At 36.4% G+C, this 72,089-nt stretch overlaps 1 long non-coding RNA gene and 1 pseudogene across 1 annotated transcript; both read right to left on the reverse strand.

The window, feature by feature from the left end:
• Positions 1–32,291: 32,291 nt before the first annotated feature.
• Positions 32,292–36,192, reverse strand: LOC149202273 (uncharacterized). Its single transcript, XR_016253893.1, has 7 exons — positions 36,118–36,192; positions 35,164–35,351; positions 34,970–35,043; positions 34,779–34,822; positions 34,585–34,658; positions 33,761–33,830; positions 32,292–32,703 (listed from the first exon to the last, which is right to left on the reverse strand). It is a non-coding gene; the product is annotated as an uncharacterized LOC149202273 (long non-coding RNA).
• Positions 36,193–58,926: 22,734 nt separating this feature from the next.
• LOC149202274 (cytochrome P450 716B2 pseudogene) lies at positions 58,927–59,601 on the reverse strand (annotated as a pseudogene).
• Positions 59,602–72,089: the final 12,488 nt, after the last annotated feature.

Raw genomic sequence — 72,089 nt, forward strand, 5'->3', positions numbered from 1 at the left:
GGTGTCATCGACAAAACGTTTCCACCAGGCCGGCTTTAAATGATATGATTCCAGGGCCTTCTTCTCAAAATATTCCATGTATAGGTTGGCCACGATTGGCGAGAGGGGTGATCCCATTGCTACACCAGATGTCTGCTCATAAAATGTTCCTTGGAAGGTGAACACAGTTGACCTTAAGCAGACTTCAGCCAGCTTTGCAGTCCCTGGATCAGTAACATCTTTTATAACCTGAATGGCTTCATCAAGAGGAATCTTCGTGAATAAGGAAACCACGTCAAAGATTACAAGGATGTCATCACTTTCCATCCTTTCATTTTTAATAAGATTCACAAAGTCCTGGGAGTCTTTGATGAAGGAATCAGTATTTCCGACAAGGGGTTTTAGAATTTTAGCAACGTATTTAGCAAGCTCATAGGTTGGGGAGCCAATAGTATTAACTATCGGTCTAAGGGGGACCCCTTCCTTATGGATCTTGGGTAATCCATAGATTCTAGGGATGGTTTCACAAGAGGGGGTTAATTTCTTCTTTAATTTTTCGTCAAGGTTGGAATTTGAGATTATCTTTTTTACATCCTTCATAATTTTGGGCATGGGATTACTGCTCAGCTTCTTATAACTGCCACAATTTAGGTGATCATTCATTTTTCGTACATAGTCTTCTTTATCCAAGATGACTGCTGCTCCTCCTTTATCTGCTTTAAGAACTACTACCTTGTCATTATTTCGCAAGGACTTGAAAGCTTTTTGTTCTTCCTTACTCAAGTTGCTTTTGGGAGTTTTGGCTTTTCTCATGATGAGAGAAAACTCTTGTCTTAATGTTTCTTTGTCTTCCAGAGGGAGGTTGCTAATCCCATCTTCTATGCTACAAATCATCTTTTCAATGGGGAGGCTTTTAGGAGCCATCGCAAACCCCATACCTTTGCTGAGAACATTAATGGCTACCGGGTCTAATTCCTGGGAAGACAGGTTGACCACTTTTCTTTTTGATATTGACTCACATGTGTTTTCTGAAGACATACTTTTTTCTTCTTGGAAACTCATGCCTAAGTCTTGATTGCTAATGACTCCCGTGCTATCTTTGGAGTTCACTAAATCCTGATTGCTTTTGTTATCTGGGGTATTATTTTTGCATTCATTGTCAACACAAACCTCCTGGTCACCCTTGCTCGGCGCATTACTTTTTACCCTTTCATGTTGGATAAATCTGTCCTTTTTAATGTTTAATCTATGAATTTTCGCACCACCATAGAAATTGTTGACTAGGTCATGAGCACCTTCCCTGGAAACCTGCATTCTATCCATAGTATCCATGCCAACTGCGCTGTAATTGTTTTCATCCTTCTGCGCCCTGATCAATGTGTTGTCATTACCAGTGCCGTTGTTATTCATTAGTTAAGGTGATTACTTATCATTTCACGCATTTTCATTTATTTGATGTATATTTTGGCACATTTTCTCTACCTAATTACTTTAGGTATTCCAACTACTTTCTATAACTTATAAGAACAATAATTATTGGTTACCAGAACATGTTACCCATGTACATCAAGCCAACTTAACAAAAGTGGTCATGAAAAGTAGTTACCTGAAGTTCAAATTCCTAAATAGACAATGTCCAACATTGTACTTATGCCTATGACCAATCTAACCAAGGTGTTTTGCCATGGATATGTTCTTTTTCACTATAAAAGAATATATTTGTATTCAGTACTATATTTTTCAAAGTATATAATATTTGTTGGACGGTTGCGTCCTTTCTAGTAGTTTTGTAAACAATGGCCACATAGTTTTAATGACCAAGATAGGACCGAAATATGTATTTGAAGAATCTCGTCCTGAGTTGGAGTGTATTTCATTATATATATATTTTTGTAAACAACTAAATAGGTTAGACGTAATGATGTTCTAAATAGTTGCTACAGCCCATACTTATTTTGAACTCTGTAATATTTTTTATGAGTTAATATAAAATTATTTTTGCTAGCTTGTATTTTGGTGTAAAGCCTCTTCTCGCCTATAGTGCTCCTAGCTATGCAGACCCCTGGTCTACGAAACAAATTTGGTTCTGTGGGTGTTTGGTAAATGCATAAATTTCGACTATATCTTGTTTTGTATGTTTACATTATAAAATAGTGTTTATTTTCAACACAATCATGTAAATTTAATTTATTTCTTGAAGTTTTGCATTTACATTTTTGCAAGCTAATTATTTTCCTGGTGTGAAGTGGGGACCCTATGTGGAGGGTTAATCACCTAGGGATCCATGGGGAGTTGTAAGAAATCCCAATACTCAAACTGATATCCCTAAAAAAGCTTCATGTTCTATATTTCTAGCATAGTGTGTTGTGATGTGTTTATTTGATTAGCCACAGGAACTACCAGACATGCTAGGCATCTCTATGGTGTTCATGAATGGGATAATTATTTAAGATTTAATATTTAATTTCTATTTATTGGACATGAAAGCGATGAATCCATGTTCAATAGAGTTAGATTAATGGTATACTATTATAGTACTATTGATTGAAAACTAGTTGAGTCTACATTTTCATATACTTTGTCGGAACCTCATTCGCTTACAAAGAATACACTTAAGTTTTAAAAAGAAACAAAAATAATAATGTGCTTCCCTTGCAATCTTTTGTTGCAGATAGCAAAAGAAGCACCCTAGGAGAGATTTTCCACCTCACAATGTTTCTATTTGTGCTATTTGTATGGAATAGCATTCTTCTTATCATAGCTTGTATTTTTCAGGTCTTAAAGTGATATACTATGGAGAACCACAGTCAACAAAACAAACTTTATTCATTGGAAACTAAAAATCCATGGAAGCCTTGAATTTAAGGTATGCCTTTTGATTTATGATGATGTAAATTTTTTGTATTTTCCTAATTAGGAATATCCTGATTGGAATGTTCTTACAACATGGAATATGTGTCACCAATAGCCACCCAATAACTAACCTTAGTAGTAAGTTTGGAAAGGACCTAGCTACATGACCACACCCCCATACCCCTATTTAGCACAACAACAATATCTCACACAACCACAAAAATTTCCAAAAAATTATTAGTCACAAGTAGCTGCCCAACAACAAAATCCGAATACAAAACTTTAGCTACCATTGACCGAAACTCGTAGGTGGAACCAACTTCCTATTCAACCAATCATTAATACAAATAAGAAATCAACCCAATATGTGTTGCAATATGAGTTTCAACCCTTCCTAACTAACACTATTTCCCCTGTAGAAGCACAGGATATTCATTTAACATCAAGGTAGGTGATTCAAAATTATAGCCCCATTATCATAGAAGAAGAGAGAAAAATGCTTCCACAAGATGATAGAACTCTAGAACAACCTTCGATACCAATAAATCCACCTTATGTAGAAAGGTTGAATTCAAGAAAACTGGGAAAACCCCATGGGCATGACATGGTTAATGAACTTAGAAACAATTTTGTTAGGATCCTATTACTATAGGATATTAAAGACATACACATTTATGCCAACACAGTAGGGGACCTATGTTTGTAAGAACTAGGAGAAAATGAAGAGATCTTCCTACTATTCATCTAGTTAGGGAATGTGTTTATTTGATCATTCGAGATATTTTAGCTAGGAAATATATTAATCCTAAAAATCGTAATGTTTCTATGCATATCAATGGATATTTTCATTTTGAACACTCTAATCGACCTTGGGGTGGCCATTAATATTATGACCTCGTAAACTATAAAACAACATGAGTTGATAGATCTTTGTCCTACCTCGATTGTACATAAAGTAGCAGCAACATCTAGTATCCAACTGGAAGGAGTTCTAGATGATAGAATTGTATCCTTTGGTTCAAGGTAGAATCCAATAGATTTAATGGTTTTGTAGATGAAATTGACAATTGGAGGACATCTTGTAATTTTGTGGGGCTTATTGCGTGCTACTGTAGATGCATTCATAGGATGCGGACTTGGTAGTATGTTTATTTCTCATGGACATGTAAAATGGATCACATTGTATCATCCTACAAAATCCCTGGAAAAATCAGAGGAAGTACCTTAGTTTGATGAAGAAACAAGTGACGAAGAAATGGTTTAGAAAATGTCCATGGTAGATCAGGTAAATAATTTTTGGGAATGTTTATAGGAAATTCAGATCAACTCTTTTCTATGTATTTTTTGTTCTTATATTTCTGATCATGATCCACTGGAACACATTTTAGGAAATGATGTGCAGGAATTTGATTGTATAACACTTTTTATTTTTATTTATAACTCGACTATATCTTTCCCATAGGACATGCAACCATACTTCTTCCTGATAAAGTCAATCCTAGTAATTTTTTTAATATTAGTAATGAACTTTCTAATGATCAACAAAAAAAATTGATCCATGCTTTATGAGAACATATAAAATCCTTCACATCGGACTACTGGGACATGGAGGGATTCTACTAAATAGTTTGTTCACATCATATTTATGTGTAGATCAATGATCACCCTATCCAACACTTAAAGACATAGTAAAGGAAGAGATAAAGAATTTCCTCGATGCTCATTTGATTTACTCGATGTACAATATTAAAAGGATTTCCCCCTTAGTTATAGTGACGAAATATTCCAGAAAGTTGTGTCTGTCTCTATATACTTACATGAATTCAACAAGTCTACTAGGAAGGATTATTCCCCTCTTCCTTTTATAGACAAGGTCCTAGACACCTTAGCAAGAAATAAATATTTGTCATTTTTAGATGAGTATAGCTGGTATAACTAGATCTAGATAGCTTCTTAGGACCAAGAGAAAAAAATATTAACTTGTCCTTAGGGAAATTTCATCTACTAGGTGTTGCCTTTTGGGTTATGTAATTCACCTGCCACCTTTCAAAGGGTAGTGTTAGGGATTTTCTTAACCTTGATCAACAATTGTGTGGAAGTGTATATGGATGATTTTTCTATCTAGAGAGTTTCATTCGAGGAATCTTTGATAAACCTTAAGAAATCACTTAATAAATTCGAGGAAGAGCACCTTGCCATGAGTAATATAAAATGTTGCATGATGCTAAATAAGGGAGTGGTACTTGGTCATGTGGCTTATGATAGAGAAATTGAAGTAGACTAGGTCAGGATCAAAGTTTTATCTCATTTATTGGTTCCTACAACATAGAAGGAGGTAATATGTTTCCTTTTTTGTTATCAGATATTATAGATGTTTCACTCAAAGTGTTACAAAAATACCTATGTTATCACTTAAATTAGCATCTAAATATGTTTGTTTTGTGTGGGATGATCGATGTCAATGTGGCTACGAGACCTTGAAGGAAAATATTTTTGTTTCACCGATCATAGGTGGACCCAATTGGTGTCTTTCCTTTCATATGTTCATGGAATCCTTAAACACATATTTAGGGGTCATCCTTGGACAATGTCATGACCTAAGTTATTATGTTATTTATTACACTAGAAAAAATTTAACCCCATTGAGTTGAAGGATATTCTAATAAGGAAATAGTTTTTAACGGTGGTGCATTTGATAAACAAGTTCATGTTTACAAGTTATAAGGCCTTCGTCCACGATGACCACATAACCATCTGATAGTTTATGAATAAACTAGTAAGTAATAACGATATCAGGAGATTGCTTTTGTTATTGTAGCAATTAAGTGTTACAATTGTAGATCACCTTGGTTAAGATAATCTACTTGTTGGTTTCCTTTCTAGGCTACGAAATGAAAATAATGATGTTCCTATAGATGTATGTCTTCTGGAGGAATAATTATTTGCAGTTTTTACTGACCAACCTTGGTTTTCTGAAATTTAAAATTATTTATCTATAGATAAAATAGCTCAACAACTACTTGCTCATGAAAGTTGTAGGATCAAAAAAAAAATTGCATATTATTCTTAGATCAATGGTGGCCTATTTTATAGAGGTGTGGACCTTATTATTTGCAAGTGTGTTTGAGAGGATGAGATACTAGAAATCATCAAGGCCTGGAACAAGGAGCCTTATGAAGGTCATTTTTCTGATTCACAAATTTCCTATAAGGTAATGCAATCTGGTTACTATTAGCCTAACTTATTTAAATATTCAAAGAAATATGACTAGTGATGTGATAGTTGTCAAAGGATGGGCAGATTGGATCAAGAAAATGAAATGCCATTACACCTAATAGTGATTATTTAACCATTCAACAAATGGACCTTGGATTTTGTTGGCCCAATCATATAAATTTCAAGGAAGAATAAATATACCTTGGTGTGCACTAATTACAACAAAAAATGGGTTGAGGCCAAGGTGCTAGTTTGAGCGAATGAAAAGGAAATTGTTGGCTTTCTATATGAATATCATTTGGGCTAGATTCATTGTGCCTCAAGAGATCATAGCATACAAATGGACATTATTGACATCCATAACCATCAAGTCTATTACAGAGCAATATCATATTAAGCACATGATTTCTGCACCGTACCATCCATAAGTAGAAAAGGAAAGTTGAGTCGACGAACAAAGTACTAGAAGCCATCCTCAACAATACTGTGAATGAAGTTGTCAAGGATTATAGGATAACCTAGATGATTACTACAATTTTTACCACATATGAATTGGTCTATAAAAAATATTTCCTTCTCCCAATTATGTTTTAAATCAATACTTTTCAAATTGTTGTACAGTTTGGGATGGATCCGAGCAAAGTAGATGAGCAAAACTTGTTACAACTAAACCAACTTGACAAGATTGGGCAATATGTGATCCAACAAAATGTATTGGTATAGGAACACCAAAATAAATGGCATCATAAGTTTTTTCCATCGAATAATTTCTACCAAGGAAACTGGGATCTTCTTTTAAATTCAATATTTAAAGAACTTGAAGGGAAATTCACAACTTATTGGCTAGGATCCTATGAAGTGGAGAATGTTTTTGAGAATGGGTCAATTCAAGTTAAGATTATTGATGAAAATCAAACATCATTTCTTATAAATAGGCATAGGCTAAAGTCGTACTAGAAGACAATGTCCAAGGAATAATTTATAATATAAATTTGCAGACAATGGAATCAAAGTTGTAAAGTAGGGAGATCCTCTTTCTGCTCATATTCACACTTCTTGAATTCTTCTCTCCTTTATATTATATATATGTGTGTGTGCATGTGCGTGTGTGTCGTAATAATACTAATAATAATAATGGGGCCTAATTATCAAAACCACCTTGTGGAATGGTATGGTAAATGGGTTTTTGTTTTCCTTATTTAATCAAGAATATTCAAATATTTGTTTATTCTCAATTTATTTGATGAGGCATTCCATAAGGCCCTCATTCTAATGTCCTTTTTCCATCTACATCATCAATTCATTAGCGATAAAAGGCTAGAGACTCTTTGCAATAACTTGAGGTTTTCTTATCTTAATGGTAGGCTTTAACACCACTAAACAATGGGAATACATCAATGTCTCATGTTTGTTGGATCTTGCAGGTGACTCAACTTCAACAAACTTATTTGTATCTCACAATATGTACAGATGCATATTGGCTCTCATTGCCATCAAAGGTGAGTATTTGTGCATCATTTAATTGCATATATCAATGGTCAGTAATCATATGACTCTCTCACATGCTCGATTTCAACAATTTCATTCACATGATGAAGAGATTATACCTATATTCGACAGGACATGAGAAGACTTTAGGCTTGAGGGCTTGTGATAGAGACTAATGCAATGTACCTCAGGATTCAAAACTACACCCTATCCTATGAGCAACAATTTTTTTTTCTAGAATTGTGATCAACATCTTTAAAAGAACTAGGAGCGGAGCATCATGACACAATGCTACATATGAATAAAGTTGCAGTGATCCATATCGTAGACTGTGACTTTTTTTTACCGTACTGTAGGATTTATTAGATGCATGAGTCCATTTGTATGAGTACAAGGAAATATATGAATTTTCATTCCCATAATTATCACACATGCACTAGAAGAAATGATGACATATTAGGGGCCCAAAACAACAACACAAGAATGAAGGTATTGTGTTTCAGTAAGTGTGACCCAAGGTAATTATGGTAAAATAGACTATACATTCATTGCATAATTAGTTCATGAGTAATGCATAATTTAATTACGATCACCAAACAAGTAGCTCATAATTCGCTTCACCACCACTGTATCTAACCATCGTAGATTAGACATGTGCGATCATTCCCCTCCACTCGTATGATTTGAATCTATTCAAATCCATGTAACTTTAATCCCACTCACCATAATAAAAAATTACCCAATTAATTCGCCATCAACATTCTTTCCATTTAGCTACATACCAAGGCAAGAAGTCGAGACTAAGTCATTCTCTACTTGCAACAAAGGATACGTTGAAAGAATTTGCAGCAATTTTTGAGCCCAATGCCATTGAATTTATCAAGGAATAGATGTAGGGATATAAATACTTTCATGGGGCTAGATATCTTCCATTCTGTGAGAAATTCCAAGGACACAATTTCAAGGTTATCAGAGCTTTTGAAAAAAATATTAATGGAGTTGTGGCCCACATAGACTAGTAATAATTGTTTGTTTCTAAGGAATCGATTGCACAAAGAATTGGACTTCCTCAAGAAAGGGAGTGTTTGTTCAAGAATAATGTCAAGGATTTCAAATAAAATCAATTCCTAGCACTAAAGAATTAAAAACGATGTTAGGTCCCAGTAATACTAGTGATTCCCCCATTACTATTGTCATTGTATCGCTTATTGTTATTGTTGTGCCCCTATTGTCCCCATATTGTTATTATTGTGCCCCATAAAAGCCCACTATTGTTATTTTTGTGCCCTTATATTATTATTGTTATGTTGTATTTAGTTATAGTGTGACCCCTTAGACTCCTATATATAGAAAGGAGGTTTTGTCATTTGTATCATCCAAGAATTGTTCACTTTTGTAATGTAAAGGAGGCTTCCCCCTTGAAGAGGTTGATTTCTAAGTCGTTGATCTATATTTTCTATCTTTTTGTGAGCTGGTTTCATAACATTTAGTATGAGAGCTTTGGATTATAGGGTTTCACTGCTCCAAAAAGGTCTGGAATTTTCGCTATAACTTATTTTCTGTGACATTTTCAGAAGCTAAAAAAAAAGCCCACTTGCGCCAAAGTCACTCTCAACCTCAGGTCTGAAGTTCATATATTTTATTTCTATAGTTTTGGAGATATGATCCAAGGAAATTAGTGTTTTTGTAGGATCTCAAATTATATCTCAAACAGGTGACCTCGCGAAAATCGTGAAAACATTTTTTCAGAGCTTTAGATTGAAGACTCGTAAGAAGTTATAGAAATAAGATGGCCTGTAATTTTTTGTGTATTGGTTTCAGGTCCTATGGTCGAAACAGTGACACGTGGCACTTTGTACAATTTCGCTCTACAAAACTAGTCTATAATCAGGCCATCGTGGGAGATTTCGCATAACTCTTATTTTGAGAATCCAATCTTGATAAGACTTGTGGGGTTAGAAAGAGGACTCAGAGGGATACATCAGGATGCAATATTGGACCTTGGCGATTCAAAATTACAAAGGTAAAATAGATTCAATATCGAGCTCCTACAAAGTGAAAAAGGGAGTGTAGTTTTTTAAAGTTTTCCATAAGTTTCATTTAAAAAATTAGTTTGAAGGACTTCAAAGGGCATAGTCAAGAATTATTATCACTAATTGATGCATAGATGAAATAAAATAGAAACACCTAGTAAGAAACCTAAAATATCTAACATGACTCAAGAAGAAGAGGAAGAAATGCGACATGATATATCAAAATTACGAGACTGAGTGCAACAAAATTAACACTCACAAAAGTTAATAGAAGGTAATATGGATGGTTTAATGGAAGACGTAAAGATAAGATGTATGGCATGGAAGCTAATACGGACAGTTTAAACAAATGCGTAGAAGCTAAGATGAATGACGTGGGAGCTAAGATGGATGGCGTGGAAGCTAAGATGGAAGACTTGAAGATAGATTTGACAAATTTGCTACAAGAAATTTTTACTAATGGAAAAAGGGTAGTAAAGGAAACTCATGATAAGAATAAAATAAATGTTAATCATGATTTCATAGACTCTAGCATTGGATCAAAGACCCACCATGTTCCAAAGATCGATTTGAGGAAGTTTGATGGCAAGGATTTTGTAACATGGATGCTACAGATGGAGCAATATTTCAATCTCCATAATGTGCAAAACACACAAAAGGTATACATTTCAACTTTATGTTTGGAACCAAATCAGTTTGTATGGTATCAATGGCTTTTCTCTCATAAACAAATTGTCACTTGGGAAATTTTTACGGATGAAATTATAGCACATTATGAGGATACAAAATGCAACACTTTTTCTAGCAAATTGATAAATCTCAAATGAAAGGGTTCAATGATGGAGCACATTAAGGACTTCCAAAAGTTGGATATAAGGGTAAAAGATATTCTAGAGGAGCATAGGATTGATGTGTTCATAGGGACTTTAAAGGATAACATCCAACAAGAGGTTCACCTTTGGGAACTTGATTCATTGGAGAAGGCATTCAGGTTGGCAAGAAAAATGGAAAGCAAGATTATTGAAGAAGAATCACAAAGGCATATAACCATATCCACATCAAATTAACACACAAAAATTAAACTGACGGAAAGGTAGAGAGCCATCATGTGGTCTCTCATGCTCATGTAATTCACATTTTTCAAATAATGTTTATGATACATATAAATACATGAGGAATTTGTCTCAAGATAGTGCATCTATTTTGAACAAACATTGTTGAGAAAATATGTCAACAACACACTAATCTGGGAGAACTAGTTGGAGAGAATCTCTGATCCTAACTAAACTGCTTAGCTTGAGGAACTAGCTCCTAATTATCATGATTTGATTTATTTAATTATAATTTTGGATTTATAATTGTTTTATTATGAGAGTGAGGCTAACATTCCCCCCCCCCAAATGATAAATCACAGGGATCAATCCATGAATAATTTATCTTCAATCTAGCTAACTATCATTGTTTGCATCATTTCTCTGATGTATGATTTGACTTGCCATGCTGATCTTCCAGATAACCGGTTCTTTAACAATGAAGGAATTTTTGCTTGATTGAAACTTCATTTTATGTGTATTTCTATTTTTCTGCAACTTTCTCATGGCTTGTTGATGTTATTTGATCAAGAAATCCTGCACTGATAAACTTGATCGGCTTAGAATGATCGAGAATATGCAAGTTGTTTTCATCTTTGTCATATCCTAATCCTCGTCGAGTTCTGTTACTCCGAAGTTCTTCCCATGGCTTGATGATTGGTTTGGAGGAAAGTTGAACTAGATCAGGGACCACTTCGACACTTGAAGTTTCTTAGATCAGTAACTTGGAATCAACATCTGTATCTTCATTTGTACAAATGAAAGACTTGGAAACATCACTCTTATGTTGTAACTCATCTCTTTGAAGTTCTAACTCCAGTTGAAGAAACTCAATCATTTCATGTGCATGTTGAAGATGCACTTTAATATCAATAAGAGTTGATTTGTTGATTTTCACCATCTCTTTAGTAGTTGAGAGGATCAAATTGTTAAGAATCATTAATAACTAAAGTCTTTTTGCCATGTGAACTTGTTGGAACTCACACTTTCCTGCTTTTAATACTTGTTGGATTTCTAGAACTCACTCGCTTGATGTTTGATTGATTGTTGCACACTCGCTTGAACTTGGTTTAACAAATTTTTGTTTGAACTCACACTTGATTTCTTTCACGCTCGCTTGATGGTTGTTTGAATGAAACACTCACTTGAAGAATAGGATACTAGAATTCACACTCGTTTGATGATGATTGCTTGCTAGATGACATGTTAGAACTTGCTTGATTGATCACTGAGACTTTGTGCAATCTTGAATGTACTCACTGAATGTGTTGATTTTAAAAAAGGAAGGGTGTTGAACACTGTCGAAAATGCACCCAAGAGACAAATGACAAATTCAACCTTGATGACTCAGTTGAATACTTACTTGACATAATGTATTCACCTTTACAATTCAAATTAGGGTGTCGGTTACAACCAAGAATGCACTCGTACAATTCAATTAAAAAATGTTTGTCTATAAGTGATACAAAAAGTGTTGATGATGTTGATGTCCTCTTGGCTTGAAATTCTTGATTTTCCATCATCCTTAACTTGATTTCTTTGATTACATGATGTGAGATGTGCTTGCTTGGAAGATCATCTTATCAAGTTGATGATGTGACGCTTTGTGCTTGTGCACTTAAGCTTGAATACAGGAGCTTGATTAAGCATTCTTATACTTAAGCTTGCTTATGTGCATGTAGTTGTTTAAGCATAATAAAAAAAGATCGTTTTGATAATCTGAATACAAGTCATGCACACACATTCATTACACATAGTGTACCTAAGATCCCCTTATTCAATTTTGGGTGGATCTAGGACACAAGCAGCACAAAAAAAATATGTCTTTATTAAATATGGGAGTACATCAACCTTCACCTTCACAACATCATGAATGAAATTTCTCCAACAATGAGAATGCCAAGCTCACAAATTCTTGAAGCAACTTGTCTTAAAAAATAAATGTGCACTAACTCAATCTGCTAAAAAATAAAGCTTTCTTCAAAATATATCAATGAGCTTCCCTTTTTTTTGAATCTTCACTTATCACTCAAAATACAAATTTTCACTTATAACTTCAAATATATCAACCTTATTTAGAATCAATCCCAATATTCACCCTTATTAAAATAAAAAAATATTTTATCCACTCTTTATCTCTCCTAAAAAAAAATCACTCAAAAAAAATATACCTTATTTCTCCATCACTTCAAAATAAAAAAATTACAAACACTACTTATCTCTCCTTCAATTTTTAAATCACGTTGAAAGAAGTGAATTAAACTTTTTGTAGTGTAGTCGAGTTTGCTACCATGACGCCAAAATCTAGTGGGTATGAAGATTTGTGCATGCCCACTTCCTGTTTGCATTGCGCCTTTTCCAATTGTTGTTGCAATAGTACTCTCATGGGAATATGAAGATGACATGGATAATTTAGAGGATGTAATCTATACTGGCCAAGGTGGTCTGGTACGTTTTTCTCTCCTGAAACTGGTTGCTGCTATTTAATTTAGTTCAAACACAGTACATCCATGGAGTCCCCTGCAACTGAGCGCAAGCGTATGTGAGCCCAGAGCTCCTTGTCCAATGGTGATAGGGGAGAAAGGCCCGAGCCTCAGAAAATTGAAGATTCTGAATTCAAATTAGCCAACCATGTGTTACACAAAAAAATGTCACCATGACTATTTACAGTTAGTATGGCTCTATCAACAGTCATGCTATCCTCCTGGGCAAGTCTTATGCCTCTGCTCTCCATGTGAAACTCCAAAAAGAGAGAAAGTCTTTATAAATGTATTTATCTCTGGGTACGCAGGTTCTCTCAACCTTACCTGCGGATACGCACCTAATGTTCACAAAAGCTGCGTACTTGTACGCTCTGTATGTAAAGGGGCAGGTGCGTACCCCTGTAAAGGTCAAAATGCGCAAGTTTCATCTTTAAAAAATTACTTGTGGTCATTTCTAGAGCATTCTAGAAGGTTGTTTGACGTGTATTGAGCGCCTCCAGATGGTTCATGTACCCCTACCAAAGAGGAACTTATCCCATCAATAAGGGAGCTATCCCATCCAAAGAGGGGATTATCCCATTGATGGTGGACCTGAATAACTTCCTCTAGACCACTATAAATACATGCATTGGGCCAGAAGGAGGGGAGGTTGGAAGCTAAACATTTCTAAGGGTAGATGCTGCTGGAATTAGGACTCCCATTTAGAAGCTTGTGAGGAGAGATTGCCATCTTTGCTTGTTCTATTTGGAAGTGGGTGAGCTTTGTCAAAGTAAAGGAGAACTCTTGATGGACCCTGGGAGGGACTTGCACAACACCAAGGCTCAGGTTGTAATTGTTCCTTTTGTTTCCTATTAATGCAAATGAGTCCATTCTTCTCAATAACTTGTTATTTATGAGTTATTTCATGTACTCCTTGGTCTATGTGTTAAACACGTTTTATTTTATGAGATTATCAAGTGCTATTTAATTGTTTGATTGTTAGTGAATGCAGGTTTCGAAGTGAAGGAGGAGCTCATCCGGATCAACGAGGCTGGACTACTACAACAGCGTTGGATTACAGGTAGGATCTAAACACTTGATTTCTTATATAGTAAATGCATGTTTAGAGAAGGATTGCTCTTATTTGTCTTGTTTGTCACTAGAGAGTCTTAGGCTCCTAGGGAGGTTGGTTGTGTCCGCACTATCAACTCTTTCCGCCTGACAAAATGGCGACTCCGCTGGGGACTCCATTAAAGTGTTTGAGTTCTTTTTGATTTGATATTTTGATCTGAGAAAAATTGCTTGTTTTCTGATTTTTGGTTGTCTAGCTGTGTATTTGGGTGGGTTAGCTTAGAGTCACTTTAGTTTTTTATTTTTCTTAGTCTTGCCAGCAGTACGCAGTCTCTGGGTTTAACACAGTGCGTACTTGTACGCACTGCGTCTTTGTGCACAGTGCGTACCCGCGCCTGTGTGAACAGATGACCTGCGTACCCCTGTCAATTTTGAGAAAATTTCAATTTTTGCTTTTTGCTCTTTTAGATTTTGCTTTTACTTTGTTTTTACTGTCAGAGATCCTCATCTAAGCCTGTTTCATTGGCATTCCTACTTTAAGCTTTCATCAATTGGGTGTTTTGAGTCTCTTTTTTGAGAAATTCTTAATTTGATTTCCTTTGGTCATTACTTGGAGGTTTGTCTCAGTCCTTTCACAATTTTGCATCTTTTTGCTTTTGTTTTTGCAAAAAAATTCCCCCTTCATTCGCCGGGGGGGGGGCTAAATTGTGTATGAGTGTTAATCGCCTTTGAGTGTTTTTATTTTTTGATCTTTGGAACTCTCACCCAATTTTCTCGACTTGCACTTGATTCGTTCTTAGATTACATTAGAATCATCTTGTGTTTGAGAATTCTCTTGCATAGATCACATTTGCATAATTAGAATTCTCCTTTTCGGAATATGAATGAAAAATGTGCATAGATTACATTTGCATACTTTTCAAGTGAATTGTGCATAGATTACAATTGCATAGTTTACATTCTTAAAAATCAATTGTAGATTTAGATCAGCTTTCTTTGATTTGAATTTACACAAAAATAAAATAAAATAAAAAGGTTTGGAATTGATTTGCATTAGTTTTTCTTGATGAAATTAGTGCATTAGAGAATTTGTTATATTTTCTCTTAGTGATCAATTTTTTGCATTGTTGGAAGTGAATGGAAACTCTCTCCTTACTTTAGTTAGGATTCATCGAATTGAAAAGATTACATTATCATATTCGATTGCATTCAGTTGAGTCGGGTCATAACACCATTGGTTTCGTATCCATTTACCCATTTGAGTAATAACAGCCTTAATAACACAGCGCTTAATTAAAATTCATCTAGTAATTTTTACATTTCTAGGGCTCTGATACACCAACATAGCTTAGGCTAGTGTCTTGGAGTAGGAGAGTAATTAACTCTCCAAGATAGCAAAACCAAACAAGTAGCTCATCTTGTGGTAGGATAAATCCAATTGTTTCATTTGTACTCTGGGAAAGCTCCTCTTAAAGGAGAAGCATGAGCTCGTGTCCGAACCAGTGAGGGGATCAATCCTCCCTCGTTGGGAACGACGCCAGACACACACGTATTACAAACGGTAAACCTTGGATTAACCATTGTCGAGGAGCCAGGGGTCACTTGTCGGTAAACCTTGGATTATTATCAAGGGGCCGACAAGGGGATTGAGCTTGATACTCTGCCCTTGCGTGCTGTCGGAGTGTAGACTGTTCCCCCAGGTGCAATTGTCGCTGTTGGTAACCTTAGTGACTATTATCTTTAGGGTTCTACCCAAGGTGACGGTGGAGGGAAGATCCCACTGTACCTGGAGCAGACGTCGGCTAGACTCACTTGGATTTTCTGGGGGGTTCAATTCACTCGAGACAGTTAAAGTGGAGGAACTTGGTCCAGTCTATTCATTAAGCAGGTTGCCGGGGTAACTGTTCCACCCGCCACTTCTGTACTGAATTCTGCGATGTTGGATTTCATCCCCAACTAGTGTTTTCGGTCCGGAAGGTTACTGCTTGTGTATGGTTTGACTCCTAGATTTGATAGCGCGTTTTAATTTGTTTGTTTTTACTTTTAGAGACCATAGGTGTGAATTGTGAATTTTAATTGTTAGGTGTGAATTGTGAATTGTTAATTTTAGTTTTAAAAATTGTTAATAAAATTCACTGAAGTTGAATATAATGGAAAATGTTCCGGAATTTACCAACCTAGGAACCCCTCCTAACGAGAATCCTAGTACTTTTCCTTACTTTGGAAATGTTGGTCCTCCTTATATGGCTACTTTGTCATTACCTGGATTTACAATAGGTTTACCGATATGGTTATTTTCAACTTCGTTGCCCCAAAATACTCCAATTGTTCCATCTCAACCGGATGCTTCACCTCAACAGAGTTCACCATCTCAACATCACCAACCTTTTGTTGACCCTTTACCTTCTTCGCCTAATTTTTCTTCCTCCATTTCTTCCTCTTCGCCTGGTAAAAGCCTTGATGCTAGTAACCAGGAGGCTAAGAAGAAGAAGAAAGGAAAGAAGAAGAAGAAGAAGAAGAAGCAAGATAAGAAGGAAGTCAACCAACCAACCATGGTTGTAAGTGTTAGTTGCGTTGAGGAAAATTCCGACATGCATCGTAAACCCAAATACCCTTGCAGGCTTTGTAAGGGTGACCACTTCCTTGTCAATTGTCCTGGTATTCCAAAGGTCTTGGAAGTATGGTCAGAAAAATCTCATCAACTTTCCATTGATCCATCAACCAGTGATAGTCAGATTCCTGGGAAAAAGGGTAAAGTTAGGTTTCCTTGTAAGTTATGCAAAGGGAATCATCAAACTCACATTTGCCCTCACATGGATGAAGCCTCAACATTGTTGGAAAACCTTACTGTTCTACAGCAAGAATTTCCAACTGGTTACCGTAAACTTTCTCCCAACCTACCGTCAACTGACGGAGTGATTGATTTAAATTCAAGTATAGTCGATCACACTCTCCCATTGGAGAGTGAAACTCATGTCACTCAGGTTGATGATCCATTAGTTGATCAAGTGGTCGATTCAATTTCACATTCGGTCGATCCCACTTTCCATTTAGAGAGTGAACTTCATACTGCTCATGTTCTTCTTGTTACATCAGATTCTTCTATTCCGGGGGGCATTTCACCTGTTCATACAGAACCCCCTCCAAGCACTGAGGTCTTTTCCTTTGATTGGAATAGTCTGACAGAACCTCGTCTTCCTTCCTCCATCCCTTTCCAAATCATTGTCAAGGCTGGTGGTAGGGACATACATCGTACTCAGGTAGATGAAGGTGCTTCTGTTAGTATTTTATCCTCAACTGTTTGGAAATCTTTGGGTTCTCCTCAGCTTGCGCCTATTACGCAGAATCTGAAAGCTTTTAATAGAACCATTAGTGAACCTTTAGGGATCCTTCCTAAGTTTTCTATTACCTTGGAAGGTAAAACTGTCTGTGTTGATCTTATGGTGGTTCGAGGTCCCTTGGATTTCAATTTACTCCTTGGACGAGACTATGTTTATGCAATGAAAGTTGTCGTATCGACACTCTTTCGTGTGATGTCTTTCCCTCACAATGGCAGTATTGTGACTGTAGACCAGCTTTCATTCCCTAGTCTTGTTTCAACTACCAATAATATGACACCCCTAAATGTTCCTGATTCTAAAGTGGTATCTACCCTGCCACGGGTTAATTATGTGGCAACTGGTCCCATGTTTTCAGTTACCGATGAAAGTGAGCCTCTCACTGTTTGCTCATCTTCCTTTGATTTAGATCCGGTAATTGACATGGAAAACTCTATGGGATTACTTGAACACGATGTTCTTATCCCTTTTGAGTCCCTTGACATGTGTTCCTTCCAGAGAACTATTCTTCCTTCTAATGAAGACCTCTTGGAAGCCATGATCAAGGTGTGTCCATTAACATGTCTTTCTTCCAGTTGGAAGCCATGATCAATGACCGAGGAAAGTTCCTTTTACTGTGTCGACCTCGTTAAAAAATGAATCAGTGTGTGCGAGGATAGTTTTGTTCTGGTATCAACCTCGTTAAAAAATGAAACTGGATGTTACGAGGATAGTTTTTTCCCTGTATCAACCTCGTTAAAAAATGAAACAGGCTAGCATGAGGATAGTTCTTTTACTGAGTCAACCTCATTAAAAAATGAATCAGGTAGATTGTAGAAAGTAGGGTTATGAGGACAGTTCTTTTCCTGAGTCAACCTCGTTAAAAAATGAATCAGTGAGCATGAGGATAGTTCTTTTACTGATTCAACCTCATTAAAAAATGAATCAGGTAGGTTTTAGGATATGTAGGTAGATTGTAGAAAGTAGGGTTTCGAGGAAAGTTCCTTTTACTGTGTCAACCTCGTTAAAAAATGAATCAGTGTGAATGAGGATAGTTCCTGTTACTGAGTCAACCTCATTAAAAAATGAATCAGGTATGAGGATAGTTCTTCTCTTGTGTCAACCTCCTTAAAAATGAAACAACTCCCTTTTCAAGTTAAATATTGAAAGTAAACCTTCATTCCATCCATCTGGTTGAATGCAATGAAGCCTGGGGGGCATGTACCTCGCTTTGCATCATTATAACTGGGGGCATGCGAACTTTTTGAGCATAGTTCCTTGTCTTGTGTCAAGCTCGTTAAAAAATGAAACAAGGGTAGGTTAAGTAGGTAGATTGTAGAGAGTAGTCATGAGCATAGTTCCTTGTCTTGTGTCAAGCTCGTTAAAAAATGAATCAAGGATTTTAGAGCATAGTTCCTTGTCTTGTGTCAAGCTCGTTAAAAAATGAATCAAGGTTTTTAGAGTAAAGTTTTTGTTAGGTAGATTGTAGAGAGTAGTCATGAGCATAGTTCCTTATCTTGTGTCAAGCTCGTTTAAAAAATGAAACAAGGGTTTTGAGGATAGTTCTTTTCCTGTGTCAACCTCACTAAAAAATGAAACATCTCCCTCAAGTCTTTCCAAGATCATGAAAGTAAAGCTTCATTCCATCCACCGCATTGAATGCAATGAAGCTTGGGGGGCATGTACCTCGTTTTGCGTCATTATGCTGGGGGCATGTGAACTTTTAAGAAGCATAGTTTTTCGTTTCAAGCTTGCGTAAACATGAAACCGAATCCGAGCATAGTTCTTTTCCTGTGTCAAGCTCGTTAAAAAATGAAACAAATCCTCCTCTACTTGAATCGAGAATTTGACTAGATCTCGTAAATGTTAAGTTGTATATTTAGGTTAGTTATTTCAGTGTTTTGCATAATTTTCTTCCAGTTTTAGGTCGAGTTTTTCAAACGATCTCGTACATGAAACTTCATTCCATCCAGCTTGTACTTAGTTGAATGAAATGAAGTTGGGGGGCATGTGCTCTAGCAGTTACGCTTAGGGGGCATCAAGCACAGTTTTCTCTCTGCTTCAAGCTTGTGTAAAAATGAAACTACTTTGAAGCATAGTTTTTCCCTGTTTCAAGCTTTTGTAAAAATGAAACATATTTCGAGTCAATTTCAGTTATTTTCAAGACTCGTTAAACTCATGAAAATGCCAAGTTATTTCCGTCTTTCCTGCTCGTAAATTAAATTGAAAGTCGGCCATATGAGTACATTTTTATCATTTTTTCGAACTCATTAAAACTTACGAAAAAACGAAAATCATGAGTACATTTTTATCATTTTTTCGAACTCGTTAAAACTTACGAAAAAGTGAAACCTCAGAGTCATCTTTTAAGCCTTTTTCTGACTCCTAAAACATGAAAAGATTGCCGAGCGTTTCTTTTACACTCGTTAAAATGGAATTAAAAGACGGTCCCCTTATAGCCCTTTTCTGACCGTAAAAACAGGAAAAGATTGCCGGGTTTTTGTCGTTTCAAACTCGAGACTGGAAATAAAACGACGTGTCCTTGACTGCTTTTTACTTTTCAGGTCAGTGGCACTAATCATGAAAGTACTCCTTGGTCCCAAGATCAAGCGGTTCTCCGAGGTATTATTTTATACTTTTTCGGGCTTGGGGGACACAAATTTACGAAAAAGTTCAACCTGGAGTCTTCTTAAGTTTTTCAGACTCTCTAAAATTGAAAAACGCCGAGTTTTTCCTATACTGGGCTCGTTAAAATTTCACAGTAAAGAACCTGTTCAATTACAAACAGGAACGAACCACTCCTTCCTAGGGTTCGAATCAAAACTAGGTTGGACTCATCCGAAGGATGAGCTTATAATCAAGCATATGTTATCCTCCTCAAGCTTGTTAAAAATAAAGAGGTACTTGCCAGAAATGGTGGGGGAAAAGAGATAAGAATGAGCCTATTTGTTATCCTTTGTCTCAGAAGAAACCTTATTACCACTCTTGAACACGACACTTTTCATTCACCTGGGTTGGGAAATCCTTTACCTCACAGTTGATCAAACCACATTGAAAGCCTTCAGCCGGGTTAAGGGGATTAACTTTGAGTCATTCGTCACCAAGCCATCTGTTGTGTCGTTATGTGTTCAAGAGGTCTGCAAGCAAAACTTTCATCTGCAAAATACTTGTCGTCCATTTGACCATCCCTGAGTCAGTCCTTACAACAACATTTCTTCAACTTGAACAATGATTTCGTGTTGTAGGCTTGCCTGCAACGGGTCGCTTTCTATCGACATCAGCATATTATCTAGAGAGATGACTTAGAAATCGTCAGTACCTTGAAGTCTGCATGCATCAATGGCAGGTTTCTCGCCTTTGACGTCAGTTTACATCATTGACTTTCGATCGAAGGATTCCGTGAAATGTTCGACATCAACTCATTCATTCACATCTCATGGATTGTACTGGGTACTTTGAGAACCATTGACATTACTGGTGGTTTCTCTCACACTTGTTAACAGTTTACATCATCGACTGGTAATCAAGTGGTTTCTACCATGTTCGACATCAACTCATTTATTCGCATGGCTAGAATCGTACCAATTCGGGAAGTATAAATGAAGACCCTGGATCTAGTTTCCACCATCCAGGCTGCGATGAGTTTTGTATTCATTATCTAGTAGACTAATCATAAACAGATGGCTGCGCCCATACTGTGTCTACAAAAGTCTATGATTATGATGTACTGCAAGATCATTCCTGTATCAGAGTAGTTAGTCTGTTAGTTAAAGTTTTGATCTGAGTATGGGAATGCCTACCTCAGCGATGATATAATCTTATACATGTATTTTGTGTTGAAAATTGCAGGTTCTGACCAGGCTCTCCATGAGATAATCCTTGAAATGATAAAGCGCTTCACCCTTCCTAGATAATACAAAACCCTAATCTACTACAGGCTTCGCACTTTAGGGAGCAATCTATTACACTAAAAAATGTCACCATGACTATTTACAGTTAGTATGGCTCTATCAACAGTCATGCTATCCTCCTGGGCAAGTCCTATGCCTCTGCTCTCCATGTCAAACTCCAAAAAGAGAGAAAGTCTTTATAAATGTATTTATCTCTGGGTACGCAGGTTCTCTCAACCTTACCTGCGGATACGCACCTAATGTTCACAAAACTTGCGTACTTGTACGCTCTGTATGTAAAGGGGCAGGTGCGTACCCCTGTAAAGGTCAAAATGCGCAAGTTTCATCTTTAAAAAGTTACTTGTGGTCATTTCTAGAGCATTCTAGAAGGTTGTTCGACGTGTATTGAGCGCCTCCAGATGGTTCATGTACCCCTACCAAAGAGGAACTTATCCCATCAATAAGGGAGCTATCCCATCCAAAGAGGGGATTATCCCATTGATGGTGGACCTGAATAACTTCCTCTAGACCACTATAAATACAGGCATTGGGCCAGAAGGAGGGGAGGTTGGAAGCTAAACATTTCTAAGGGTAGATGCTGCTGGAATTAGGACTCCCATTTAGAAGCTTGTGAGGAGAGATTGCCATCTGTGCTTGTTCTATTTGGAAGTGGGTGAGCTTTGTCAAAGTAAAGGAGAACTCTTGATGGACCCTGGGAGGGACTTGCACAACACCAAGGCTCAGGTTGTAATTGTTCCTTTTGTTTCCTATTAATGCAAATGAGTCCATTCTTCTCAATAACTTGTTATTTATGAGTTATTTCATTTACTCCTTGGTCTATGTGTTAAACACGTTTTATTTTATGAGATTATCAAGTGCTATTTAATCGTTTGATTGTTAGTGAATGCAGGTTTCGAAGTGAAGGAGGAGCTCATCCGGATCAGCGAGGCTGGACTACTACAACAGCGTTGGATTACAGGTAGGATCTAAACACTTGATTTCTTATATAGTAAATGCATGTTTAGAGAAGGATTGCTCTTATTTGTCTTGTTTGTCACTAGAGAGTCTTAGGCTCCTAGGGAGGTTGGTTGTGTCCGCACTATCGACTCTTTCCGCCTGACACCATGTGGACTCATTCGAATCTAGTTTCCCTGAAGTTAAATATCCTGCTTTGATGAAATCGTGCTTTGAGGTGGGCCCGCCGCAGAATCTCATGCTGCTGGGAGACTCAGACGATGAATCAACCAAGCGATCCGTCAACGAGAACCATTTCAGGAGAAATTTGTACACACAAGGCCAATAGGGTTTCAATCCTTCAAGTTGTCATTATAAATTTGGCATTGGTGAGCCGAAGGATTTATCTCATCTAGATACAATATAATACTGCTTCACTTAATTTATCAGTAATAAGTGTAAGCCAGACTTGTAGGAAACCCTGCTTATTTACAAGCCCAATTGCTGCTATGAGGATCTCAAAACAATACTCTAAACACTAGGCCAGAGATTGAAGTAGATTATGAGCACCCTGACTCCTAAAGCTTCATCAAGTGCTCCAGGGCCATAATAAAAGCACAAGGATTCTGACGCAAGGGTCAGACTTGGTTTGTACAGATAGAAGTGGAGAGCGATCTAACTGTGGGGATCAATGGCTGGAGCTTTTATCTGCACAAGTTCCCTCTACTATGAAGAGGTGGACGACTGAATCAATTATTGGTATGTAGTGATTAAGTGCGTGAGGATTGTATAAAGTTGGACGATATTCCTGGAAATGACAGAAGATCTGGAGGAAGGTAATCTTATTTCCAAAATTCAGATCTTTCTGGCATTGCAGTGTGGTCGTCGTGGAAATACTTTATACTTGTGTTGAAAAGCTATGAGCAACTTTCTCCATGGGTGGAAAATCTCCAGTTAGTGATAAGGAGTTGCGATTCAATAGCATGGAAGGTGTGCACAGATCCAAGGGGCATAAACTAGTTTTATACCTCTACAATTACCAATAGGAACATTCACCTAAGTGCCGAGCCTTTTCATATTAGGGATGAAATCAAAGATCATCACAAATTTTATAACAATAACAAGGGTCAATCAGCCCCACAAAACTAGTGGTTTGAAGATGTTGCAATGTTGCGGATTGATCATTTTGTTAGGGTTATCTCAACCATCAAAGTCAGGGGTATGGAACCCAACTTGGTAGGTGCAGCAATTATTCATTATTCCTTTACAGGGATATTAAACATAGATCAAAGTAGCGCTATGACTAGAATAGAGGACCTGAGTAGAATCTGGGATGTTGGAAGTGATTTGGTAGTAAAATTCAGAATCATAGGAGGGAGGAGAAATGATGAGAAGGAGGAGGCCAAGGTTAAGGTGCAACACAGAATTCCAGGTCTCTAGCTTGTGCTTGTACTCGACTAAAGATAATTCCTCACCTCTGAGGCATCTCTCTGCCTTTTCTCATGCACCACATACTTCTTTGTCAGAATTTGTGCACCATATTCAGAATTACATACGACATGATTCCCATGGATCAGTTACAAATTACATACCATCACGAGGCTCTCCACTTTGCTTCAATTCATGTGTGCTTCTTACAATTCTTTCACTTCCCCCACTCTTCCTTGCACAGGCTCCACAAAAATCAAATTTTCTCTGATACCACATGAAGAAGAATCACAAAGGCATATAACCATATGCACAACAAATTAACACACAAAAATTAAACTGGTGGAAAAGGCATAGAGCCATCATGTGGTCTCTCATGCTCATGTAATTCACATTATTCAAATAATTTAATAATACATTTAAATACATGAGTAAGTGGCCTTAAGATAGTGCGTCTATCTTAGACTCACTTGGTTGAGACAATTTCTCATCTTACACACTAATTTAGGAGAGCTAGTTGGAGAGATTCTCGCATCCAAACTAGACTCCTTAGTTTGAGGAATTCTTATAATTTTATTTATTTAATTTAATAATTGGATTTATTATTGATTTTTAAGAGAGTGAGGATAACAATTATGGCAACAAGGAAGCCTACCACTCACAATTATAAATATGGAAGTGTTGTTGCCCCTATCCTTCCACAACCTAGAAGGTTGACACCACAACAATTGGAAGAGAAAAGAGAAAAAGGGCTTTGTTACAGTTGTGATAACAAATACACTAAATGTCATAAGTGTGTTGAGAATAAATTATTTTACATAGATTTTGAAGAGGAGGAATAAAGGGAACAAGAAATGTCAAAAGAAGAGGATATACACCAGGAAGAAACCTTAGAGAAATAAGAAATGAATTTGACCTTATCTTGTAATGTATTGGCTGGAATTAACACTCCTAAAACTATCAAGGTAGAAGGGAATATCAATAAGGAAAAGGTAATAGTGTTGATTGATTTGAGTAGCACCCATAATTTTATTCATTGTAAGATAGCCAAGGAATTGAATTGCTTCCTATGTCCAACACCAGACTGTCATGTGATGGTTTCAAGTGGAGGAAACATAAATTTCTCTGGAAAGTGCCCTAATATCAAGCTATCCATGGGAGAATAAGTATTGAATATCCCAATGCTTTCCATTCCAATAGGTGGTGTTGTTGTTGTACTAGGAGTACAATGGCTACAATCCTTTGGTACAATAGCTTTTCATGGAATATTCTTCAAAAGGAAAGGAAGTTGAATTAATGGGTATCGCAGGGAAATCGAGAAAGATAATCCACTCTAACGGAATGACAAGGCTTCTAAATAAATAACAAAGAGGCATAATTGCACAATTATAATCACTAGAGCTTCCCACATCAAAATCATCTATTTCTCCAGATCTCCAAAAATTCTTGGATAATAATTCTAAGGTATTTGAGACTCCCAAAGGCCTCCCACCTATTTATGATCATGATAAAGCTATTTATTTGATTCCAGGAAGTGTTCCTCCAAACATCAGGCCTTACAGATATCCCTATGCCCAAAAGAGTGAAATTGAACGTATGGTTGCGGAAATGCTAGAGGCTGGTATAATTCAACCTAGTCAAAGTTCTTTCTTTGCTTTAGTAGTATTGGTTCACAAGAAGGATGGATCATGGCACATGTGTCTAGATTATAGGGAGCTCAACAAGCTCACTATTAAAGATAAATTTCCCATTCCTGTCATTGATGAATTATTGGATGAATTGCATGGATCAATTTACTTCACCAAATTAGATCTTCATTTAGGATATCATCAAATTAGAATGAAGACTGAAGACATTCCGAAATCAGCATTTTGAACTCATGAGGGTCATTATGAATTTTTGGTCATGCCTTTTGGCCTTACCAATGCACCTTCTACATTTCAAGGTTTGATGAATTCCATTTTCAAACCCTTCCTTAGAAAATTTGTGTTAGTATTTTTTGATAATATACTAATCTACAACAAGTCTTGGAAGGATCATATTCAACATGTTCACAGGGTGCTCAAACTATTAGAGGAGAAACAACTATATGAAAAAAGCTCCAAATGTTTCTTTGTAGTACAAGTGGTGGAATATATGGGTCATATTGTATCTAATTAAGGTGTTAAGGTCGACCCTACCAAAAAGAAAATTATTAAGGAATAGAAAATCCCCACATCCATAAAGAATTTGTGAGGATTTCTCAGGTTGGCGGGGTATTATCGCAAGTTTGTTAAGGATTATGGGAGAATAGCAGCACCTCTAACAACATTATTGAAGAAAGATGCATTTTCATTGACTCAAGAAGCAATGAAGGCCTTTGAACATCTTAAAGAGGCAATGTTCCAAGCATTGGTCTTAGCTACAATGGACTTCACAAAAACATTTATTATGGAATGTGATGCCTTAGGAAGTGGAATTGGTGTTGTTTTAATGCAAGAAGAAAGATCCATTTCTTCCGAAAGTCATCCAATCAAAGGAAAGTATTTACACAAAGCTATTTATGAGAAGGAAATGTTTAAAATACTACATGCACTTAAGAAATGGTGACCCTAACTAATGGGAAGACACTTCAAGGTAAAAAAAGATAAGATAATCTTAAATACTTTTTAGAACAAAGATTATCTTCAGAAGAGCAACAAAAATGGGTCACAAATATGTTTCCTTGTGAATTTGAAATCATCTACAAAACAACGAAGCAAAATGTTGTGGTACATGCACTCTCAAGAAAGGATGAGGATGTGGAAGCATTTCTTTGCGCCATTTCTATTATCCAACCAGATTGGATAAATGAAGCAAGGGATGAATCAAAGAATGACAAAGAAGTGTGGGCACTCATTCAAAAGTTACAAAAATACCCAAGTACATCTGATACATTTAGCTGGAAAAATGATTCATTATGGTACAAAGATCGGTTATACCTATGTAATAATTCCCAACTCAAATAAAAGATTCTTTTGGAATTGAACACCACTTCCTTAGGAGGGCACTCAGGATTTGTAAAAACTTACCAGAGGGTTAACAAGGAATTTTTTCGGATGGCCTTAAATCAGATATTCAAAAGTTTGTGGAAAAATGTTTGCTTTGCCAACAAAATAAAGTTGAAACAATTAAGACCCTAGGTCTATTACAACCTTTACCCTTTCCAAGCCAACGTTGGGAGGAGGTTTCAATGGATTTTATCACAGGTTTACCCAAGTCTAAAGGAAAGGGTTTTATCATGTTGGTAGTTGACAAACTTACAAAGTATGCACACTTTTGTGCATTATATCATCCATTTAAAGTGAGTACAATTTCTACTGTATTTATCGAAACAATTGAAAATCTACATGGAAACCCAGAGATTATTGTAAGCAATAGAGATCCCGTTTTCACTGGAAATTTTTGGACCGAATTATTTTCTTTTCTTGGTACTAAGTTAGCTCATAGCTCATCTTATCATCCTCAATTTTGTGGGCAAACTGAGATAGTAAAAAAAATGTTTGGAATGATATCTTTGTTGCTTTGTATCTGATAAACAAACACAATGGGCCAAATGGATGCCTCTAGTTGAATGGTGGTATAACACTTCCTTCCATACTGCAGCAAAAATGACCCCATTTATGGCACTTTATGGATATCATCCACCATCCATCACATCATATTTAAGAGAAAATTATAAGGATCAAGCAATGGAAAATCACATCGAGCATCAACAAGAAGTTTTAGAACTCTTAAAGGATAACCTCACTTTGGCACAAAATAGAATGAAACAACAAGAAGATCAACATCGCAGTGAAAGAAGTTTTGATGTAGGTGATTGGGTATTCCTACAGCTACAACCATATAAACAAATGTCCCTCAAGCAAGCTAAGAAGGATAATAAATTATCACCAAAGTCTTATGGTCCATACAAGGTGTCACAAAAGGTAGGTACTATGGCATACAAATTGGAGCTTCCTGCAGCTTCCCGAGTGCACCCAGTTTTCCATGTTTCATTCTTAAAGAAGGTTATAGGTGACAAGCTCCCAGTTCAAACAGTATTGCCAGAACTTGATGGGGAAGGAAAAATCATATTGGAACCTGAAGCAGTCACAGAAACAAGAACTTGACAGCTATGAAATCGATCAATTTCAGAGTATCTCATCAAGTGGAAGAACCTACCCACTGAATATTCCACATTGGAGGATGATAATTTTATACAGAACCATCCATAACTACTCAAGTTTTGAGAACAACACTTTTTTGAAGGAGAGGGGCATGTTAGGTCCCTATAATACTCGTGATTCCCCCATTACTATTGTCATTGTAGCCCTTATTGTTATTGTTGTGCCTCTATTGTCCCCATATTGTTATTATTGTGCCCCATAGAAGCCCACTATTGTTATTTCTGTGCCCTTATAATATTATTATTATGTCAGCTTTAGTTATATTGTGACCCCTTAGACTCCTATATATAGAAATGAGGTTTTGTCATTTGTATCATTCAAGAATTGATCATTTCTGTAATGTAAAAGAGGTTTCCCCCTCGAAGAGACTGATTTCTAAGTCATTGATCTATCTTTTATATATTTTTTTGAGCTAGTTTCATAGCAAACAAATTGGAGTAAATGGATGTCGCATGCATAGGAAAATGAGGAATGACATGAAGCTTTATATTTGGTACAAAAATATATTACATATGAAGGCATTTACATTGTAACATTTAAGTACCATTTTAGGTTTTTTACCTATTTTAAAGACCAAATTAAGATGAATCTTCCCTTTTACTTCTCTAAAAGTCTCACTAAGATTGCTAGGAATGTTCATGCCTTACCTAAATATGAAAAAGCTTGTATGTTTCATTATTTACTAATTAAAATATTACTTGAGATGAACTAAAAAATAAGGAATAAGTTTGGGATAATTTTTTATTATGGGGAAGGTTCAGAGACAAATCCATGTCATCTTGTGTGAAAATGGGATGAACCCTTGAATCAAAAAGGAAGAGGAATGATTCAGAGAATGAATTTTCCTATGGTGATATGATATTAGGGGAAAGTGCATAAGGTTTTGATGAAGATGAGGAAACCCACTTTTCAAAGAATATGAAACCATTAGAGGAATGAGGTGGGATTTTAGTTATTAAATAGAAGGACTTCCCTTCCAAAAATGAAGAAAATTCAACAGAGGAGGAGGAAAAGCATGAGAAGAAAGACAACCATGGGAAGAAGAAGAAAAGCACAGCATCGAGGAAGAAGAGGAGTCATGACATGTTTTGGGAATCCCTTCCTAGGGTTACTCTTAGCATCCTGAGCTATTCGGCTAAGAAGGTCACATCAAGAGAAGACTCAAATTTGGTGGTTATTGTGAAAATTATGTGTCCTTTCCCTTGGACATGATCTTTGGACAGCGAAAGAACAATTATGTATCAAATGATTGAATGAATAACGACTCCATTGAGCCAAATTTCATAACTAAAGTTGCTAAAGAGAATGATATTTAAGGTGTGTTAATATATTTGTCAAAATTTGTTTAATCTCCTTTATTCTGATACAGGGGAGGAGTGGGCTGAAATCCCTGTTACAAAATATGAACTATTAAATGTCCCTGAGCCCAATAAGGTTGAGGATGATCATGCAATGATTGGTATTTAATTTAAGTAGGTTGGGGATGTTTTGGTACTTGATGATCCTAAGGATGAACTGATTGAGGAGATCCATGTGGCATGTTTCCTTGAGCTTAAACCAATTGAGAAGGTTTAGGTGTCGAATGACCCTAGAGATGGAGACACTAAGGAAGTGGAGATTTAAAATAACCCTAAAACTGGAAAGACTAGTTAAATCTAGCCATATTATGTTATAGATAGTGGATATGCAATGTCAAATCAAGAACCAAATGTCTCTAAGAGTGAAGATGCACCACAAAATATAGATATGGATGTATCGAGTGATTTAATAGTAGGAAATATGCAGACAATTGACATCCCTGGTGTGTTTGAACAACTACAATAATTTGAGCATGAATTATCAGTTGTTCCGAGAAGAGAAGAGGTAAATTCAATTGAAGGTCCCAAGGAAATAATAAAAGTGTACAAATTATAAAAGATCTCTAAACCTAAAGAATTTATGTCTCCTGAGGAAACATTGGAGAAGTCAGACTGCAATAGGTGGCTAAAAATAAAGAACCTCAAACCTAGGGTTAGAAAATTCAAACGGAAATGCACATGCTTGGAACAATAAAATCGTGTTTTAAAAGAAAATAATGAATACCAAAGAGCATACAAAGAGTGGGTGGCTGCTCATAATTAGTTTTTGGGAAATTGGGGAAAATTATGTTATGAAAAGTTAGGCTGAGGGGTGGTGATATGGAAAAATTAAAATTCAATTTTTTTCATGAGAAGCAAAAGAAGGAGCTTTTGTAAATGCTTGATCTCTTTGTATTGGCTATAGAAGGATATGAGCATGAGGACATGCAATAGTATGGGTGTGAGGGATGTGAAAATTTTCAACTTTGACCCATCTAGAGTACATGTGAAACAACCTTTTTGAACCAATTTCCTTTATTTCGCTTTCCATTTCCCTATGATTTATTATTTTTCTTATCAGTATAATACCTATAGGAGGAACGAGTTAGTAAGGTGATTATATATATTTCACATTTTTTCTCATTGTTTTGATTTTCATTTTGGTACTTTTTTTGTACCTATTCACTTTATGTATTGCATCATCTTTGCATAAGTTATAGGAAGAGTAATTTTTCGTTACTGGAATGATTTGGCCATGTACACTAAGTGAATTACCATAAATGGTCATTGAAAGAAGTTATGAGAAGCCTGAATACATAAACAATCAAAGTACAACATTAGTATTCACACTTGTGACCAGTGCAACTATGGCACTTTCCCACGAATATGATTTGTTTCACTGTAACAGAATATATTCTTATTCAAGAAGATATTTGTCAAAATGTATAATGTTGGTTTGATGTTTGTTTATTTTTTAGAATTTTTGTAATCAATGGCGATATAGTTGTAAGAACCAAGATAGGACCGAAATATCTATTTCTGGAGTCTCGTCTTAATATGGAGTGTATTGATATTTATACATATTTATGTAAATAACAGAATATGTTAGCTATAATGATGCTATGAATAGTTGTTGTGGCTGATACTCATTGTGAACTCAATAATATTTTTGACGAATTAAGATAAAATTGTTGTTTCCAGTTTCTATTTTGGCATAAGTTTTCTTCTCACCTGCAGTGCTCCCAGTGAGGCACGCCCCCTAATATGGGATGCACTTGAGGTTGTGTAGTTGTGTGGTAAATTCATATATTTTCTTATTTATAGTTCTGTAAGTTTATGTTATAAATTATGTTTATTTTCATCATAGTCTGGTTGACTCTATTTATTTCCTAATGTCCTGCATTTACAGTTTTGCGAGTTGAATTATTTTCCTTATGTGGAGTGAAGGCCATGTGTGGAATGTTAGTGATACAATGAGTCACTAGGAGTTGTAAGAACCCCAAGACTTAGATGTATACCCCTCAAAGTGTTTGGCTTGTTTTCTATTTCCAACATAGTGTGGCATGATGTGTTTATTTGATTAGCTGGAGGAACTACTCAACCCATTAGGAATACTTATGATGTCCAAGAATAGGGAAATTCTTTTATATTTTATATTTAATTTCTATTCATGTGAAATATAAATGACAAATCATGTTTGGTAGAGTTAGTTGTGAGATAGAATATTATAGTATGATTGATTGAAAACTAGACGAGTCTACTTCTGCATATATGTTATCGGCACCTCATCAGCTTACAAGCTCCTAATTGATAATATAATGTACAAAAAATTAAGCAATTAAATTTCCCATCAATTCATTGCATCATTAGATAGTTCGGTAATAACTTAATTAAACAAGGATGGCTGCGAAGCAGCTAGTCCTTGCACATAGTTCTATCTAGCCGCCTTTGAATTCGTATAGCAGCACTATATGCCGACAGTTTCCGAACTAGATCAGGAGATTCAGAGTTGATGTTTGAACGCAAATAAGCAGCTTGGCTTTCAACCAGGTTTTCTTCCCGGAAATCTCAAGCCTAACATTTCTTTAGGCTTCTTTAAGAAGTGCTAGCAAGAGCTAAGAGCAAAATGCAGCTTCTGTATACCAGAAGTTTTAAACAGGAAAGAAAAGACAATCTGAGGATAAAAAGGCATGTTTGCAAGGCAGAAGAAATGTATTCTTGCAAATAGGCTCGTTTCAATTTAATTTAAACTTGCTAACATTTCACAATTAGAAATCATAATAAGACAATTCATTACCCTGGACAGCTACAGGAAACTAATTTCACTATTTACAAGATTTCTCCCCAGTAAGAAACTCTTCATGCTATAGCAGGAGATATAGTGGAGTAAGTTACTCCCCGCAGATTTGAAGTAGTTCTCAGAAAGAGAGAGTAGACTAGTTCACCAGTTTCAGTAATACATAAATCACACAATTGTAATATATATAGTCACATGAACAAGTTTCAGTAATACATAAACACGATTCAAGATACACCAGTTTATGTTGCTAGCCCAAAATGACACAACTGCAATAGAAATAGTGACATGAGAATACAAGACAAGCACGAATGCTAACAATTAGGACATTAGTGCCGCAGTCGAGCAGAGACGATATAAGCATAAAAAATGCGAGTTGCAGCACCATGGCAGACCCAAATGCATATTTGAAGCATCCGTCGTACACCTGTAACAGATAAGGAAGCGGGGAAATAAGACATGTGAAGAATACAAGACAAGCACGAATGCTAACAATTAGGACATTAGTGCCGCAGTCGAGCGGAGACGATAGAAGCATAAAAATGCGAGTTGCAGCACGATGGCGGACCTAAATGCATATTTGAAGCATCCGTCGTACACCTGTAACAGAGAAGGAAGCGGGGAAATAAGACAATGCATAAGATGATGCAAAAGAGATGTTATTGTTTTTTTGGTTTCTTTTTTCTTTGTCTTTCGACTTTTACGATGTCAATAATCAGAAGAGTCATGAGAATAAGTGCTAAGAGAAACAATGCTGTGAGTTCAGTAAGTTGGCTTATGCTAATGGATTCCATGTTATGTGAAGCGGGGAGGTGTATGTGAATATCCAGGTGCAGAAGAGGCCAATTTATACAAAAGTTCAACGTGTTTGTAAGGTGGTTTTAAGTGTGAATGGAGCTAAAATACTTGAGGCTCGGATGGAGCAGGGCAGAATTTAATGGTCGGCATAAAATGAAAAGCTTACGTTAAGTGAGCAATCAGTGCAATTAAGTGGTCGATATGACATGGGGAGCAAATGGCATATGGAATGATGTATGTGGCGGCAGAAGTAAATGCGAAATTAGGTGATGTATCTGACGTCGGGCAATCTTGGTGGTAGATTGGGTCCGACAGGAAATCTATGTCAATATCTAGGTGCAGAAATCTTGAAGATCAGATTGGAGGAGGCCAGTATTTAATGATGGGCATAAAACGAAGACCTTACGTTAAGTGAGCGATCGGTGCAATTAGGTGATCGATCTGACATGGGGAGCAAATGGCATATGGAATGATGGATGTGGAGGCAGTAGTAAATGCAAAATTAGGTGCCCCTTTGAGTCTGTGAAGACAAGAGCCAAGATTACAAAACGAAGGCAGAGTACATCAGCTGAACTTAGGGATACAAACTGTCAGAAACCTAGTCTTTATACTCATTAAGCAACAGGTTTCATGTCCTTGTTGCTTACTCTATACTGGAAGGTATTACTCTGGGAAAGAAAAGTAAAATTATTGATCAAATAGATCCAAGTATGCACTATGTGCTTTGAATAGGCAACCCCTGTTGACATCAAGGGATAATAAAAGTAACACAAATCAATTTAACTGCATGTGCAAAAACAATGTGAAGCTGGAAAAGACACAATGCTTGTGCAACAACTTTCGACATGTAACTTCTTACCAAACAAATTGCCATCTGGACTCCACACAACACGGTTGACAGATACACCCGGTTCCTTAACAAGTGCTGCCTGCAGTCCCAGTGCAAAAGATTAAATTGATTGCATCATACATACAATGCAAGTTGAACAAAAAATCCAAACTAAAACTCTCATATGGACAACACAAATTATGTTTATAGCTGTATCTTCCTAATAAAGACATGATATGAGTTCTATTTGCATTCAGTAAGCTTGATACGGATAGATGAGCATGATACAGAAGCTTAACCCTACAGAAACCTAGTCTTTATCATACCTGTATAGCTCGTATGTTAAGTATGCGTATGCTATTACTCTGGGAAAGAAAAGTAAAATTATTGATCAAATACCTCCAAGTGCTGTCGTACATCTTCACCACCATTGTAGGTGTAAGTATGCACTATGTGCTTTGAATAGGCAACCCCTGTTGACATCAAGGGATAATAAAAGTAACACAGATCAATTTAACTGCATGTGCAAAAACAATGCGAAACTGGAAAAGACACAATGCTTGTGCAACAGCTTTCAACATGTAACTTCTTACCAAACAAATTGCCATCTGAACAAAAAATCCAAACTAAAACTCTCATATGGACAGCACAAATTATGTTTATAGCTGTATCTTCCTAATAAATACATGATATGGGTTCTATTCGCATTCAGTAAGCTTGATACGGATAGATGAGCATGATACAGAAGCTTAACCCTACAGAAACCTAGTCTTTATCATACCTGCATAGCTCGTATGTTAAGTATGCGTATGCTATTACTCTGGGAAAGAAAAGTAAAATTATTGATCAAATACCTCCAAGTGCTGTCGTACATCTCCACCACCATTATAGGTGTAAGTATGCACTATGTGCTTTGAATAGGCAACCCCTGTTGACATCAAGGGATAATAAAAGTAACACAAATCAATTTAACTGCATGTGCAAAAACAATGTAAAGCTGGAAAAGACACAATGCTTGTGCAACAGCTTTCAACATGTAACTTCTTACCAAACAAATTGCCATCTGGACTCCACACAACACGGTTGTCATACCTGTAGAGATTGGTGTATTCAATGGGTTTAGTTCAATATGCTTATACCTAGTATACTCATTAAGCAACAGGTTTCATGTCCTTGTTGCTTACTCTATACTGGAAGCTATTACTCTGGCAAAGAAAAGTAAAATTATTGATCAAATACCTCCAAGTGCTGTCGTACATCTCCACCACCATTATAGGTGTAAGTATGCACTATGTGCTTTGAATAGGCAACCCCTGTTGACATCAAGGGATAATAAAAGTAACACAAATCAATTTAACTGCATGTGCAAAAACAATGTGAAGCTGGAAAAGACACAATGCTTGTGCAACAGCTTTCAACATGTAACTTCTTACCAAACAAATTTCCATCTGGACTCCAGACAACACGGTCATACCTGTATAGCTCGTATGTTAAGTATGTGTATGCTATTACTCTGGGAAAGAAAAGTAAAATTATTGATCAAATACCTCCAAGTGCTGTCGTACATCTCCACCACCATTATAGGTGTAAGTATGCACTATGTGCTTTGAATAGGCAACCCCTGTTGACATCAAGGGATAATAAAAGTAACACAAATCAATTTAACTGCATGTGCAAAAACAATGTGAAACTGGAAAAGACACAATGCTTGTGCAACAGCTTTGAACATGTAACTTCTTACCAAACAAATTGCCATCTGAACAAAAAATCCAAACTAAAACTCTCATATGGACAGCACAAATTATGTTTATAGCTGTATCTTCCTAATAAATACATGATATGGGTTCTATTCGCATTCAGTAAGCTTGATACGGATAGATGAGCATGATACAGAAGTTTAACCCTACAGAAACCTAGTCTTTATCATACCTGTATAGCTCGTATGTTAAGTATGCGTATGCTATTACTCTGGGAAAGAAAAGTAAAATTATTGATCAAATACCTCCAAGTGATGTTGTACATCTCCACCACCATTATAGGTGTAAGTATGCACTATGTGCTTTGAATAGGCAACCCCTGTTGACATCAAGGGATAATAAAAGTAACACAAATCAATTTAACTGCATGTGCAAAAACAATGTAAAGCTGGAAAAGACACAATGCTTGTGCAACCGCTTTCAACATGTAACTTCTTACCAAACAAATTGCCATCTGGACTCCACACAACACGGTTGTCATACCTGTAGAGATTGGTGTATTCAATGGGTTTAGTTCAATATGCTTATACCTAGTATACTCATTAAGCAACAGGTTTCATGTCCTTGTTGCTTACTCTATACTGGAAGCTATTACTCTGGGAAAGAAAAGTAAAATTATTGATCAAATACCTCCAAGTGTTGTCGTACATCTCCACCACCATTATAGGTGTAAGTATGCACTATGTGCTTTGAATAGGCAACCCCTGTTGACATCAAGGGATAATAAAAGTAACACAAATCAATTTAACTGCATGTGCAAAAACAATTTGAAGCTGGAAAAGACACAATGCTTGTGCAACAGCTTTCAACATGTAACTTCTTACCAAAAAAATTGCCATCTGGACTCCAGACAACACGGTTGACAGATACACCCGGTTCCTTTCGCATTCAGTAAGCTTGATACGGATAGATAAGCATGATACAGAAGCTTAACCCTACTATAGCTAGCCACATGTCACTATGAATGCCATTGATTAACTTATACGACATACAGGATAAGGTCACAGTAATGTAAATGAATATGATAGCTTAACCAAGTGACTTGATTCACGTAATTTGATATCGTTACATGAGAAGAGATGATATAGGAGCTATATCCATTGATTTAATTAGACAATAATCGTGACAAGATAGGATAGCACTGGTTATAAGCTCATATTGGACATTCATTACTTATGATGCATTATGATTATGGATTCCTTATAGGTGATAGGTAGAAACAGGCAGCAAGCAGCACATACCTTAATGACACAGAGCTATATAGCTATGAACAGCGAGGTATAACAAGAGATTTTCTAGCTTACCTCACCTCCGTGGGCTATGGCTGGTTCAAGATACTAGTATGTTTCAACCAAACTCATTGCTCATATAAAACACGTATTCTCCATATAGAGATGATATCATGACATAACAGCTACTATTCCACCTTAAACGTAGCTGGCAGAAAAACCTGTGAACCTTTCTGGCAATATCAAAAGCACTACCCGAATCAGTTCATTTGCCATGGATGGTGTAATATGCACTGCCCTTTGTGAAAATAGAGGGAGCGGAAAATTATGATTAAACCTCGGGGTACATAATATTTTTACTAAATCATAAAAAGGGGATTTCACTTCACGCAATGGTTCAGTCATACGAGAATGATATCTGCTTTATATCAAAATTAGTAAGTATAAAGACAGCGATCCAAAATATGGAATCTTCAAGAGGATTACTATCACCTTGAAATATAGATGTAAGTAGTTTTTGAAATTTCGAAAACTTTCTGAAAATCTTTGATCCCTTAAAAACATTATGTGCTTCATAGAGTGCAGGCGTTATCAGCATGTTAACCCTCCGGTGATACTTTGTAAAAGCCCTCACAGGGTGATACTTTGTAAAAGCCCTCACAGGTTCCGGCTTCTGTAGCTGACGTGAGGCAGAATATGATTAAAATCTGCCCTGAAGTTAACTCTGAACAAGCTTACACTCTTGAATTTTGGTTAATCTATACATACATTGTTCTGTCAAGCTCAGGTTTTGAAGATTGGATTGTATGAATTGCTGTACATTGAATTGGACTATTCATTCTGCTCACTACAGTGTTACAATTATTGACACAGTGTACCAGAAAATACATAGAGCAAAGGAACTACAACAATATGTGAGCTGTTTGTATCAAGAAGACAAGAATTAATTGGCCAATGCTTTCATGGCATACCTTTATGTTCAATACTGCTGCCCATGATAGGCATTAACCAGTGTTTGGATTGGGTCAAAACTGTGTAATGAGCGGGTTGATCAACAGACCCGCTTGACCAACATAGTCCCTCTCATGTGTGTTGAGAAGATGTAATAAATAGGCGTTGAATACGAATAAGAGAGGGGTGTTACCATTAGTATTTGATACTGTACTTCAATGATTGAACTAAAGGATACATAAGAGGTATATGACAGAAAATGCAGTTGGTATTAAGTACCCAACCTTGAACCTTAAGCTCAAAACTCTTTGCTGATCTAATTGAAATTCATAGCCTTCATTCAGCCCTCTCCAAAGTATTTGATAGAAAGCAGTCAGCATAGTCATTCAGATCAAACAGTAGTAAAAAAAATGTTTCAAGTGGATATTAAGTCAATTCAACTGATACAAGAGTTCAAAATATTAGTAGCCCGCTTCATTTTCATTGAGTTGCCAATAGTTACAACAACATTTTCCAGTTGCAGGATCAGATCAATCTCTATTTTTACCTAGCTTTACATGCTATTTCTCAAGGGCGGAATGACCTTTTGTGCTTTTCAGGCATGCAGATATAAATTAGAACATCACCTGTAATTTTTTTCTCCTTTTCCAAAAAAGCCTTGTCTTCCTCAACAAAAAGAGGATATACTCCTGCCGTTAAACAATAAGGAGCTTTGTTTCTTTTCATTCCAGTAGAAAATAAATGCCCAAAGGAAGAGTAACTACAGGTATAACAGTAGCATGAAGATGGTAATCCGAACCATCAAAACATTCATCAGAGTTGTTTATTTTCAGCCCAACAGAAACTAAAATGCCCAGAAGAAGAGTTCTTATGTTCAAATAATAATAAAGACAGATATAACAATACCATGAAGATGGTATTCCAAGCTTCCAGCAGATATGAACTCGTAGACCAGAGAAAGTCACATCCTACAGAGGATAAAATGTGTCAATCTGTACGCACAATGACATCCGAACTATCCAACAGGAAGCTGCTGTGTACATGGAAATCTCGCAAACTGTATGTAACGTCGGCAACGTCTTCGAGATACTTTTCATACGTGAGTCCTGTTAAGGATGGACACAGTTCGAGCAGTAAACTGTCCTTTAGGATGCATTTGTATTGAACATTTGCGTCGGTTTGGATTGTGCAATTTAATTGCAAACTGCGTCGATATGTAGTTAGATGTTTGCAGTTTGAAACAGAAAGTGCCACCAACTAGTGTTCATTTGTAAGCTCTAAGCAGGAAAAGTTTCTAAGTTGATCTCCAAGGTTAGCGATATATAGCGAGAAGTTATTTTATGAAAGGAGGGAGAATGGTGAACTAGTCATAGAATTGCATAACTTAGGTTAGATAGATACTTTTCGGGAGAATTTAAATCATGACTTATTGTTTAATTTTACTTTTTATTTCAGTGATGGTTTCAATTAATCGTTATGTCAACAAAGGATTGTTGAAGTATAATGTTGGGATGAAATTTCAGATATGATCGTATAAGGATAATGATGCACATGTGGTTCTTATTTATATATTTGTTATGATAATGATGTTGTATGCTTATGATGAATATGATATGCGTAGGGATTATGATGTTATGATATGAGGTATATTGACATCTGGTTCACTTATTATGTGATGATATGCCTTTGATGTTCATATGTTGATATTGTAACTCATGAGGATATTATGATGTGAAGCATGTGGTAATTGCAAGTAGATTTTATAGAATGGGAATGTGGTGATTAACAATGATGTTATGTTATCATGATGACATGCAAGAGTTGGCATGTAGATTATTTTCTATGATACTATGAGAGCAATTGTTACAGATTATAACAAAGGGTTCTGTATGTATGTTTGCTATAGTGAGCATTCCTTTAACCTGGTCCATGTTTCAGTACAAGCCTAGCGTTAGATATTGTAATAAAAATACTAAGAGGATGTTAAATGAACGTGCGTAATTTAGGAGAACAGGAAATAAAGATTTATAATATATATTCTGTGGAGTATGAGAGGACCTTTGTTGTTGAGGCAGGTAGTTTTCTCAGGTCTGCAAGTACCCTGTCTGAAGTAACGGCTGTAATGAATGTAGATTTGCAAGTGCGTAACGACCCACGTTCTTTGCCTCGGGCAAGATTTCGAAACAGCACCATTGGTGCTTCTTGTTTCAAAATTTGTTGTTGGATTGATTTGAAAATTGGCTTAAATGTACTAAAAAGATGCACCTGCGTTGCAAAATGTACTAGTGTTAAATGTAATTGCTTTTAAGTAAATGGTTACTTAAAATGTATAGATGATTTAAATGTTAAAAAGAATAAATGGTTGAATTTGTATATACCGTGGCTTTGTCTTTTTGAGCTGGGCCGTCCTTGATAGTTAGGACATATTGACCAGCTATTTCTTTCGCTGTTGTTACAAGGCCGGCAACTGTGCCGATTGCAAATGCAGTTGTTGTGCTGGTGAGCTGGTTAATAGTCGTCGTGGGAACAAATCTGTATTCCGTACAGATAGGTGGAATTGGTTCCAAGATGGTCTTCCCATGCAAAACAAGTATACACGGACAGTCTCCATGGTCGTAAACTGTCTTGGCAGAGACCTTGAAATTTGTAATACAGATTCCCTGGCCCACTACAAGTTTCGCTTCAGTAGCAGGAATCAGGCTGTGTGGCACATTTAGCGTAATTGTCATATGCCCTCTGCTGTCCACTAGGTCAGCACGTAACAATTCAATTCCGTGGGCTTCGTCGACCAGTGTTTTGTATATTACTAGAACCTGGCCGTGAAAAGTTGTTCCCATTTTCAGCCCTTTTAACTCCTGTATTGTGATTGTTCTGCATAATTGATGCTTGGCTGCTATCTCAGATGTACTTTCCTGTTTCTGCCTGTAAAACAATATTAAAGAATCTGAATTAACATTATGTTTGTACTACAAAACTTGATGTACTTTCCTGTTTCTGCCTGTAGAACAATATTGAAGAATCTGAATTAACATTGTGTTTGTACTACAAAACTTGTAAGAATAGATTTGAAGGTTTTTTAGTTACTTTTTAGCAGTTTCTGAGACGTCACAAGTCTCTGAGAGGGAGCATGTCTCTGGAGCAGGTACTCTTCGTGCTGTCTTTTCATATTAATTATCTGTTTACCATTCTCTGATCTGAAAGGCAGCAAGGCTCTGGAGGAGTTACTTCTTCGTGCTGTGTTTTCTTATTAGTTATCTTTACAACACGAGTACAAGCTATTAGGTCTACAAGCAAAACTTGTTCCATCTAATAATAAATATGTATTCTATTAGGTCTACAAGCAAAATGTGTTCCATGTAATAATAAATATGTGCATAACGTTATTCTATGTGTCGTTACATACCTAGATCAGTAAACACAGAGTGTTGCAAGGGAGCTACAAGAAATAGACTTTCAGTATGGCCATTGGAGATTGATATTGCTCGGATAACACAACATTTGTTTGAACAGGGAAATATGAAGTTTCCTTGAATATGAAGTTTAGCAAATTGGTTATTGATTTGTTCCAAGGGTCATTAGAGCTGTAATAGCGCATAGAATATGCTGTGATCAGACCAATAAGCCCATGTTACATTTATCTCACAATGTTTCATAGGCAAAGTTGTCCAGATATGGTCTATTACTGTGTTTCGGCGCGGAGATAGTTTGCTTGTTATTTCATGTAAGTTTTCCATTTCCATAAATTGTACAAAGAGTTTGCTACGAGCTGTTTCTTGTTGTATGTCAATGTTCAAATCACCAACAACTAAAAAAACCCAGTCAGTATATGTAGTTTGCGACTTTGCTTCCTGAATTATTTGCATTATTGTGGATACTTGTTCAAATGGTGCTGCATAAATGTTCATTAAACAAATTGGTCGTCGGAAGTACATGTCAATTAGGCTAAGCTCTGTTTTGTTCTTGCAAAATGTCTTTCTTGCTCTAATAGGTATTTTTTTGTTTATGCAAGTAAGAACTCCATGTGTAGAATGTGCAGCCACAAAATTGAATGATAAGAATTATTTGACCACTGGTGGAGTGTACAAATGAGTTTCTTGAAAACATAGAATCATGTTGTCCATTAAGTCATTGTGATGAATCATGTCACTAAGATGTGCACGTAGACTACGTGTGTTCAGGCTTGCAATCGATAAAACATCCTTGTTAACAGATTTCTTCTTTGCGAATTCTAGTTTCCATGCACCAGTTGTTTCTAGCCGTGCCATCTCATTGATTATTTTGTTTTTGACATGGAAGTTTTGTTGTGTCAATTTGTTAATCAAGTATAGTGAGTCAATAGTTCGAACACGTGATAATGTAGTGTAGACTAGACCATGTTTTGTGACACTAGTTGGGTCAAATGCAAGTTGATCCAATGTCAACCCTTGTGTCCGGTGTATTGTCCGGGCAGAGGCTAATTGGATTGGAAATTGTTTTCGAATTGTAATTTGTAATTTGTTCCGAGACATTGCTAGCGATTTTTCTATTCGAAAGATTGGTGTCCAATTTGGCATTATGTTTATGTCGTATAGTTGTTTGAAGTTGCTTCTTTGTTGTTTCCCAATTTCTGGGTCTGAAAAATCTATCCAGACAATGTCATGCCTGTTGTTATTAGATGAATAGGATTTGAAAATCCCTTCAGCACCATTTACTAATCCATCGTTTGTATTGTAATTTCCTGCATATAGTTCAACTAACATGTTCTGTTTAACTGTAATTGTTGATGGCAGTGAGATTGTTTTATCAAAAGCAAAATAACTCGACCCAGGAAGCTCGTAGTTGTCAATTGCAACGAGCATTATTTGTTCCCCCTTTGTTAGGGAAAGCATTTTCACATTGTGAATATGGACATCTTTGTTGCGATAGAAAATGTGTGGGAAAACTGGGCTTGAAGGTGGGACCCTATAGCAGTTGTTGTTTACATAAGCAATATCTTCATCTGTTTGCATGTTTAATCTCATCCTATTTAGTACATCAATGAACAATGGGTCTTTTTGGCGCATGGCTGTGTGCAGTTGATAACATTTTATTTTCTCTGGCCAGAAGTCATATGGAATTGTGTTTTTGTTGATTTTTGGGTTTTCAAATATCAGGGAGTCTCTGACTGGGTTTGCCTGGTAAAGATCGCCGGAGAATATCGTGTCAACATTGCCAAAGTATGAAGTTGGTGTGTGTAAGATTTGTCGCAGGCGCTTATCAATTTGATATAGTGTTGTTGCACCAACGAGCGATGCCTCATCTATGAGGAGGACACACAATTGTTGGAAATGCTTTGATAATGTGTCCAATTTTTCATTGTTTAGTGAGGGGCAATCTGCTTTGTTAAAGGGCAAATAGAATGCAGAATGCAATGTGACACCACCAGCATTGAAGGCAGCTTTGCCCGTGTATGCAGCGATTATTCCTATTAGTTGTGATGGGTTATAAGGCAATGCCACATTGTGTATGCGTACTAAGGATTGGAAGATTGCCTTGGCTGTGTGTGTCTTGCCTGTTCCTGCACCTCCTGTTAATAACAGGTAGATTAGCTCGTCTGGTCTGTACAATTTCCTTGTTATAACATCAGTAACTATGCTTGCTTGTTCGGTGTTTAATTGTCGCATTAATTCATAGTACTCTACGTCTTCAAGTATACGTGGTTGTTTCACGATTCCATATGGCCTTGTAGATGGTAAAGCAAACTTTGTGCTATCTTGCAAATGTCCCAAGTCATTTTGGAAGTCGTAGTTTTCATATTTGTCATCTATCGATTTGTTAAATGTTATAGTTTCTGTTTCATTTGATTTCAAACTATTTATGTCAAATATTTCTCCAGTTTCTGTTTCTGCTGTGTGCATTGCGTCATCTATGTCACCCCATGTAGTTGTTGTAGCAAATTTGAACTTTTGTTCATTTTGCTTGACTATTTCTTCGACCGCAACATATGCAGCTTGCCAACTTGTGTGATGTTGCTTAATTGCAGTTTCACTTCCTCGATAAGGATATTATAACATCAATTGCTCTCTATAGTGATTTTCAATGTCCTTGTATTTGTTATATCTAGCAGATCGAATGACACATGGTCTACTTGATTTTCTGCGTTCTTGTCCTTTCTTTGTATAGCTAGATGCAAATTCTGCTAAGCAGACATGTTCAATAGCAGTAGGTCGGAGAGCATAGTAGTCAGTAATTGATGGGCACATTATGTCTTCTGAGTCATCTGCTTCCTTCTGCAGATCTTTTTGTCTTTTAAGAACAAATGCACGATCATCGACAGGAGATGTGTTAATAAATACACATTTCCGTGAACTGGAGTTTAGTGGGAGCGATAACACAATATGCACTGCTTGTTGTGCAGACATTTGTTGCAAGTTGACCAAAGCTTTCCCTAAAGAACTAATGGTATCTAGGATATCAAATTTTGTTTTCACATGATTGTCACGTATATTTTTAAATGTTCTTGTGAGTGTTTTATCTTCTTTTGTCATATAAGAACTACAATACATTGCAGCTGCATATGAATCAAGTACAAATTGGGAATCAGTGTTTGCAATCCAAATTCCTGGAATATGTTTAGCGAAGTTGTTTGTCCAGGTGTCAACTGGGTTCCTTTGCAATAAGAGTGTTGTTCGATTTAGTGTACATTGGATAGCATGTATGTATTCATTGTGTGCTAGTCCAAGGTTGGCTAAAAAGCTATCAAATGTATCATTCTCACTGTATCTTGTATTGTTTATTGCTTCGAAGATTAGCTTTGCATGTGCTTTTGTTTTATCACTATCGAATTCAAGAGGCTCAAGTATTTTTGTTACTTTCATTGGCGGTACTGGGAAATTAAATCTGCAATTAGAATTTGCACGCTTCCTACAACTTTTTGTGTGACAATGGTGTTGTAGAACTCTAAGTTCACTTGCAAGTAACAGTGAATTAGTTGACAAGTAATTGTCAACGAATTCTTCGACTTCAATATTTGTATTTTGACCATAGATTGGTGCAAATTTTATCCATAGTAAGCCATGTTCATGTTCACTGCCCCGGTTTTGGAATTCAGTTACATAGAAGTGGTCAGTGAGCTCTCCATAATACTTGTGATCATGAGATATCAATTGATGTAATGCATCCCTCCTAGATCTATAGTAACGTACACAAGTAACAGGGTCGTTTCTTATTAATGAGCTAGGTTCATTTTCATCAAGTTCACCTGTGTTTGGTCTTCTAGTGTTTTGTTTTATGTGTCTCAATGCATGCATTAAAGGATCCCAAAGATGCTCCGCACTGCTAAACGAAACAAAGAAAGTGGGCGGCCCTAGTTGTCGTATCATTGCATAGAGTTTGTTCCGTATTTGTTGGTGGTAGTCAGGTGAGGTATGAATTGTTTTTAGGTCCATGTACCCAATGTCAGAATTTAAAATATGATCTAGGTTTGGTTTTGACTTAACGTCTTTTGCAACTAGTTTTCTACCTTTCAACTGCCCTTTTCTAATTCTAATCCACATTGTATTCAACACCTGATTTATGATAATGCGAATTGCTTTATAGAACAGGTTTGTAGTATGATAAGAAAAATCGTGGCTTTTATGCAGCACTTCCCAGTGGCAAATCTTTTGATATGTAAAGTTTTTGGAGATGTCAGCTGGGCGTTTGTTGCCATAGAAAAGCGATGGGAAGCTCATTTCTTCTGAGTACTTATCTTTGAAGATTCCTAATGGCATGTATCCAGTAGCAGGTGCAATGTTAATTTGTTTATTTACAAGGTCATGGACGGTATGTGCATCAATGAATCCATGGACCAATGTTTTTGTCGTTGGTTCATCGTTGTCTTCGTTATCGTCTTCGCTATCTTCAGCGTCACTTGAACTTTCATAAGCTTCTTGGTTTTGTAGGAATGCCTCTTTCCAATTGTCATTTATGGTAGCGTTCTCGAGCTTGTAAAGCATCCTTTTGCATAATTGTTTTAATGCTTTCATCACTTTGTGAACTCGAACTCGACCAAATGCATAAGCACTTTTGAATCTTAAACTCTTTTTGAGAACAACGGCAACCGTGTCAGTGTCTTTTATAGTTCTAGGCAATGCAGATTGGATTCTGGAAATGTTAGTGGGGACATTGATGACTCCTCCAGTTAAGCCCAGTTGCGAATTCTTATGTCGATGGCCCATTTCTTTTATTTGCAAGAAGGCCAATCTTAATGCGACTAGTCTTTCCTCTAGTTCAGTGAGGTCTCTCAGTGTTCTAGTGCCATTGTTTCTTCTTATGTGTTCAGGGACTACATATTTAGCAATTGTTTCATGTTCAATTGCTTTTTTGCAATGTTTACAAATGTAGCAATTTTCAACACGAGATTTAACATTCTCGAAACTAGTTGATTGTTTCCTAATCTTATTTTGTTTTGCTTGACATTCTTGTTTCACAAAGTAGATGTCTCTTTTGAAAAAAGTTGTTTCACATGATGAACAATTGAAAATAGGTGTGTCACTTACTTGTCTTTGATATATTTGATCAAACTCTGATAATTCTGGTAATTTGTTCATTGATCTTGATTGAATCGAGAGGTCGGATTCTCCTGATTTCTTTGATTGTGCTGAACGATCCTTTGATGTTGTTGCAAATCGATTGTAGTCCATGTTTTCTATGACTATTTCTTTTTTCATTGTTGCTGTGTTGAATGCAAGTCTTATTTTCTCTGTTTTCGATTTTGTCTGGATAATGCCTTTAAGCAAATGCAAAGATAAGCTTTTTGTCTCTTTGCCTAATGTGCAAGGGATTACAATTCCCGTTTGTACGTTGTTTCCAATTTATTTTTTCAAGTTTCTAAGTGATCAGAATCTCAGTGTCTTGAATTTTACTTGGTTCGTTGATCGCGCTGATAGATCCGTTGATCTTCCTGCAGATGGGCAGTAGTCCATGTTTTCTATGACTATTTCTTGTTTCATTATTGTTGTGTTGAAGACAAGTCTTATTTTCTGTGTTTTCAATTTTTCCCGAATGATGCCTTTAAGCAAACGCAAAGATAGACTTTTTGATTGTTTGTCTGATCGACAACAAGTTACAATTTCTGTTTGTCTGTTGGTTCTAATATGTTCTTTCAAGTTTCTAAGTGATCGGAACCTCCGTGTGTCACTAACATCTTTTGTGTGCGGTGTGTCACAAATATCTTCTGTGTTGTTTAGAATTACTTGTTGTTCCATTGTACTTCTGTTATATTGTATGCCTATGTTTTGCCTTTTCGGATTTTCCTGAGCAATGTCCTTAAGCACATGCTTGTTTAAGTGACAAGGTGATTTGAATTTAGCTTCAATTGGTTGACATTTTGTCTCAGTTTGTGGTTCAATATTGTTCTTTGAGGTATCGGCTTGTTGTTGGAAGGTACAACCAATTGTAGGCTGCCTATGAACCAAAGGCTCGAAGTGCCCATTCAAAGGATCATCGTCATGGAACAGTATGTCACGAGTATTTTTTGTAATACCTGAATTGAAGTGCAAATATAGTCTCATCTTTGTTTTGGACCAAACCCTAATTGGAATTTTCAACCAGTTTGACAGCCAATGGATGCAGAAAATATCTCCCCATAGACGTCTAAATGCTGGGGGTATATTGTTTGAGGCAGATTTAGCCATTTTGTCTAAATAGATTTCACGGTTTCTAATGTTATGCATTTCTTTCAGTGAGGCTTCATGCAGTTCATGTTCATAAGACCAAATTGCCTCACTATCTTGTTTTTTGAGACAGTTTCTAAAATATTCTATTGTTCCTTTCCTTAGCTCCATTGATGTGTATCGGAAATCTAGCAAAAGTTCTAAACTATCGAATAAACAGTCTCCAATTTGATATGAGAAATTGTCGACACGAAATAAGTCATGCCTTTGCAATACCAATTGCAACTTGTGTTTATCAGACATAGGTGTGTCACAAACATCTTCTGTGTTGTCTAGAACTACTTGTTGTTCCATTGTACTTCTGTTGTATTGAATGCCTATGTTTTGCCTTTTCTGATTCTTCTGAGCAATGTCCTTAAGCACATGCTTGTTTAAGTGACAAGGTGCGTGTAATTTAGCTTTGATTGATTGACATTTTGTCTCAGGCTGTGGTTCGATATTGTTCTTTGACGTATCGGCTTGTTGTTGGAAGGTACAACCAATTGTAGGCTGCCTATGAACCAAAGGCTCGAAGTGCCCATTCAAAGGGTCCTCGTCATGGAACAATATGTCACAAGTATTTGTTGTAATACTTGAATTGAAGTGCAAATACTCTCGCATATTTGTTTTGGACCAAAGCCTAATTGGAACTTTCAACCAGTTTGACAGCCAATGGACGCAGAAAATATCTCCCCACAGACCTCTAGATGCTAGGGGTATATTGTTTGAGGCAGATCTAGCCATTTTGTCTAAATAGACTTCACGGTTGCTAATGTTATGCATTTCTTTAAGTGAGGCTTCATGCAGTTCATGTTCATAAGACAAAATTGCCTCACTATCTTGTTTTTTGAGACAGGCTCTAAAATATTCTATTGTTCCTTTCCTTAGCTCCACTGATGTGTATCGGAAATCTAGCAAAAGTTCTAAACTATCGAATAGGCAGTCTCCAATTAGATATGAGAAATTGTCCACACGAAATAAGTGATGCTTTTGCAATACTAATTGCAACTTGTGTTTATCAGACATAGAAGACATGATGACCACTAAGTGTTTGATGCAATATTATGTTTACTGATGTAATGCAGTTACAACCAGAGAATCATAATAACAAGTTGAACAATGAAAATGATTATAGAACACGAAGTGATTGTGTGCACCTTTGGGACCGCAAATGTCTGCTAAGCTGCGGAGACTCCTTATGTCAGGTAGCATCCACTGCGTAGGTTTGATACTGAAGTTCGAAATATGACTGCCAAGATAAAGAAGAACGTAAACCCATTGATGTAATGCAATTACAACCGCAGAATCATAATAGCAAGTTGAACAATGAAGTGATTGTGTGCACCTTTGCGACCAAGTTCAAAATATGACTGCCAAGTAGGATCAGTCAGTGTAAATCCATTGATCAATCTATATCAACCCAATGCCCTTGTTTTTGCTAATTATGCAAGTACATGCAATGTCACATAACTTGGAAAGGCAAATCAAACAAACTAAAAGCAATGTAATGTCAGTAGTACCAGTCCCTACTGTAGGTTAGGATCAGTCAATGTAAATCCATTGATCAATCTATATCAACCCAATGCCCTTGTTTTTGCTAATTATGCAAGTAAATGCAATGTCACAAAACTTGGAAAGGCAAATCAAACAAACTAAAAGCAATGTAATGTCAGTAGCACCATCAAATTTGACACTGGTTGGAAGATTTTGATGCAATGGAGCAAGCCACACCAAATTGTTACAGGTATATTGTTTCTCTCTCTTATGCTGGCATTTAAGACAAAAGAAAATGACTTATTCCGCTAAGCTACTGCATCAGCAAAGTTGCTTCTTTTTCTTATGCTGGCATTTAAGACAAAATAAAATGACTTATTTCGCTAAGCTACTGCATCAGCAAAGTAATCCCTCTGCAAGTCCCCAGTGTTTGCCCCTGGTATTTTGACATGCACAAGTTCTCCAAGCTGGCCAAATAATTATCTCAGCATTTCATCTGTCACAGTGGGCTTAAGACGTCCGAAAGACATGTAGAATAAGAATATCAAGTGATAAATTCCTTTAAAAAAATGAAAGCATATAAAGAAAAACAAAAACAGAGGGACACAGTTGTATTATTTCGATCATTATATGATGCAACTACTTGAGGACAAACTGCCGCTGCTGCAAACAAATCACTTGTGAGAGGGTATACGACATATATAGAAGAAATAAAGAACGCAACAAATAGGCATATGCTTATGCACAAAGAATAATACATATATCCATTTGCGTATATGAGCTAAATAATGCATAAGATCTGAATACCAATCAGCATACAAAGATACACACAAACACAACAAACACTATTTTGTCCCTAGCTACAGATCTCATCTATGGATAATGAACTCAGAATATAAGATATTTTGGAAGTTTGAAGGAAATTTCCCAGCCTATGCTTGCATTGACACTTATTAAGACTTCGCCAAAGAGAGAAACCATATCATCAGAAATCACTTAGAAATTAAAGCCACAGGTTCACACACTAAGGTACATCCTGCATGGCAGTGGGCCTTATGAACTCGCATGTGCAAGGAATGTGACTATGTTTATTGAAGCTATGGATAACAATAAAGCTGCTCATAAGCACTCAACCAAGGGCTTTGGGCAATGAAGAAAACAAGGGAGCTGTTTCGATTCGAAGATATATTCTGAACTCTTATTACAAACTACCCATGGATTTAGAGGATAACAATATATGGAGATTGATGTCATTAGAAGACATTTGCCAAACTGATTGATTTTGACTGGGCCTTATGAACTCGCATGTGCAAGGAATGTGACTATGTTTATTGAAGCTATGGATAACAATAAAGCTGCTCATAAGCACTCAACCAAGGGCTTTGGGCAATGAAGAAAACAAGGGAGCTGTTTCGATTCGAAGATATATTCTGAACTCTTATTACAAACTACCCATGGATTTAGAGGATAACAATATATGGAGATTGATGTCATTAGAAGACATTTGCCAAACTGATTGATTTTGACATCCACCTTAACCTCTAATATAGAGATCTGTAGCCATATGCCCACAATTTATGTCTTGATTTGCAGGCAGGCAATCGGAACATCAAATTCCAGGCTCAAATTAACATAGTAAATCTACCTCACTATGAAATTGAGAACTCGTTTCAGAGAACTGAGTTCATATGCCTATAATGCAGAACGAAAGCAATGTTTATCAACAAATAACAACCTGATTGCAAAAACCGAGATGGTGGTTTCACTTAAAAGGTCTATCCTGTCCCCATAGGTGTACATCATGCAACCACTTCCTCCAAGCTCGTCTCGGGCGGGAAACTCCTATTAACTACTGGATACTGATGTAATAGCCAAAGAAAAGAGCGATAACTACAAAAAAGGAATTTGTTTTGGAAAATCTAACATCCACAAAGCAAATTTGAAAAAAATACAATACCCACGTAGTACATCTGGGAATAAGCTATACCCAAGACACAAATTTTTTCGATTTTTGCCATAAAAATTGCACCCACAAAGGAAAAATAATACAATGCCGACTCACCAGCACGAGATAGCCTGTTAGGCCGAACGCCCAAGAGCAGAGATCCTAGTCTTGAGTGTTTAAGAGAGCTAAGTACAATTGGATAGTCACATGCAAAGGTGTTTCACCAGAAAAAACAGAGTGCTAATTGCCATATTGGACCGCAAGTTGCACAATGTATAGACCTTAGAGCCAAGAGAGAGATTAAAAAGAAAAAGAAAAAATGTTCTACAGGGGCAGATGTAGGCAAGCAAGAGAAAAAAATTGAGCTCTACAAGGACAGTTGAAAAGACACTATAACTCAAAAACCTGATTGACATTATGGACAGATAGTGTACATTTTGTGATCACATTGTCCGTTGGTTCTTGTATACAGTCTAAGGGAAGAAGAGAGAATCACACGGTATTTTGTTATTGACTGGATTGCCATTGTGTTTCTAGCTAGTTGTATGCAGGTTCGAACTAAGAGAAGGCTCACTACTAGGAGAAGACAAAAATCCTTATATGGCACTGGACAGAGAGCTAGTTTCCTTTCTAAACACATCAAATAAGAAGCTTGAGAACAGAGCCCAAAGAAGACTTCCACAAGGACTTATGTTGGTGAAGCGAGTGGGCTATAACTCACTCATTTACAGATCACTGGTGGAACACAAAGCCACAATGGTGTCATAAAATCCGACTGCATTTTTGACTGCTCTGTTCTTGTATACAGTCTAAGGGAAGAAGAGAGAATCAAACAGTATTTTGTTATTGACTGGATTGCCATTGTGTTTCTAGCTAGTTCTGTGCAGGTTCGAACTAAGAGAAGGCTCACTACTGGGAAAAGAACAAGGTGTAACCTCCAAACCACACTGCCTTACCAGTTAACAACTTCTTTAATCCCTTTTCCCATTAGTAAATTCATAAATATATGCCTTGGTAAAAGTAAACTGTAATGAACTACTACACATATTTTAGAACATTATAGCCTCCAGAAATAAGTATATAAAAGAATTCAGACTATAAAGACGCATATCCTTCCTATGTAAGCTAACATCAGCCTACCTAAAACTCTATGTCCTCTCTAATTTGACATCTATTATCTACAAGACAAAAGCAACATCATACAACAAGGCAAAATCCATCCCAAGGGGCGAGATAGTCTGTTAGGCCGAACGCCCAAGAGCAGTGATCCTAGTCTTCAATGTTTAAGAGAGCTAAGTACCATTGGATAGTCACATGCAAAGGTGTTTCACTAGAAAAAACAGAGTGCTAATTGCCATATTGGACCGCAGGTTGCACAATGTATAGACCTTAGAGCCAAGAGAGAGATTAAAAAGAAAAAGAAAAAATGTTCTACAGGGGCAGATGTAGGGAAGCAAGAGAAAAAAATTGAGCTCTACAAGGACAGTTGAAGACAGGCCTTGGAGCAAACCGGTAGGCCTTGGAGCCCCCTATGGACACTTGCTTTAGTCTTAGCCTTCTTGGTCCAACAGAGAAACTCGCCTTAAGAGAGTCTCCATTGGAGGTTAGGAAAACAGAAGGTAAGGTATAGAAGGTAAAGAAGGGTTTGTTAACTACGGTACTCTCTGAGTTCGCCTAGCTGAATTAGCTATGGCATGCATTGCCCAAAAAGAATGTGGTAATGGATTAAATAATAATAATCCATGAAACAAGATTTGGTTGTCATTTTGCCAAATAGTGAGGGGGCCTTTTACATCCTTCTTTGTATTCTATCTTTGGCTCATGGATGCCTAGTGTTGTAATTGTTCAATGCCGACTTAGCATTAGTTGAGAGCTTTCCCCGTCTGTTATACGGCGCTTATACTAAAGTCCTGTGAGGTGTTCTGTGGACATAACCAAAGTCACATTCGGCCTTAACCTTTCTCATCTTATTTGGCCTCTTCCCGAGGTGGAAGAGGCCCGAACATAGGTTAGGTTGGAAATTATGGCCCTGCATTCTCGCTAACCGTCAACGGGTTTGAACTAATGCTGGACTAATGCCAGCATTAAATCTGAGGCATTTTATGTTCTTATTGCATTTGAGCTATCAGAGGAGGCTGAACCGGTTGATATCGCTGTTGCAATGTGTCACTCTGCATGCAGAACAGATGCTGTCAGAGAAAGACTAATAGCTGGAGCTGGAAGCTGGACCGAATAAAAGCATGCTCGAATGAACCTGAGGGCTCAAATGCTGAGACTGTGGCGGGATTTCTGTGCAGAGGGCGCAGAACAGGCCTCAAATGCTGAGACTGTGGCGGGATTTCTGTGCAGAGGGCGCAGAACAACTCTCAAATGCTGAGACTGTGGCGGGATTTCTGTGCAGAGGGCGCAGAACAACTCTCAAATGCTGAGACTGTGGCGGGATTTCTGTGCAGAGGGCGCAGATCATTCAGGTAAATCAATTTAAATCCTGCAAAGATAAATGTAATTTGTTAATAGCAGTAATGTATTCCATTAATCGTACTCTGTTTATACTTCTTTGCTGTTGTTTGATGTACGGATGTGCTCTGTTTATACTTCTTTGCTGTTCTTTGAGGTACGGATGTGTCAAGGAGAAAGCCCTTGCAGATGGTAACTCTAACCAGTCCTACAGAATTCCCTTTTCCTTCGTTGGTCCCAACAGTAATTTCACTTCCGTTCTCTTTCTTCACTGTAACCAGTCCTGCAGAATTCCATTTTCCTTTTTTGGCCACCGCAACGCTTTCATTTCCATACTCGGTCACTCTTACAGTATTCCCTCCTACAGTGGCCAATGCAGCCATTCCACCCCTATTCTCTACGTTTGTTGTGGCATTCATGTTCAAGGTAAAGGGATAAGAGCTGCCTAGCCTTGGCAAGATGACCAAGGCTCCATAGACAGTAGCTGGAAGCCATGAACTGTGTGCTTGCCACCAGAGAGTCCCTTCTTGACCAGCGATAGTAAATCTATATGCATAATTTATATCGCTTGAATATTTAGATTTTGTGAAATGAACAGGAATATATAAGTTTGTGTTTACTTGTTGCAGCAAACAGCTGAGATACAGGAGGAAGGGAGGATACTGTTGGCGGACGGCAACGGCGTAATGAGCAGCTTCTGTGTGAATGAAAAACTTGCATATTGTAAGCACGGATTTGGTCATCAAGGTATGATTCATGAAAGCATGTATTGAATTGGGCTATTGAACTTGAAAATCTAGAAATAAATTATGTATCTTCTTGCATGTGTATCAGTAGACTTAAAGTTAACCAGATTTAAAACTAAAACTAATGATAATGATCTATGATACATATCAAACTTATATTTGTTATTCATTTTAAATGAAGTAAATATGATGAATATGTGAATCTAAAACGAATGTAAAAGGAATAAATAACACAATCTGAAAGTCATTGTTCCAGGGCTTGAGGAAAAAATTAAAATAAATTGTGGTACAAATTAAAACGAATTTGTGAAAAATTACTGTATATGTATGTAAAATAAAATGAAGAATTCAATGTCATACTCATTTCAACAATCGAGAGAACGATTTTGATATGTTAAAAACAAATGCAGTAACGCCATGGAAGTGTAATAGAAATAGATGACTGCGCAATAGTTTATTTATGAGGAAGAAGAGGTAAATAGCAATCTAACTAGCAATATGACTAGAAAGATGAGATTCCCTAGCTCAGAGAAGTCTTCGGCTTTTATTTAAATAAAGATATTATTAGATGGAAAAGATGCTAGTAGCTGTACTGCTCGTAGCTGATGAAACAGTCAGTGAGTTGAACTTGAGCGCCAGTGGCCAAGTTGCAAATGCTCCCGATGCTGGCACCGATGGAAAGATGGAAAGAAGGCAGGAAGTGCAGTCAGACTCAGAGAACTCATAGCAGAATGCGTGGCCGTATGCAGTGGGTGAACCTGAAGCCGACGACTTGTAGTCGTAACCGTTTAACCGTTTAAGGGCGTGTTTTGCTCCAGATCTACCAGCAGGTTTAGGAGTGTACCAAAGAAAGGACTTCCAGTTGGGATAACGTCAGGACTGCAAACAGACCACACTAGGTTCTGATTTGGAAAAGGGCATACCTTGTTTACAGAACAAAAGCTCCAGATGCACAAAAGAGCAGGTGGAAGACGAAAGAGGGGATGAAGAATACAAGCTCAGCATAGCTTCACAGAGGGGATGAAGAATACAAGCTCAGCATAGAAGCTACAATGAATATAAAGCAAAGCACAGCTGCGCTGCATCATCCACCTGTAACACATGCAAACACACTTGTAATTACCTGCGATTGCTAATGAACTTATGATATGTTGCTTGTAACTACCTGCCAATCTCAAACATTTAATGTTTCAAACTAATGTTAACATTAAAACAAACCCGTTTACGGTTAGCCAAAATGCAGCAGGCGTAAAACCAATATAAGCCATGGTTGGGCCTCTTCCGCCTCGGGAAGAGGCCAAATAAGATGAGAAAGGTTAAGGCCGAATCCGACTTTGGTTATGTGCACAGAACACCTCACAAGACTTTAGTATAAGTGCCGTATAACAGACGGGGAAAGCACTGAACTAATGCTAAGTCGGCATTGAACGATTACAATAGTCCCTGCCGGATGCCAGATGGCAGGGACATTTTTTTAATGGTTAATCAACAACAATTGAAAAACAAAGGCATGCAGTCAGTCCCTGGCAAGAAAAAGAGCTTCAAAAGGAAAAAGTTGGATGTTACATGGCATATAATGCACTAAGGACAATAAGGGGGAAGAGTATCACAACTAAAATCCCAAACGATCTTGTAAATGTACATGTATTACTTAAGTTGATGAGCCAGTGCAAAATAAGCTGGTGAGCCAAGTTCCATTGAGGCCTGGGTGCCTATGTGTATAAAATGTGTTAGGCTAATGGGACAGAGTATTTATGAATTTTAAAGGCCAAAGTCCCTATGTTATCAAGCCAGAGACAGCGTGGTAAAACAAGCCGGAACGAATAACAGTTATATGTAAATATTGTCCTTTACATGTTAATTAAATATTGTCTGATTTGGACTAAATAGTCATTTCCTCAGAAAATAAGGTAGCATGTCAGGTAGCATTCTAGACCTAAGTCTAGTTTGGACTAGATAGTCACTTCCTCGAAAAATATAGTATCAGGAAAATTCGCTAGGGGGCAGACATGATTTCAAAGCAATCTCATCGTTGGCAGGAAAAGAGCAACATAGGTCACAGCCTGGTGGCAGACCCTTGTCACGATATCATCTTATACAGATAAGGAAATTTCCAGATTAACTAGTATAGTGATCTACCAAAAAATGGAAAGCATAGAATCTGTTAGCCAGTAGGTTCTTCTCCCTTGGTTATTAGTAAAAGTTATAACTAGTTTACTTAAAAGGTTATGATATTCATAAGAGTAAACAGTAGACAGTAAAGTGAATGTACAGGTAAATTTACAACCAAACTTGCATTCCCATCTGCTAGTGAGGATAATTTTCTTTAGACCTGCTACTATGAAAGAAGTTGTAAATACTTAACGAAAACATGGTTTATTTCCAAAAATAATTTAATAACTGAAAACACGGTTTTATCCCCACAAAAATTATATTAATAAAAGTCTACCAGAAATTATAAAGCGAGAATGTCTAGGAAACCTAGAGATGGTTCCAGAATTTAATTCCAAGCTAAACCCAGGTCACAAAAATCCCTTAATCATTTCGTAGGATTTTAGCATGACCTTTAATATCATCAATAGCCAAAATCGAGAAATGCTACTCATATAATTGAAAATCGTAGAATATGACAGCATGAGAAATAGAGAAATAATATCATAACAAAGTAAAAAAGCCACCGAAACCAAAAGGTTTTCATTCACACGTGAAACTCCTACCAGTGAGTGAGTTTGAATACCCAACAAGTTTAACTTGCCACTACTCATAATATGCTGACCAGATCAGTGAAACATTAACTAATGGTGCCTAGAAACCGCCCTAAACGCCAAATCACACGCTGAACCCAGTTCAATCCACTCCACAACTCAAACTAGAACAAAAGCCTTGATAACTACTCAATACATTTGTAATGCTAACAGAACTAAGAACTTCCCAGGCATGAAACTACTACAATAATTAACAGTTGCCTATCTTTGATTACGGGAATTAGGAGGCCTTCAGCTTTGGCAAAAAAGAGTAATGCTCACAAGGGATTCGAAATTAGTAACTGACCTTCTAAACAGAAGATAGAAAAGCACTTCATGGGAGGTGGAAAGTCACTTGTCACAGTCCATGTGAAACTTGTTGGGTATGATTTATAACCCAACCAAAGCCTCGCTGAAAGCAATTTCACATGGCTGATTCAGAAGCAGTACTGAGCCTAAAGCATGCTTGAGAAAAATTAGTCACTCGCTGAAAAGCAATATGTAAGATTGAGAATGCAGGACTGTTTAATAGTCGCACATAATAGCAGTGAGTTTGACGATATCGTAATGGGAAGCAATTAAATCCTTTGACCGATACAAAAATAAAAATAGTGTTTGTGCTGGACAAGGCCTTTGCTCTATACCAGTATACAGGGAAGTAAGATAGAGAATGCGGGATGGACAGGGCCTTTGCTTTATACATGTATACAGGTAAGTTCAAGCTGCTCAAAAATTTTCAATTGTGGCCATCAGCAGAATAATTTAATAAGTATACATCTTCTGTGACTCTTTAGTAGTCGTTGACTTTCAAGGAACTGGATAGAGAATAACTTCAATGCCTAGAAGAACAATGGCTTTACCCATCAACCACACTATCGTCTACCTGCAAGAACATCAACACAGAGAATGCTCCTTGGACTGTTTATAATAAGCTTTTATCTCTAGACAAACTAGCAAACGTAAAGAAAATCACATCGCTCATGCCATTAAACCTGAAGATTCATAAAACCCTCACCCTAACCAAACCCTGTAGGAGTACATTAGTTGCTCGAAGTCAATAGAGGACTGAAGGACCTATTATCCCTAAAACCATACAACCCTGTCTATCCCAAATATATGTCTATAAAAACCACTTTCCTATAAATATAGTCTGAGACACAACGAAGATTGTTTTTATATGATCTCTCTGCAGTAAACAAACTAACAAACTTAAAGTATAGCAAATATCTCTATGCCAAACCCTGTATGGAAAACCTTGTCTAACTAGACAAAAACCCTATAAGAATCCCGCAAAAAGCCCATTAATTCAAAAGGGCTTTGTCAGCCTGCAAACAGCCGACGGCTGGTAATCGACATTATTTTAGCCAAATCAAGTGGTCTCCTTAAAAGAAAGGCATTAAGGTTTGAAAGCCCAGTGGCATAATATGCTGACCAGATCAGTGAAACATTAACTAATGGTGCCTAGAAACCGCCCTAAACGCCAAATCACACGCTGAACCCAGTTCAATCCACTCCACAACTCAAACCAGAACAAAAGCCTTGATAACTACTCAATACGTTTGTAATGCTAACAGAACTAAGAACTTCCCAGGCATGAAACTACTACAATAATTAACAGTTGCCTATCTTTTGCGATGTCGTGTAATATTATGGTACCATTAAAAAAGAAATGCATGCAGTTACACAACCAGAGACATGCAAACTTAAGCAAAATTCTTATGTAACTTATGAAGAACCCTCCCTGACCCAACGAAAAAAGAATATGAAAGAATTCAAACTCGTATACAAGGGAAGCACTGTACAAGCTCAGGACTGAAAACATAAAGAGTACCTGGACCCGAAGCGAAATAACAAGCCGCAAAGTAACGACGAAATCATGTATAAGCTTATTATATAACAAGAAAATTACGTTACACGTAGCCCCGACGCTACATGCACAATGTCACCTGGAATGAAATGTGTACACAAGACAGGTAACCCCCATCAAATCAGTCTATGTGAGGGCGCAACAGATGTTAAGGATATCCCCTGAATGACCCTAACCCCCGTCAAATCAGCTAAGCTGATGGTCCAATGAAAATACCTTCTGAATTTCTTATAATGCTAAGTCTTCCTTCTCAACCGCATTTGCCACCCAGCTCTCAGTCCTGGCTGCTCCCGGCCCCTCAACCCCCACTTCCATGTTTAGGTCGCCATCTCGATCCCACTCGGCTTCCTTCTTCACACCTTTTCCGACCCTGTCCCACGATACCTGCCGCGGGATTTCACTGTGCACCCGCCGGTGCCCGCGTGGGGTTTTGTCGAGTCAGGGTTCTCCGCCAAAAATTTGAGCAACACAGTTAATGTAGAACTGCTAGTGTCATGACCTGCAAATATAAGGAGAAGGATATTGTCCTTAATCTCGTCGTGTGTGAGAGATTCACCATTTTTGTCCACATTAGAGAGCAAGAAAGACAATAGATCTTGCTCAGGAGAAGCTTTTCCCTCCTCCAATGCAATTTTCCTCTCACGAATAATGCCCTCAAGCTGTTCACGAATGGCATTGACTCCACGTTTGGCTCTGTTATATCGAGTGCCGGGGAGATCTAGAGGAATTTGCAACAGTCCCTTCTGCAGCGCCATAAAATGATGCGAAAGCCGTGCTTGGTCGTCTGAATTATATATACTATCGAACAATTCACAAGCCAGGGAGAAAGTATAGAGTTTCACCAGAGGAAAAACCGTGACCTCATCTTTACCGATCCAGTGCTCAGCCAGGTGATGTTTGGTCATCAAATCCACTTGCCCCGTCTCTTGCTGATTCGATGACTGACCTCCGCCCTGAAATAACAGATTCGTAAAGCTGCTACTGTTATCGTCGAACTGAGCTGTGAAACTGAAAGTCTTTCCTTTCATTAGGCACCCATCCCATGCACCCAAGCACTCCAGATCTCTGAAGTCTGGCTGTTGTGGTTCGCACTGATAACTGTAGGGTTTGTAACCGAAAGGATTAAGGTTCAGGCGGTTTCAAATCAGTACGCCTGGCTTCTCTTCAGAGCCTAACCGTCCTCGGTACGTCTCCTAGTTACCATGTACCCCGTTTGGGCTGGACAATCAAATTCGCTGGTCCATAACAGGCCTTTGCTCAGTGCATATAGACTCTCGTCTTATATAGAACTTCCCGGCTCTCGAATTGTTACAATATGGGAAGGGCTTGGATCCTTGATTGTTCCTTCTTCACGCCTTTTCCGACCCTGTCCCACGATACCTGCCGCAGGATTTCACTGTGCGCGCGCTCTGTAATCGTCGCCGTGGATAATCAGTCATGAAGAACAAGGACCCTGTAAACCTTCGGCAGCTCAAACAAACTCAGTCGAGGCTCTGAGAGAAAACCCTTATAGAACCTCATTACCCACCCGTCAATGCCAGCCGAGAGACAGCGATGCAGCTGTTAATACCCTGCAACAACACGACAACACCTGTTAATACCCTGCAACCATAGCATATACTTTACGAAATAACGAAACCTGTTTACCAAATAGCGAATTAATGCTAGCATTAACGCTAACGGTTGACGGTCAGGGATAACGAAACTGGCCATAATTTCCAATTTAACCTATGTTCGGGCCTCTTCCGCCTCGGGAAGAGGCCAAATAAGATGAGAAACATTAAGGCCGAATTCGACTTTGGGTATGTGCACAGAAGACCTCACAGGACTTTAGTATAAGCGACTAATAATAGATGGGGAAAGCACTCAACTAATGCTAAGTCGGCATTGAACGATTACAATAGTCCCTGCCGGATGCCAGATGGCAGGGACTTGGCAGGGACTAATAAAACAAATGGCTTCTCATCGATTGAATGTAAACAAATGAATACGTAATGAAATTGAGGAGACTACTTACTAATGTGGATACAAACATTGAAATGTGAGAATGGTCCCTAAGGGGACATTCTAAAAAAAGTAAAGCTAAGCCTACATAAGCATACTAAGGCATATGGATGGAAACTGAAGCAATTCCTAGATTCCAAGCCTTGAATTTATTAATTTATTCGATTGATTACTTGTATGAAAATGGATGGACATTATAAATATTTCCTGGTGGCTAGAATGGAATGAGTACCCAACATTGTAGTGTTTTATGGAATATGAACATGTGTATATACTATTTAAACAATAATATCCATTACTACAATTTTTGTCGAAAATACAAAACCTCTCAATGTGATGCCACAAGTGCCTTGGAAAATATTTAAGTTAGAAAGAATATAACCCATACATACATACATACATAAATATATGTATAAATTTTTAGAATTAACTGACATATATTATTATAGAATCTGATCTTATTTGAAAGTTTAAAGAACAAAAGTTTTCCTTCTATTCAACATTATTTCATATTTTTTATTTACCATGATTTAGCATTATATAGTAGAATGACGGTTGTTCCCAAGATTGAGACAGGGAAAATTTATTTACCTTATCAATAATAAATGAAGAATCAGAGTACAAAATATCAATAAATCAACCATGTTTCGATCACAACAAAGGCATGAGTAAGCATCCTCAATTCTTTCACCACTCAAAAATGTCGAGGATGATCTAGCATAGCTTATTATTGAAGAATTGTTATTTTCTCAATATAATGAAGAGGTTCTTCCTTTTCCTCAATAAGCTTCATTGATCAATGATTTGAAATATAGGAAGGTTTCCTCAATATTAGTGAAATGAAACTAAATCTATGGGTCAAGACATTAGCTTTAGAATTAGACTGGTATGCCCATGAGTAGAAATGGTGTTTTTCTATTTCTGTTTGATAAATAAGCGGGAAATTTTTCTACTTTCTATCTTCAAAAACCATTACGAATATTAATATCCCTACCTTTTCTTGTTCCACCACTAGTAGAGAATGAGAAATTAGTGGCTAGGTGACTAAAAACGTTAGTCACCACACTTTTCCAAGTGAAATACTACCAAAAACGAGAAATATTAAGTGAGGCAACTAAAAACGACTAACATAAATCACTAATTTAGTTGTTGGTTAAAATATATGACTAGTTAATAAGTAATACAACTAAAAATGACTAACATGAATGACTAATTTAGTCTAGGAACAAAAATGCGACTACATAACAAGTACTACAATAATATTAATTAATCAGTTACTTATGTTAGTCATTTTAATTGTGTGAAGCAATCTAACTTACAAATGATAGGGGATTGAAAGGTTGTTAAAGATTGGCTGAAAGGTTATCCTTCCTCAAACACTTCTTCACCCCCACATGGTGTATAGGTTAGCCAACATTGCATTATTTATCTCTCAGAATTTATAATTTAAAAAAAAAAATTAATAAAAAAAATTGTTTTATGTATTTTTTTAAAATCTATTCATTGAATCTAATTAGATCTAGTTCCAATTTGAAATTAATTCGAAGAGAAATTTTAATATTTAATACTATAATATCAAATAACAACCACTTTAATTTCATATTAATCATCCTAGATCCATGTTAAGCCTGGATATATCAAGCGCTGAGAGGGATCCAATCTCTCGAGGTGCAAACTTCTACTTTTAGTGCAAAACTTGACGAAAGGTTTACACCTCGAGAGATTGGATCCCTCTCAGCACTTAATAGATCTAGGGTTAATATGGATCTAGGTTGGTTATATAATAATATATATAAATATCTATATTTTTATTTGCATCTCTTTGTTATTCCCTCTATCTATCCTACCCCGCAAACATACACACTATTCATCTCCCTCTTTTCCCCTTCTCTCTCTCTCTCTCTATCTCTATCTCTTACCCTTCTCTCCCTCTCTATCTCTCTCCTTCTCTTTATTTCCTCCCACTCTCCTATATCCCTCACTCTCTCTCCATGGCTTCATTGTCACCCCCTCTCTCTCCACCTTTATCCCTCTATGTCTTTCTTGTCCCCTTCCTCTCCTACCCCATTCAATTGCATCTCTTTCTTCCTTCTTCTCCGTCCCTTCTCTCCCAAATCCCTCTATCTCTCCCCCCCAATCAGTCTACCTCTCTCTATCTATTCCATCAAACTCTATCACTGTATCCCTCCCCCTCTCCTTATCTCTCTCTCATCCATGTCTATGACTCCATCTCTCTCCCTTTCCCTTCTCTCCCTATCTCTCTCCTCTCCTTTGCTCTCTATTCCCTCCTCTCCTCTCTCCCTCACTCTTTCTCGATCTCTCCCTTCTTACTCCCTCTCTCTTTCTCCACCTCTATCACTCTATGTATTTGTTCTTTCCTCCCTCTCTCTCCCTCTCCAACTCCATCTCTCTCTGTGTCTCTCCCTCTCTCCTTCTCTATCTTCCTCCCTCTCACTCCCTCTCTCACATGTAACTCTCTCTCTCCCCCATCACTCTCGCTTTCTCTCTTTCTCTTCCCTCCAACTTTTTCATTATCTCCCTCCCTCTCTCCCCCTTCCACCCCACCCCCAACTCTCTATTAAATTTGATCACATTATATTGTGTTTAAGAAATTATCTAAATTAAAAAACCTTAATTGGTTGTAGAATATTAAACCTATGTTTTGTATCAATCATGTAAAAGAAAGAAAAATAATGATAAAATTAAAATAATCATGCACTATATTTAATATATTATTGTTAGTCAGTTTTTCTTGGTCTCGTCCATTGGATCCGTAGCTAAGATGATTTTATGCTGGTTCTTTAATTTTATTAAAACCTTAATTTAATTTCTACTAGAATATTTTTAGTAGTTGTGAGGATAGATGGTTTAGATATATGTCAAATTCTAACATTTTCCCTTTTAGCTTCAATTAAAAAAATGTTATAAAATTAAATTAAAATAAAATATTTTTACTATGAAATATTTTATTCTTTTTTGGCAAGTGGTATTGATAAGCCATGGTATTGGCCCATGGTATTGTAACAAAGCCTATTTACAGGTTAATATCCATGGTAAAGTGAGGGTGAATACAATCTTGGCATATTGTTATAAAATATTTTGATTGTAAAGAAAGTTATGATTTTTGGGCATGTGGCACTGATAAGCTATGGAATTGTAACAAAACCTATTTACAAGCTCATAATTCTAATGGGAAACTAGTCATGAATAACCATGGTTAAGAATCTTGTCATATTTTTAATATCCATGGTTAAGAATCTTGTCATATTATTTTAAAATATTTTTATTGTGAAATAATTTATGTTTTTTTGGCATGTGGTATTGATAATCCATGGTATTGACCCATCGTATTGTAATAAAAACTATTTTTTACAAGTTAATAATATCTACAGTAATGTGGGGGTGAATATCCATAGTTAAGAATCTTGTTATATTGTTATAAAATATTTTGGTTGTGAAATAAGTTATGGTTTTTGGTCTTATGGTATTGATAGGCCATGGTATTGTAACAAAGCCTATTCATAAGTTAATAACAAAATCAAAATATAACAAATTGAATTTTATCATTTTTATTAATTTAACTTTTTATTATTAATTGACCCATTATTTAAATGTTTACACTCGTCCCATTATCACTTTTAACTTCTTGTTCTTCTTTTTAATTTAGACTCTAGCACAATTTTTTTTTTTTAAATAAATCATTTAACCCCAATGCAATTTATATCTTTTATTTATCTATTTTAAATATTTCAGTTAATAACAAAATCAAAATATAACAAATTGAATTTTATCATTTTTATTATTTTAACTTTTTATTATTAATTGACCCATTATTTAAATGTTTACACTCGTCCCATTATCACTTTTAACTTCTTGTTCTTCTTTTTAATTTAGACTCTAGCACAATTTTTTTTTAAATAAATCATTTAACCCCAATGCAATTTATATCTTTTATTTGTCTATTTTAAATATTTCTTTTAATTTTTAGATTATAAATATCTATTTTCTTTTTCATTTCAAGTTTAACATTGGGTTCAAATAAAATGTTCACAAGTTACAACATCACATTGTAGCACTTCATTTTTATCTACCTTGTTGATATCTCCATGGAAATTCGAGAATAAATATTTATTTTATTTTTCATTTCAAGTTTGATGTTGGGCTCAAATAAAATGTCCACAAGTTACAACATCACATTGTAGCACTGCATTTTGTTCTTCATTTTTGATATCTACGTGGAAATGCCACGATAAGGAAGGAAATCAAGGTGATCTATGGATTTCATGGGATGCGAAGCGTAGATGGAATTTTCATGGGAAATAACTTAGGAGAGAATCAAAAATCAAGTGGAGGAAGGTAAAGCTCATTGGGCATGGAGATTTTGTCCATGTTTACATGGGTATGAATTTTGACTCGAGAGAGTTCTTGGTCATAAAATATATGAATTTGGACATTGAAGAGTTCTTGGTCATCAAAGAGGTTTTTTTTTTACTAAACATGAACTTCTTTCTTATGAGTAAAAAAATTCGAGGGTTTATATGATCAAAGAATCATTTTCATCTAGAGTTGAGGGTTTAATGATTATGCATAATGAAAACATGGATTTGATGGTTTATATGATCAAAGAGGAGTTTTCATCTAGAGTTGAGGGTTTAATGACAAATCTGGATTTCTGCTAAATTAGGTAATTAAAACAAGTTTCAAAATCACTAGAAACATTCCCCTCATCATTTTATTTCTAGTTGTACAAGACAATATTGAATAAAATTAAGAGCACTTCCATTTCAATTGACCGTACATAAAATAACAAAGAGGTTTGATGCTTTTAAGACCTATATCCATCATTAATAATAAGATATGACAATGCTGGCTCATAATTTTAAAATATATATCCATCACAATCTATAAGATAAGAGTTAATGAGATCAGAAAACATTTGTCTTAATATAACATGTAAACTTCATATTACTTACAGCTGATGCATATTGTATCTTATTGTGCATATGTTAATTTTATAACTTCAGTTTGGGTAATTTTTTAGATTTAAAATTATCAAATATGTAAAGTTTGTCTTAATATAACATGTAAAATTCATATTACTTATATATGATGCATATGGTATTTTAGTGTGCATATGTTAATTGTATAACTTCAGTTTGAGTATTTTTTAACATTTAAAATTGTCAAATATGTAGAAGTTACCTTAAACGTAGCTTAGATCCACACAAAATAAAATATCAGAAATGTGACACGAGAATAAGTAAGCATTTTCACTCCCCTTGGTTGGTGAAGAACCAATTCAGAACTATTGTTATTTTTGGTGGGGTATTAAGTTATTAACCAAAGATAAAAAAGGCTTAGTCTCTTAAATATCTAAAAAAGCTTATTTCAAATGTTATATAGAAATTACATTTCAGGTAGCTATATTTACCATGACGTAACTATAATATTCCAACTCCAGTTTTTTCACACTTTTCAACATTTTAAAGGTTTGTCTAGTTAAGTATGATTATGCTATTAAATAATCCATATTGCTTAAAAAATCTCCTATTTGCAACATTTTGAATTTTTAAGTGGGATATTAACTCCATTTTTTTCACACTTTTCAACATTTTAAAGGTTTGTCTAGTTTAGTGTGATTATGCAATTAAATAATGCATATTGTTTAAGACATATCCTATTTGCAACATTTTGAATTTTTAAGTAGGATCTTGGGCAGGTTTCTGTTACGACCGTATATCATGTTTTAAGTAGATGGTTTTTTATATTTCATGTAGGAGACTTTAAGAGAAATTTTTAATTGCATGCTTGTTTCCATTATGCATCTAATATTTGCAACCTTTTCTAGGTGAAGAACCTAATAACCCATGTTGAACATGAAGTACCTCAAAAATTGAGAAGATCAATTATTCTATTTTTAGAGGATGATAGATCCAGAGAAGGTAGTGATAACTATCATAAATGGATTTTGTCGAGTTGTATTTAATGGGATCCCACTAGAATTCGCTACTGAAGTACATCAATTGATGAGTTTGAAGCCTAAGTCTAGTGCTGAATAGGTGCTGCAAGGTCTCCCTAAAACACTATCTATCTAAATGATTCTAATGCCATGAGATGGTGTCTCAATAACACTATTCCCCAATGTCTCGTGCTACATGTAGATAACTTTCTCATCTCCTACTGATAAATTGTATCGTTATATTTTGTATGAAATATCGAAATGTGTTCAAATTTTTCTCAGATAAAGTAATATTTATGTACTATTAAATTTATCTATGTTGTAATAAGATCAAGAATAAAGTTTTCATTGAAAATAATTGAGATCTACAATGTAAGTTTTCTTTACTGCACCAAATTCTTTATTTGTTAGATCCCAACAAGTTAGCGTTGAATTTGTTTTTGTTGTAATGAGATTAAGAATAAAGTTGTCATTTCAATCATTGGAATCTACCATGTAATATTTATTCACTACATGAAATTTTTGATTTGTTAGAGCCCAACTTATTACCTGATTATGAAAAGTCCTCTTTCATGAGAATATTTATGAATGCTCTATTCTTGGTCAAAGAAATAAGAATTACAAAAAGGTGGAAAATAAATGAGATGCGGTTGAAGGGTTAGTGTTTTAAAATATGTGGAGAGAGTATAAAATCATTTTTAGTCACCTTCAAATATTTTTGAGAACCCACTAAAGTGGTTAATTTTCCTCCTAGTTAATTTCCTTTCTATTATCCCAGTGCTTCTAGAAGCCCTTCTCGAAATTGATCTCTTAACTATCTTGGAGGGAAAGTGATTACTTTATTGGAACACATAGATTACAATTTTATTTGGACCAAGGGATGATAAATATTCACATTATTCAATCTCTTCAGCAAGTTGGAAGCATATCGAATGATTTCCTTTCTGTTTAATTGATACGACAATCACTTGAGCATTTGTTAGGGTTTTGAGACCTTTTTCGATATTTTTTTTTTTTTGGGTTCTGAAAGTTGTGCTCTCAATTAAGGAAATTAAAGAAAAGGTGAAAAGGATGCAATGGAATGATTTTATGTTTTAGTGCCTAAGAATGCCTTGCTAATGTGAAGGGTTTGCTCTTTTCTTGACTCAAGATTAGTCGCATTTGAATTCCTAGCATTCCTTCTAATTTCATGTTTATCGTGTTTATATTCCTATCCTTGAAGTTGGTGTTCTACTCTGTGTAATAGGAAGTATTAACTATTAAGCACTCTCAAAGGTGATATTGATGGGTGAATAACTTTAAATGTCCCTACTTGACACTCTAGTCTTACATGATCATGCAAAGAAATTATTAATCAATATTAAAGGGAAGATGATTAACGTGCAGTGTTTCTTGGCTTGTCATATAATTACTGAATTTTGGCCCCCAATAATATATTTGAGCCTACTTTTTGGTTGTTACTTGTGGAGCATCACTTTGGCTAAATAAACATCTAGGATTAATGTCCATTGCATTGGCATTGGACATCATCAAAGAGGACTTCACCAAAAGCAGTAGAGGACATGGGAGAAATTGGTACAATGAGTGGATAACCACTAGAGAACCACCGAGGCACCATAATTTCTTGTGTATTTAAATTCACTCGAAATTAATTGGTCACAAAAAGTACCTTTTCTCGAAAATTTTCATGTATACAGAAATACCAAAAATGCAATTTCAGACTAATAATTCAAACTAAAAATTATTTGATATTCATAATTTTATAATTAAATATTATAATATGATTAATATTATAGGACACAACTATAGGTTCTGACTGTGAGAGGCATTGTGACAATATATGTACACTTTCCATTGTATTAGACAATTATCTCTCAGAGTGTGATACCTATCCACCAAAATGTATTCCCACTAGCCATTTTGAGATTGAAATTTTTCTTTCAATAGACCTATGTTGATATATTCTCTTTGGCCTTCCTATTATTCTTCCCTAAGGTTTTGACACTGCTCACATATAGCACATTCATTCCACCATGTGAGGTATTCATCTTGGAATGTTCAATCATTTTGTCTCCACAATCCAATGCAATGTTGCATCAATCTTATGATCCTAAAAACATAGGTGATAATAGACAAGAAATTTTGAGGTGGGAAAAATTATCCCCAATTTAAGGAAGTTGACTCTTTTAAGACAAGAAATTAGGAGATTTTTTATACAAATCTTTTTTTTCCATTTGTTTTCACAAGTTATCTATTTTTTGATATTTCTAGCATGTAACTTAGTTATGATGATTGTGCCTAAGCTTTTCTTCAAGGTTGAATACTAAGTTCCTAAGGTGTTGTTTTCTATGGTGACATTTTATTTGATTTGTTTATATAGGTCATCTAGTTGCATAGTGGCCACTATCGCCCAATTAAAACCTATCACCCAAATGAAGAAAATTTGTTTGAAGTTCTTACTTTTCTAGGGTAAAAATGGCATTGACATTGCTGATGTTGAGGTATATGTCGTACAAATCCTTTGTAGTCTACTTTAGTTTATATTCCAATGTTCATTGTCTTTCATGTATCATACTCTGCATTGTATTTTCTTTCATTTTTAGAATATGAACTCAATATTGATGGTAAGAAGCAGGAATTGAAGAAAGAGAACAATAACAATGGAGTGACAAGTGAAAAAAGAAAGAGAGAAGAGAATCAGTTTACTGATACCCTTAAAGCCAATATCCCACATGAGACACAAACATACAGATTGATAGTAAAGTATTTAGAGGTGGTGAATTCCCATCGGCTCCGAAAAGGTGTTAAATGTTGGGTAAGTGATCCATCTAATATCATTGTCGACAATTGAATCAAGCAAATCTTGATCAACGACTAAAACTCATCAAGCTAGTTCATTGACCAAGAAAAGGTGCAGCTGTTGATCAGGTGGATGAAATCAACGATGGAAAGCGTGATCTCATCCCGCAAGTTAGGAATTCCAAACACTAGATTATGAAGAGTCCTTTCGAAACTAAACCCGCTATACCCATAGTATGCATATAAAAATTCATAATGTCATTAATCCCAGGAATTTCATTGACCTGCTTGGTCAAATCTTCATAAGCTAAGGTTCAAGAACCTTGATTTAAACCTCATGCAAAAACGTTTCATTAGACTTTCTATAGTCTAACCCTTCATCTATCTTTCTATAGGGACTTTATAACTCAACCCTTCATATAAACTTTAATCAATCCTTAATCCTGCACATATATAGCCAACCCCACTCTATAACTATGGTTATTCATGGACTTACCCATAAACTTCCTATCGACTCTTTATTTCTATTATAATGTTTACATAATAGGAATATTCCACAACACACGTAAACCATACCTTTTTGCCTTTTCCTCAGTCTTCACACATTACTTGATGCTTTCCTTTATCGCAATCACAAACGCGGGGTTTCAAAAGGGCTCTTAATCCTGCAATTGACTATGGTGTGAGCATTGACTTTTGTGATCAACGCCTAAGATTTACTACAAGACTTCAACCACGATCAAGGCATCTCATACTCTCCTACCCCCGCTGCTCTTCACTTTGAGTTTATGCCATTTCTTTAATGTCTTCTGTGTTTTCGGCTTCCTTTAGGATTCTGGTCCCTCACTATTCTGCCACAAATCTCTCCTCAACTTATGTCCACTCACACCTTTATGCTCTTCCACCTTCACTGGAGCACTAAAGGCTTCTTCCTGTATACAAATTTGTAACACAGGCTATATGGTTATCTCCTTGAACCTCTTGCTAACTAACAATTCTACCCAACACTTCTTTTGTTGGAATTGTTATCTCTAGGACAACTCTACGCAACCACAGTTGGAAGTTGTTATGTTACTGTTCTCTGTAATTCACCTCTCTTTCTGCACCTGCAACATAAGTTACACAGAATCACTCTAGCCACACATAGATTATAATTCAATTACACAGTACACATTGTACAAACTCTGAATCGAGTTGTTTGTATTAATAAATGATTATTTACACAAGAGTCGCTCTCTCTAGCCTAATTTTCCGATCAATGGCATTTCTTCTCTTGCCCATAGGCTTACAATCTGACTCTTTGACTCACTAGCTACTCACTATCTACTCCTCTACCTTTTTCCTTTCTATGCCTTTTAGGCTTACATTTATACAAAAAGGTTCTGTTGAACTAATTCTAGTTCAGATCGTTAATCTACTGAATTAACTCCTCAATATCCTCTAAGTCCACTTTTAACTCCTACTTATCCCTAAGTGCCCTCTTTAGCTCCTCGGATCATGAGACCAATAAGAGTTACAATTGATTTCTAACTCTCTCGTCATCATTAATCACTCATGTTCTCCTACATTCGAGGGCATTTACAACAATCCTCAGAATATCTAATTAATTCTTACTTTAACCACTCAAAACATTAATGATTACATATATAGGAATCAAACTTCCTTGAAAACACAAGACCCCCTATGTTAACTAAAACATAATTAAATTGTTGCGTTGTATGCCACTGCATTAGACTCCGAAGGTTAAAACAATCATGATCTCCTCATCATGTGCTTTTGTCCTTTGTCTCCCTAGATCCCATACTTTGTTCAGTAATTTGCCTTTGGTTGTTGATGTTGTTTGTTGTTGTTCTCCATGTTTCCACACTTTATGTTTTTTTCTCCACTAGCTATGCTTTCACAATGTTGTTACTCCTTGGTCTTCTTAATGTTGTTTTTCTGAGGCACCTTCATCATCAATCTTATTATTCTTTCAATCTCTATGTCCAATTTATTTTTTGACTGATAATTACTTTGCCAATTGTTGTTGTACTCTATCCACTACTCTTTACTATCTTCTCTTTGAATTTGTTGGATCCTTACTACTGTTCTTTCATCCTTTCCCTCTTGTTGTTGTCCAAACAACCTCTGTTCCATATCTATAAATTTATTTTCAAAAAGTAAATTGTCCTCCAATTTCCTTTTTACTTGATGCCGCTCAAATACATCACTATGTTGTTCATCAGTTCCAACATATTTTCCTTCTTCTTCCTTGACAACCCTCAGTAATTGTCCTTCACTTTCTTGATTGATTCTAACAATTAATTTAACTTCTTCAAGCATAGTATCTTCATGCTTTTCTTTTTCATCATCAGCATGTCTGTCTTCGCAACTTCGAGTCTTCTTCAGTTCTAAAACTGACTCCTCAATTTGAAACATGTTTGTCTCATTTTCAACAAATCCTATAATCATAAAACAATTATCAGAATTAAAAATATAAGGCTTCATTACCTTTTCCTTCTCTGGCAACATCTCAGTATGCGGCTCTAGCTTTTCCTTCAATTACATTGTTAGCACATCAGTATGTTGATTTAAAATCTCCTCCATATCATATTCTTCAATGATATCTCTCTACTCTGGTTCACAATAATGAACTCCTTCTTCTGTAATGTAAATTTGTTGAACTTTCATTTCCATCTCCTTTTCTTTATGATTGTCATTCATGACAACTTCTTTGCCTTCCTTTTTCAGCAATCTATGCTGAGTATATATTCT

This window comes from Pinus tabuliformis, chromosome 2_1 (assembly GCF_031772625.1).
Source record: "Pinus tabuliformis cultivar Carrire ecotype Pingquan chromosome 2_1, CPIR1, whole genome shotgun sequence".
Taxonomy (NCBI): Eukaryota; Viridiplantae; Streptophyta; class Pinopsida; order Pinales; family Pinaceae; genus Pinus; species Pinus tabuliformis.